The sequence below is a fragment of the Gopherus evgoodei genome, chromosome 8 (genome assembly GCF_007399415.2).
Source record: "Gopherus evgoodei ecotype Sinaloan lineage chromosome 8, rGopEvg1_v1.p, whole genome shotgun sequence".
Lineage (NCBI taxonomy): Eukaryota > Metazoa > Chordata > Testudines > Testudinidae > Gopherus > Gopherus evgoodei.
In genome coordinates this window covers 20,074,705-20,138,691 of record NC_044329.1, presented here as the reverse complement: position 1 = coordinate 20,138,691, position 63,987 = coordinate 20,074,705, and the positions used below count along the sequence as shown (strand labels likewise).

General features: G+C 44.4%; 1 protein-coding gene across 1 annotated transcript; it reads left to right on the top strand.

Annotated features, from left to right (window-relative positions):
* Window positions 1–3,990: 3,990 nt before the first annotated feature.
* On the top strand, window positions 3,991–59,188 carry NSG2 (neuronal vesicle trafficking associated 2). The gene is made up of 5 exons (XM_030573703.1): window positions 3,991–4,200; window positions 5,011–5,161; window positions 17,334–17,453; window positions 55,548–55,658; window positions 57,229–59,188. Exons 2-5 carry the CDS (start codon window positions 5,033–5,035, stop codon window positions 57,418–57,420), a joined length of 552 nt encoding a protein of 183 aa, XP_030429563.1. The 5' UTR covers window positions 3,991–4,200; window positions 5,011–5,032; the 3' UTR covers window positions 57,421–59,188.
* Window positions 59,189–63,987: the final 4,799 nt, after the last annotated feature.

Here is a 63,987-nt window from a genome sequence, read left to right as displayed (position 1 = left end):
ATAACTCTTACCACTAGGTCAAAAAAGGGGCATAATCTGTCAGCATGAGAGATTTTTTCCTTTTGCCCCATGCCTTGTTCATGCACACTATTTAAACCATGTTCTGAAGACAAAAACGTTAATTTTTTCATGGGTTTGTCCGTGGTATTTATCACTATGGTATCTGAGTGCTTCATAAACAGTTTATCTTCACAAAATGTGAGAGGAGGAGGTATTATTATCCTCATTTTACAGATGGGGACCTGAGGTACAGAGAGATTAAGGTAAAAAGTATTCACTATTTTAGGTGTCTAATTTGAGACACCCTAGGATCTGATTTTTCAGAATACGTGGATCATTATATAGCACTTCATATGTTTGAAGCATAGCTCCCACAGACTTCAGCTGCAGCTGTGAGTTCTCAATACTTCTGCACATCAGTGCCCAAAGTCCAAGGAAATGAAGGAAATACCGTTAGTGACCACCTCTGAAAAGTTTGATTTAAGTGACTTAACTAAATTCACACAGGAACACTGTGGCACCGACAGGAATAGAATCCAATTCTCCAGGGAAGCATTCAGGTTGCTTCACTTATTTCACTGTCTTTTCTCTTCCTTCAATCTGCCTTATTCACTATGCACCTTCCAACTTCTGCAACAAATGGAGGGGTCTCACAGACTCCAGTCATCTTCACTACATAATCCTGATTCATCCCCAAAGCAGGTCCATCTTGTGCACTGAATGAGGTTGGCATCCTGTGGAAAAAACAGATATGATCATGTATTTAAAACTGCATCATAATACATATACACAAAGAGCTGAACTGGGGTTGCACAGACAATCTAACTGAGAAGTAGGGGTCCACTTAAATTGCTGAGAAATCACACAATTTTCACAGGTTGGTCATGGCATAAATAGCATATTTCACGGATGTGTTACACAGCTGCAACATTTTCTATTTATGCCACGTCCAACCCCCCAAAATGTGTGATTTCTCCTCAGGGATTGCAAGCCTATAGGAGGTCACGTTATTGCCACCCTTACTTCTCTGCTGCTTATGGGTGGCATTGCCTTCAGAGGTGGGTGTCTGGGCACCAGCTGCCACTCTCTACTCCGCCTCCACAACTGGATGGCTGGAGACCAGATTTCACAGTCCATGATGCAATTTTCATAGCTTTGAATTTGGTGGACCCTGATTTATGAGTGCTTGACTTTGCAACCCTAATAATGTTCTTCTAATGTAGGGTTATGTGTGCATAGTTTCCTGTTTTTGTTGTTGTTTTTCTTTTAATAAAAGCAAACTGAGAAAAACAGAAATTCCATCATGTGGCATCTTATTGACTGCCACATGGGCCATCAGCAGGTTTGGAACCTTTAGATCCACCACATGAACTTCTGACTCTTGAGCTAATGGAGTGGCTGATAGCAGTAGTACGTTGTCATCCTCTGTGTGGACCAGAACTAGATGCAAATGGGATATTGCCACTGAGTTTCACAGATATTTGCTATCAGCAGAAGAATAGTGAGATTCAGGAATTTGGATTTCATTTCAGTGTCTGCAAAGCAGAGTGCTGTAGTGGGCATTGATCTTTTCTTCTTTCTTCCCAAGCATTCCCTTTTCTGCCCACTCCCCTCCAACCTGGTCCCTGTTCCAATCCACTCTCTTCACCACACCTGACTCCTCACTCCAGTCCCAGTCTCTTCACCTAACTGGCCTTGGTCTTCACTCCTTGGACTGCTCATCCTAGTCTGCACCTTCTTGCTCAGCAAGTCTTAGTCTTTCCTCTACATACTCTCTGCCTCAATCTCAGTCTCCCCACAGCTTTCCAGTCCCAGATTCCTTCCCAGTTGCCCTAACCAGCCCTCCAGCTCTTTGTCCCAGTCTCCTTGCCCAGCCAGTCCCATTTGTCCCTTTCTGGCTTTTCATCCAATTTGTCTCTCTCCGTTAGCCTCCAGTTAGACCCCTCCTGGCCCCTGTTCCCTTATCCCACTGCCTCCCTGTCCCAATCTCCTTCTCCAGGCTCCTCACCCAATCTCAGGATTTGTGCCCCTCTTCCCCCTTACCCCAGCTCCTTGTCCCAATCTCTTAGTCCAGCCAATCCCAGTTCTTCCCCTGCATTCTGGTTCTTCATCAGATCCCCACTCATCTTCCCCCTGCCTCACTGGTTCCTTGCCCAATCAGTCCCCAAAGATCTCCCTCTGATCTCAGCCTTTCCCCACCTACTGGCTCTCAGTTTCCCTCCATATTTCCTTCCCCAGCTCCCAGTCCAAGTGTCCTTGCTCAGCCAGCCTCAATTTCCCTTTCCCCCACCCTCAGCCTCCAGTCTCAGTCTCCCTGTTCCAATCTACCCTGGTCATCTCCCCAACAGTTCTGGCTCTTGTCTTCTCTGTAGGAATCATTGATAGCACAGGTGAGACAGGCTCCCTACTCTCAGGGGATGTGTCTGGACCCAGCAAGCCTTTCAGCACCACAGAGCTACACTTGCAAGGAAAGTCCTGCTCAGTCCTAGGCTTGAGAATGCCCCCTGTAGATGGAATCCTCTAGTAATTTAGCTGCTAAAATCCAAGAATTGTCTACAGAAAATATGTGAAATTTGATTTTTCAAAAACTTATTTTTACCATATTTGGGTGATTTTTTTCACAAGGAGAGCAAAAAGCACAGTTTGGACATGAAGGCTACCTCCTGTCAAATGTCAAGTCCCTGCTCCAAAGCATAGGGGCATTACAACTTTTTGAAGTAAAGGCGGCCAGAATTTTTCATCACGGGCAAAATAATGTATTTGCCATTGCATGTTTCTCAGAAATTGAAATAAAAATAAAATACAATACAATACAAAAAATTATTCAACCTGAGGCAGACACCCTGCTTGAAAAATTTGAGCCAAAACAGTTAAAGTTTGGTAAAGTTATAAGCAACTGAAAACAGGCTCCTATCATGGAAAGTGTTGGGCACCTTAATAATAGTGCGAACAGCCTTGTCTATAATAATTCCTCCCCCAGGGCTTCTTGCACTCAACAGCCATACTTAGCACTTGGAATGAACTCACCGAACTGTAATGAAAGATTTTGTCTTGCCTGTGCCAAGGTATCACTTAACAGTGTTATCACAACTGGGCTCCAAAAGGCCTTCTCTACACAAACAGTTCACAGCTTTTAGAAGAAAATTTAGTGCTTGTAAAAGATGCCAGATTGAGAGCCCTGGAGACAAAGCTTTATATTTATAACCAATCTGATAGGGCATGTCCAGTAATAGGGTTAGATTGCCCCATGTTAATTTCTGCTCCTAAGCAAAGTGCTTCAGCCCTGTCCTACAAAGGCCACTTCTTATGATCTAGATATTGTGGTGATGGGTGTATTTGAAATGTAGATAGATAGAGTTCAGTGTCTGAGCTCAGTAAGTTCTTAGTCTTTGTGCCTGCTAGTACCAGATGAGGGGTGGTTATGCAATATAGAAACTTGTCTTCTGGAAGCTGAATGAGACCTCCAATCCTCTCATTTCACAAAAGGCTCAACCAAAAAGCCAGCGGCAGTTATAACTTTCACTCAGTACCAGCCCTGACTGGATTCGATCCAAGCACTAAGAAGTGAGAGGTGGTGCATCCCAGCACTAGTCCCTTTCTTGTTTTTTTAGGGGGCTAAATCCTGCAACCTTCACTCAAGATTTACTAATTGGAGCCAATAGACGTTTCCCTTAATTAAGTCAGGACTGAGGGCTGCAGAATTTGGCCCTGTCTAGGAAAACTCCTTATTGTTGGCGTACCATAAATGAAATCACAGTTGCACAAACAGGAGTTTCCGGGCTTAGGTACCGCCGCGCAGCATCAGGGCAGAATCGTTGCTCCCGATTGTATCTGAAAACTCCCCTCTGGTTCCCGGAGCAGGCTCCAGGTGGCGGTGGTGGGTAAGCGCGTTCCCGGCTGCCCTATCTGACGCCGGCGGATTGTTTTCTGCAGCACTTGTGGCCATGCACTGAAACAGCAGGTGGTGCCAGATTCCACATGGAAGCCACTACCCTAGTGTGTGTGTGTGTGTGTGTGTGTGTGTGTGCTGCAGGCTGGCGCTGCTCTCAGCACTCCATTCCCCGCTTCGCCGTCAGTAGCGTTTGGAGCCAGGCGGCTGCAGACCGAAGCGCTGTCCCTTCAGCACCACCTTCCTGCGCTGGGAAAAGCCCGGTCCTGCACAGCTCGGCCCGATCCGCCCCAATAAAAGCGTGGTTTGCAGTAAGTACAGGGAGATTTGTGGCTATGGGTGAGGGGAGGTGTTTGTTGCTGGTGTGTTTTGTGTGTGTGTTGTACAACATCCCCGGTGTGCCTGTATAGCTTCACCACCAACAGCAGACAATGAGAGCTCAGCCTGAGTTGCATTGTGCCACAGTTTGGGGGGGTGCCTGTCCCGCTCTGACAGGGGATCAAGCTTGGGGTGATTTTATTGGAAATCAAAACCCCATTCTTGTATTCATATTTTGTCTTCTTTAAACAAAAATAGCCTATAGGAGAGGAGCGACCAGCCTGGAATAGCAGCCCCATCATCTGATTAACCACAGGACAAGGAGCAACATGCCAGTTTCAGCAGCATTCTTTTAAGTGCACTTTTTAACAAGGATTTTCATAGCTCCAGACACCAACAATATATGTGATGAAACAAATACTGGGCCAAGTTTATCCCTGGTAGAAGTCCATAGGCATCAGTGGATTTACAGTAGGGATGCATTTGGCCCATGTGCGAGGGCTTTTTGCAACATGTTCCTGATCTGCGACAATATTTCCTGTGTTAGTGGGATTGTGAGAGGTTTTATTTGGATTCACTTTGGGCCTTTTGAGGAGTTTTTATTTGTTTAATGTACCTTAAAGTGAAGTTGTTCCAGATTTGATATGCTTTGTCTCTAGCAATCCAGTAAAAAAGCCCAAATGAGTAATGACTGATAGGCAGAATTCAACAGAGCAGTGTCAGACAGAATCCTCTTCTCCATTTCCTTTCCCCTTCGCCCACCCCCATCCCCTTGTAACATCAGTCATCTTGATTTGTTTTAGGTCTGGAAAGTGAGGTCCAAGAATGGTGAAGCTGGGGAGTAATTTGAGTGACAAGAACAGCAAACAACCATCCAGTGAAGATGGTTTTCAGACAGTTCCTTTGATCACACCCTTGGAAGTAAATCATCTGCAGTTCCCAGCTCCAGAAAAGGTAACCCCCCACCCCAGCCCAAACAAACACAAAAAACCTCATAGAGAGCAACCAGGTCTCTGCTTTTCACTGCCCTGTTCCATTATTGGTCTCCAACGGGCATTAAAATGCAATCCTTCTACCTTATCAATGCAACATAATAAAAAAGGATTTTTAAAAAAAAATTTTTAACACAACAGACTGACACATGCAAACTAGAAAATGTTTCCTCATGATTACAGGTTGGGAAAAGCTTAATATATTTTTCCTAAAAATGGCAATAAAATTAAATAGGAAAAAGCTTAGAATGTATCTGAACAACAAAAGAGGCATCATGTGAGCAAGTGAGGGTGCACCTGCATTGAGAGTGATGAGATGACTCTTGTGTAATAAACAAAAGTTGAAGGGTATCTCATTTTAATTACGCAAATCAAGATTTGTGTTCTTAACTGTGGCCTTTCAAGGTCCATTTGATTTTTAATTCAATGTGATCTTTCTGACTAGAACAACTGAATTCCCCTACAGAAAATGTGGTAATGGGTCATGCCATGTATTCTTTTTTCCCCATTGGCTTCTGTGAGGGAGCAGCTTTTTCTCTTAGCCAATCAACACTCACAGAATTTAAGTGCTGCACTAAAATGTTCAAAAATGGGCACCAGTGATTGGATGGTGTCTATCGGCTGTTTTTTTTTAAGGTACGATATGTACTATGAAATCATTTTGTCTGTTTATATACAGTGATGATATATGTCAACAATGTTACAAGGAGATAATGTGGGATACCATTAGGATATTCACAATGAGATCAAATGTCCAAGAGATTCCACTGTCACTGCTCCTTTTGGGGAAAAAATTAAAAAAAAAGGATTGCTGCAGTGTGGTGCCTGGATACCACAGCAATAAAGGCCATGTCAATACAAAAGACAGAATGAAGGAGTAAATCTCGTGGGATAATGACAGCAAAATTATATATAGAAAATTCATATCAATGTGTGTGCATATATTTCTAATATACACACATATGCTACGTGTTCACATTTGTGTGATTATATATATATTTGATATACATATAAACAGATTATTATTTATTTTCTATAAATAAAGAACTATATATGTGTATATATATATATCTCAGAACCGAATTAACTGACACCGATTAATTGGCGGAAACCAGCTCCATGCCAAAATAAGGATAATGGGCATGATTTTCCTTCCGCTTGTGCCAGCGTCAATGCACCGGTGTCAAGTAAGAGTAACAAAAATGAAATAAATAAAATGATGCTGATCTGAACTGGTGTAAATGAGAGGATAAACTGGCTCTTTACCTCTAGTTCTGATAAACAATCTGAAAATTAATAAAAAAATAACTAAAAAAGATTAACATGATTTATCAGAAATGTCTGAGAGGCACTAGGGGAAATCAAGGATGCATAAGAGCAACTCATTTTGATGCTACCACAAAGCAGCCAGTCAAGTTCAGGCACTAATTTTCATACAGTGTGGGGCTTAAATCGCTCAGGTAGTGGCTACCACCTGTAAAATTAAAAAACAACATTAAAACTGATGGATTGATAATGAAGACACTGATGATTACCATATTACAATTATCTGTTGGTGAAAACCCATTGTAATGCATTGGTCTAAATGGATTCCCAGGCACTCTTTCTGTTTAAATGAATGTGCCAATAATGTGTATTCCTCTCCATGCACATGTAGTTACTACACTTGTTAGTTGTGGCTCATACCCCTATGTCTTTTGTCCTGCCCTTGCCTGAGGGCTGGAACAGCTGCCAAAGGACAAAGGCCCTGATCCAAAGCCCATTGAAATCAATGCTGTTGACTTCTATGGACCTTGAGACAGCTTTTAGGTGCATTATAGCAGGAGTTAGCAGTAACAGAAAATCTGTTATAAAGAAGGAGAAGGTGCTAAAAATCCCCAACAATCTTTGTTACTTTATTATTTATAGGACAAATCCTGAAGGGTGAAAGTCACTCCATAGCAGAGGGCCTTTGTAAGGCCCTATTAATCAGCTGAACCTAAGGTAAAGAGAATTTCACCTTACTCAGTGTTTGCGCAAGCAAAATTCTCACTGACTTCAGTGAAACATTGACCCTGAGGAAGGACCGTGGGTTGACCTATTTGTTTTTGAATTTGTTTTGCAATCAGGGAGCAGGAATGTTTTCGATTTTATTTTCAAGGGAATTTTACTTTCTGTCTGTAACAGACGCAGTGCTGCCAGCTGTGGATTATGGCTTCTGAGAGTAAGAACATGAGCCAGGCTGGCTTTTGATGCCTTTTAAATGAGTGGTCAAAGGGGTCAAAACTAGTGTGCAGTGAGGGTTGTGCATCAACAGACAAAAAGTCACTGCTCTCCTCTTCTTAAATGTAAATCAGTTGCTGCTTATTTTTAATCACAAAGAGCAGTGTTCTAGACCTCTGCCTTCCTGTGTTTGCCCATCAGTGTCATCAGTCACTGCTCTGTTGCCAGTGTAACAGAGAAAGATATGTTTTGGCATCTTTCCTTTAAGTGAAGTCCTGAAAAACCTCTTTGGTTAGTAAGCTCGCCTGCTATAAGTTCTCCTTCCTGAGCTTACCTAGGGTACTACAGGGCACCACAAATTCTAAGGCTGGCCCTGAATTCAGGTCACTGTGCACAGCTTGCAGGAAATTGAGGTTATTTTCAAAGGTGATGGGATTTTGGCACCCAATCTTGTTCAGACCAAGGCTGGATGTCTTCCTGGAAGATATGCATTAGCCAAGCACAAGTTATTGCGCTCAATAGAGGGCTAACTGGATGAAATTCTATGGCCTGTGTGACACAGGAGGTCAGATTTGATGATCTAATAGTCCCTTCTGGCCTAAAATCTGTAACTTCATGAATTTCTTTCCCTCCCAAATTCAAGAAGATCATGATTTTGTGGGACTACATAAATCAGCTCTGATGCTGGAAGAAACCTCTCTCCTTGGCAGGAGCAGTACATTTTATCTGTCTTGCCAATACCAAGGCCTCTCAGAGTGAGAGACTCTCCACTACTAATAATCCTGGGAAGTAGTATTTTAAATTTTCATGATTTGCACTTTGCACCACCTGAACTGTAATATATTACATGTGCCTTGGCAGTGAAGTGGGAATTACATGAGGGCTGTGTCCCCTTTTCTAAACGAATAATTTAAAGTTTTCACAATGCCAGTTATGTTAAATGTTATTACTCATTTCTTTGGGGAAAATGCAGAGCTTAAGCACAAATATAAAGTGACAATAAATGATATTACATTAGCCAGGCCAAAAAAAGACTTGGAATTCGTATCAGTTCATTTTCTGAATCTCCTACTTCATCCTTTTACAGGAAAATCAGATTTTTAAAAGTTTCAGTAATAAAAGTAATATTGTTCCTTGTTACATTTCACATTTACCCCACCCCTGCTTAAAACAAATGGTTTTAAATTTTTCTTTCTTTCTTTCTTTCTTTCTTTCTTTCTTTCTTTCTTTCTTTCTTTCTTTCTTTCTTTCTTTGGGCTTGTCTACATCAGAAAGTTGCAGCGCTGGTGAGGGAGTTACAGCGCTGCAACTTTGAAGGTGTACACATCTGCAGGGCATCACCAGCGCTGCAACTCCCTGTTTGCAGCGCTGGCCGTACTCCCGTTTTGTCTCGGGTGTAGAGGATCCAGCGCTGGTAATCCAATGTAGACACTTACCAGCGCTTTTCTTGACCTCCGTGGAAGGAGGAAGCCTCTGGTAATCAAGCTGGTCTCCTTCCCCGGCTTGCTCTCGCGTTCCCGGAACCCCGAGCAAGCAGGTCTCCTTCCCTGCGGTTTGCAGGGTGGTTCGGGGAACGCGAGAGCAAACCGCGGCGAAGCTGGTCTCCTTTCCCGGTTTGCTCTCTCGTTCCCGGAACCCCGAGCAAGCAGGTCTCCTTCCCTGCGGTTTGCAGGGTGGTTCGGGGAACGCGAGAGCAAACCGCGGCGAAGCTGGTCTCCTTTCCCGGTTTGCTCTCTCCTTCCCGGAACCCCGAGCAAGCAGGTCTCCTTCCCTGCGGTTTGCAGGGTGGTTCGGGGAACGCGAGAGCAAACCGCTGCGAAGCTGGTCTCCTTTCCCGGTTTGCTCTCGCGTTCCCGGAACCCCCCTTGAAGCCGCCCAACAGCGCTGCAGTGTGGCCACATCTAACACCACTTGCAGCGCTGGTTGCTGTAAGTGTGGCCACTCTGCAGCGCTGGCCCTATACAGCTGTACTAATACAGCTGTAACAACCAGCGCTGCAAAATTTTAGATGTAGACATGGCCTTTCTTTCTTTCTTTCTTTCTTTCTTTCTTTCTTTCTTTCTTTCTTTCTTTCTTTCTTTCTTTCTTTCTCCTTCATCAGTTGAACATTTGGAATTGCCAACATTCTCTCTGCTGTTTATTTCCTGCCCAGGATATAGGTCATAGTTTTTGACATGCACACATAGCATCTGATCTGTTGTTCCTCACCTCAATATACTCATAATCTGCCAAAGCCAATACACCGTTACGCACAAAGGGTTTGATTCTGGACTTATTGCTGACAAAGATAATTTTGCTTTTGACTCCAGTGGGATGAGGATTAGGCAGGGCCACCCAGAAGAGGGGGCAAGTTGGGCAATTTGCCCCAGGCCGTGCAGAGGCCCCCATGAGAATATAGTATTCTATAATATTGCAACTTTTTTTTATTGGAAGAGGCCCCTGAAATTGCTTTGCCCCAGGGCTCCCTGAATCCTCTGGGCAGCCCTGGGATTAGGCCCAGCATAGCTGGTGCATTTAGTTATAGACCTCTGTGACTGTTTTAATAAAAGACCTCATCAGCCAAAATTCTGCTTGTATGCAAGGATGAATATTACCTACAGGAAATGGAAATGCATAGCATATATGGCTCATGCCTACCTACATTGTCACTACTTTTAAAAGCCTAATAAAAACCCATTCTAGAGGGTTATTATTGATAGATCTCACAGAAGAAATGTGTTTTAAGGAGGGATTTGAATGAAGAGTGAGAGTGTGATTGGTATTCGTGCACTGTATCCAAACATGTATGCTTCATGAAAGGATGCACAAAGATAAGAGCAGGGAGAAGAGTCATTTAGGAAGGAGGTTTTGGCAGAACTTGGGTAGCAGGAAGAGGAGTACGAGAGGCAGAGTAGGAAAAGGAGAGGGAAGAGATGTCTGTGGGAACTGTCTGTTGCAGGACAGGAGCAGGTGCAGGAGACATTGCAATGCTTGAACAAGATGTGAAAGGTGATAGGAAACCAGAGAAAAAGAGCAGATTCAGAGGTTTCAGATTATTGAAGTGATTGAGAGGTGACATTTTTCATACTGGTCAAGATGTCAAAAATTAGAGGAAAATAATTCCAATATTAGGAAATGAGATGGAATAGGGAATTTATGATGAACTAAATTACACAAAGGTTTCTATGGAATAATGGCCATTTGTCCTCTACATAGAAATAGGGCCTGGAAAATCAGTGAGTTTGAGCTCACAGAATTCTCTAAACAATGTTCCATTTGAGGAGCAGAATTTATTGCTTCTGGAATGGGCAGGAGACTTGGCCTTATGAAGCCACAGACTGTGTGATGTCTGCAGAGAATGGATCTTGGGCCATCTTTGGAGAGATGGGTCATTGGCAATTATGTCTCAGTACCCCCTCCCCGCCTGCTTCCAAGTCTTCCCCTCCACATACAGAATAGATTCATTAGGAATTGTGATCCCATGAGCCCCTGTAACTCATATGCCCAAGTGAGACTCTTTATCCCCTTCTAGAGGCTGATCTTTATAAGAAGCTAATGAGGATGCTGCAGCTGCCAGCCAGTGGACTTGGTTCTTTAGCTCAGAGGCAGAGGTTCATGCTTTTAGTGGGAGAGTTCCTGGGTTTAATCTCTGATGGTGATCCATGGTGGGCAGTAGCCATAATCCCACCTTGTTCTTGCCAAAAAATCCCCCTTTATTTCAATGTGTGGAGGGTGATCTTACACTGTAGTACCCCAATCAGCTTAAGGGGGGGCCAAGCTATGGAGATCCTCTGTTTCCCTGGTCTGACTTCCTAGTTCCTGATTCCACAGCATACTAAAGGCTTCGATATGCTCAGATGGAGTGTGCCTTGGAGCCATTGCTATCCCATAATGTGCCACTGTCCGAGCTCTGCTCCACTTAGCTTTCTGTAGTGGGGGAACCTGAGAGAACATGGGGTGTTTAGAGTAGCACTGTGGTCAAGGAGGCAGAGCATGGGCCTGAGAGCTGGTTTCTATTCCTGTCTCAACCATTGACTTGCTGGTATGACTCAGCAAAGCACTTCCCCATTTCTGTTTCTGATTCCCGATCTGTATGATAAGGAGAACGATTGATGTGCTGTTATGTAAAGCTCTATGGATGAAGAGCATGACAGGTCTGGTAAGCATTATTATTATAAATTGCTGAGTGAAGGTGACTGAAGCAATAGTCTTAGGCTCTGGTCCATCAAAGCACTTAAGGATATGTTTAACTTTGTACATTTGAGTAACCCCCCTGACATTAATAGGGCTACTTCTATGTGGCAAGCACATGTTTAAGTACTTTGCTACAGTGGGGCCTTAAAGACTGTAAGAGATAGCTAGGCTTGTTTCTGGAGAAGGGGGTGGGGTATGGCAGACGGGATCCGAAGAAAGAGAAGTGCTTCCATGTTGGGTTTGGCAGCTTTCTCCTCTTCCTAAAATGTCTTACAACCTATTTAAAACTTCATTTTGGAAGCAGCTTTCACAGGACAGTTCTACCATCGACACGAAGTGAAGCAAACACAGAATGCTTTATTTCTGTCCCCTTTATTGCCTTTGCTATAAACAGCATCATCCCTGTTTAGATGAAAGGTGAGGCCTGGCTGGGAAATGTAGTAAGGAGTTTGTAAACAAGTTATAGCAGCAATATTATTTTGCCTAAAGATTCTGTGAGTTGGCATTTGTCTAGACCACTAGGGCACAGAGCTTGAAAGGGTCACAAAGTCTGTAGATAAAGGTCTAGCCAGCAGTAAAGCTACATGCTGAAAGATTTCGGTGGGATGAACACCGTGTGTGAAGTTAAGCCCGTTCGTAAGTCTTTGCTAGATCGGGGCCTAGGTGAACACATACAAAAGCTGACAAGTGTTAAATGGTTCTTATTCAGCAATCACAGAGGCTAAACTGATCCCACTGATTGATAGACTGAAAATTATTTTTCAGCATAAGTGCATGTTGCTTTACAAAATGGATAAACATGGATCCTCTGTCACAAACAGCTTAAGCCCAGATCCTCAAAGGAGCTTAGGTGCCTAACTCCCGTTGATTCCCATTGATTTAAACGGGAATTAAGTGCCTAAATGCCTTTCAGAATCTGGGCCTTAGTCTAAGATGCTGAGCTGCTAGCACGGACCCTCGTGACCATGCTGAATCCTACTGAAGTCGAGGCCAGAATGACAGGAGGAGATGAGAACATAGGGAGGCATATGCAAAGAAAAATGAGAGACAGGACTGTGTGGCTTTATGGGTCACTGGGGAGACTAATGCATGTTGACAGGGTGCAGTGAAGACATTATTTATTTCTCTAGCTAAATGAGATTTTGAGTGGATGATTGCTTGTATTATAAATGCACAAAGGGCCATATTTAAGAAACCTCCTAAAAGAGTGGTAACCCCATGCAGGGCAATGCTCTCTAGGGAAGTTGCCTTCCTCATAACAGGTCATTTCCACTGTAACTTCACCAGAAAGAAGCAAGCAGGGAGCCTGGGAATTTCTTTTGCTTCATTTTGTATTGAGATCTAATACACTTTGGTGCCCAATTCTCTATTCCTGGTGTCAGTTAGGAGTAACTGTTGGAGTCAGTGGAGTCACACTGTTGTAAAATGAGTGAGGGGAGAATGAGGCCTTCTGTGTTTTATAACAAATAACTGGTGAGATATATGGTGCCTTATTTTTAATTCAGACAATGGGATCCTGGTCTTATGATGGAACTGCTTCAAGGACATGTACAAATAAATTATCTCTGATCACTGTATTGATTGTGGAGGTTCCACTGTGGGGATTTTTTTATTATTACATAATAATAAAAAAATTTGGCTGTAGATTCTTATAAAGTCTACTGCCATTTAGAGAGAGAGAGAAAGAGTGAGTGTGTGTTCAATAAACAAAAATTATAAAAAAAAATCACTAAGAATTTTGCATAAACAAAAATTACTCCATTGCTAAACTGGCAGAATGAAAATGATTTTCCATTTCTTTGGGAACAATTGGTACCATGTTTTGACCAGCTGTAGTTGAGACCTGTTCCAAAGACATCACTACAGAGATAGATACAGAGAGAGCCATATTAGGCAGAACTTGGTATGGTCTGTGGGAGGATTTCCCTGTGACGGGCTGGATCACAGAAGCCCCCTTGGGGCTGCCAACTGATGTGCCAAGACTACTTCTGCCGCTGCCTTCCTCCCCTGGCACCTTTGGACTTCAGTGCCCTGCCTGGTTTGAGCCAGACTCGCTAGCCTGCTGCAAACCAAGATCCAGGTCTGAACCAGGTCCCCTAACAGCTGTAGGCTTAGATGAAAGCAGCTTAAGAAGTGTTCCTGTTTTTAACATTTAGATGCCCAGCTCCGATTGGGGTTCAAACCCCAAATAAATCCATTTTACCCTGTATAAAGCTTACACAGGGTAAACTCATAAATTGTTCACCCTCTATAACATTGATAGAGAGAGATGCACAGCTATTTACCCCTTCCCCCAGGTATTAATACATACTCTGGGTTAATTAATAAGTAAAAAGTGATTTTATTAAATACATAAAGTAGGATTTAAGTAGTTCCAAGTAGTAACAGACAGAACAAAGTAAATTACTAAACAAAATGAAATAAAACATGCAAGTCTAAACCTAATACAGTAAGAAAACTGAACACAGATAAAACCTCACCCTCAGATGTTTCAATAAGCTTCTGTCACAGACTGGACGATTTCCTAGTCTGGGCACAATCCTTTCCCCTGGTACAGCCCTTGTTCCAGCTCAGGTGGTAGCTAGGGGATTTCTCATGATTGCAGCCCCCTTTGTTCTGTTCCACCCCCTTATATGACTTTGGCACGAGGTGGGAATCTTTTGTCTCTCTGGATCCCCACCCCCGCCCTCCTAAATGGAAAAGCACCAGGTTTAAGATGGATTTCAGTACCAGGTGACATGGTCACATGTACTGTGAGACCCTAAGCTTTCATTCCTCCCAGCCTGACTCACAGGAAGGCCTGCCTGCCAACAGAGCCATCCATCGTCAATTGTCCTGGTTGATGGGAGCCCTCAAGATTTCAAACCACCATTAACAGCCCACACTTTGCATAATTACAAGAGGCCATCAGAGAGATATTTCATATTTCTAGTTTCAGTTACAAGAGTGATACATTGATACAAATAGGATGACCACACTCAGTAGATTATAAGCTTTGTAATGATACTTTACAAGAGACCTTTTGCATAAAGCATATTTTAGTTACATTATATTCACACTCATTAGCATACTTTTATAAAATCATTTAGAGTACAACATCACATTCTCTGCCACCTGATGGAGCTCATTCCTATTGCTGAATACTGCTAATCTAACCCCAACTGGGTGATTTTTACCCATGTGACCGGGCACTTGGTGAACAAGGGGTTAACTTCAGCTCAACACTCAGCACTCCTTGCATTGGCTTTAACAATGACTGTTTAGCAATAAAGTGGGGAGATTACCCTTACAGCTATAGGATCCACACTCAGCCTGTCTTTTTTCTGCCCAGTCATTTCACCAGCTGCCTAATCAAGCTACTTTTGGAGAGCAAATATTTGGCCTTTGGACTGTAATAGAAGAGCACTCCTAAATGCCTCTGTTACAGCTCTATCACACCCTGCAAATTAATCTGATCAGTGGAGCAATTAGGACCCCACCCACACAATGCTAGAGCAACTAGCAAAGGGGGCTCACATAGTTTCTCTGATAATTGAGGACTAGCATTTCTTTTCTCCCTCCTGCTGAGAAGACTGTTACAAAATGGTGCAATGGACTGTTCAGTAGGTAGTATGGGCCTGGCTAGATTTATTTTTCAATATCACACTTAATTCCTGGTTGCAGCTAGCACAATTAAACCCTTATTATGGAGAGATCCTTGGCTGAAGTAAAGCTTTGAGTAAGAAAACCAGGGTGAATAACAAATGTGCAGGAAAAAATATAAATTATACATGGAAATAAATAAGGTTCTCAATATTTTATTTTCTAGCTTTATAGCTCTGCACTGAGGCCTACTGTCTGAGCATAAGGGAAAACCCTTTTACCTATCATTATGGAATTTATCTACACACAAGATCTACATGAAACAAGTGAAAGGAGTCTGAAAGAAGTCAAAGGGATTAAATTGAAAGCAAATCAGACACTGCGGAAAGAAAATGAACACTGTTGCATTACTTCTGCATTGCTGTCTACAATCATATGAAAAAATATACGCAGCTGGAAACAGCAGAGTATTGGGGATCTGGGTATTGTGGATGGTTGGTTTAAAAATAGAACAAAAGGTATTTTCTGAGCACTGGTGTGCAGGTGCTTATAGACAGTACTCTATAATCTACTGTAGACACTTTACAAAGGGTAAAGAGGAAGAGTGGGGGTTTAGGGCTCAATCTGGTGTGGGCTTGAGCAGTCTCAGCTCTGTTTTGGCCAAAGCCCGAGAGCCTTACTTATTTTTAGCTTCATTCTTATTCAGGCACATTCACACTAACTTCAATGGGAGTTTTGCCTGAGTGCTAACTGAGTAAGGACCACACAGGATTGGACCCCTACTCTCCACTGCATAAGAAGATCCACTGTCACTTCAAACCCGCCAGGCCAAATTCACCCCTGGTGTTGCTTCACCAATGTTAGTGTAGTGCTGCTAGGACTCAGTTTGGGCTTACTATAGTCTAAAAGGCTATTTTAATAGAAATGTGTTTGAATCACTTCTTCTGACTCTTTTAAGGCTGTTGTGATTGCTACTGTAACAAATAATATGGAAAGGGATATTATTCAAGGGTGTAAATATTAGCTATTAGCTACGTGCTTTGCATTTGAACCCACAGGGTGTTTTCCTCCTTCTCCAAGTTTCACATGATTTAAGTGCAGAAGGAGAATCCTAGGGACACTTCCTGGTCCAAATCAGGCTTGATATTCTTCATTTTACAATTACTGGCCAACTTTCTTCAACAGCTTTTTAGGGATTGCCAAGAAATTCCCATACTTTGAATGACCAAGTTCCTCAGAGTTCCAGAATTTTGTTCCTCACGTGTGTCTTTTGCCTTTTTGTCGAAGCCCTCATTTTAGAAACTTTATGTTCCATTTCTCTCTCCAATAGTGGTATTTTTTTTTTTTTTAAGGGATGGAATTGACATCTCTCAGCTGTTAGGTTTCTGAGTATGTCTATCTGATCTTCTACTAGCCAACTCTAGGTATAGTCATGTGTTCAGTGTGTAACATTTATTTTGGTGGGTTTAATACAAAATACTTTATCTAGTTATTCTGCCTAGATTTATAAAACGGTTCCATATAGCTCAAAGTTGTAGTGTTATTAATTTGACATTGTCCCTCTAAAAACCTGTAGCTGTAGCACCTTGGATTATGCCTCATCATTCTTAAAAGCTAAATAGGAACAGGATTGGTCAGCACTTTATGTGAAAACTTTTCAGGAAAAGGTGGAAAGTGGTATGGGTGCTCAGGGCCTGATTGGGAGTGCTCAGCGTCTCACAGAATTGGGCTTTTAATAAATTATGCTCTTTCTTTAGAGGGGCTAATGGGCTGTGCTGTTGCAAGTTCTGTCATTTGGGTGGGATATAAAAGTTATGTCTTTGGTCCTGTAGCTATTAAAGAGCAGAAGTAATAACCTCAATGTCCTAGCACAACATAAGTAATTATATATAGTCTATTGGAACGCCTTTTGCAGATTCAATTGGATGCCATATTCTTTACTGTTGTGTAGTGCTGCAGTTAAATAACTAATGTTTCATCTCAGAGGTGGCTGCATTTGAATGATGGATGAAGTTATTTTATCTAATCTAATCTATTTTATCTCATTCTCCAATTGTATTAAAGTTTATAATACATTTGAGAGTGGCCAGTGAAATGGCATATAGAAAAGCAATTTATTTAAGATAACAAAAATGCCTGCTTTGCACTTAAAGCTTAAAAGCGTTGACATTTTTCAGGTGATTGTGAAAACAAGAACAGAATATCAGCCTGACCAGAAGAACAAAGGAAAACTCAGGGTGCCAAAAATTGCTGAATTCACAGTCAGTTTCACTGATGGCGTAACAGAAAGATTAAAGGTAAGAAATGGTCGTTGCCTGCTACCTTGAGATGTCAGCATTATATATTGCAGAATAACTGATACAATGCAACAGTGAAAATCTCAAAACTTAATGCTGTACTCACCGCTGGGGTCAAAGAGAGTTTTGCCTTTATAAGGACTGGGCTTTGCAGTGTTGTTGTAGCATGTTGATCCCAGCATAGTAGAGAGACAAGGTGGGTGAGATAATATATTTTATTGGACCAGCTTCTGTTGGTGAGAGAGACAAACCTTTGGCTTACAAAGAGCTCTTCTCTAGGTCTCGATTTAGGCTGTTATTTTAGGAAAGAACACAGAAATATCCCAGAGAAAGAGTTTTCCTATCCTGGGAAAAAAATTGATATTTCAAACATTTTCCCCCTCTTGAATCATGACTAAATGTGAAAATCTCAAAATTTTTTGCCAACTGACAACCCCAAAATATTTTGGGTTCAGGTCAATTGAAACATTTCGGTTTTACATTTTCTAAATACTTTGTTTCGATCTGTATCTTTTTAATTAATACTTTAAAAAACTATAACTAGCTTACATTTTGAAACAAATCACTTTGAACCGAAAAAGATTAATTTTAATGTTTCAACACTTTTGAAACTTTTTCCCCAAAATTTGTATAAACCGAGAAATTTGTCAAAACTGACCCTTTCAGTGAATTGACATTTTCCGGTGAAAAAAAATCTTTTCAAAAAAATTACCAACCAGCTCTACTCACAGCCAAAAAAGAGCCCTGTCTGGTGAGGTAATGAGTGCGCTCAACTTTCCTTGACTGCAGCTGAACTGGAGAGGCTTAGCCCCTCCTAAAATCAGACCCAAAATGTGGCACAAAAAACAGAGCTGTTCAGAGGAAATATTTGAATTAAGCAATACACAATATGGAATGCAATCTTATAAGATCTGATCCTGTGTCTAGTAAGGTCAATTACAATTTTGTCATTAACTTAAATGGGAACAGGATCCGGCCCCAAAGGGAGAAGACTTTTGTCTGGTCCAACAGTCCTTGTCCCTGAAAAGCTAGGACTGGGCTTGTAATAATGTAAGACTTGGTTCAATTCCTTGCTGTAGATTTCTGGATGTTACGTCACATGCACACTCTGCAGTCCATTATTTTGCCCAATTGCTCTTGTTTCTGTATAAGACATTGAGACATGAATGTCTCAGCAAAGTCTGAAACTAAGAACAATGCAGACTACAAGTAGAAACACAATTTTGTTACAGCTATCCTCACTGCCTCAGGAGACAAACATCACTTTGGACACCCTAGTATGTCAAAATGTAATACACAAAACCACGATCCAATACAAATCAGTTTAATTGGTCTTTATTGCAGTTTGAGACTTGACGGTTCAGCTTTCTAGAATGTTCAATTTTTTTTAACAGCATTTTTGTAAAACACTGTTGAATTGTTTAATTTCTGCTTTTAATCAATTCACCAAGTAGCACACGTGGGTAACTCCATTGATTTGATCTGGGACATTTAAATCCGTGACTCATTTTCAAGTGGTCTATGAATAAATGTTAGTGGTCTCATTTTTTCAGGAAGCATGTTGTGCTTTGATCTCAGTTAGTTACATGGGGCCATATCATGCTATTGATTTTTACTGCATTGATATTATCAATGACACAATTGCCTAGAACTTTTCATACCCATTTTCCACCAATAGTGCCACTGCAGATGTCTCAGCAACAGTGTAAATGCTACTATAAACTGTAATCCCGGGTCATGGAAACCACAGCATACATATCCCAGTGTGTATTATGCAAACCAACAGTAGAACTAGATACTGTACCTGGGAAACAGATTTACAGAGGAATAAAATACATCATGCTATTTTCAAGATGTGCATTGTGCCAGAGCAGTGGTTCTCAACCTGTGACCTGTGGGCCCCTTGCAGCCCAATCAGCACAATGCTGTGGCCCATGTGACACCCTCAGGACCATACAGGTAGTATTGGATGCGGCCCACATAACACATTGTGGGCAACATATGCGGTCCACAATGGTAAATTAGTTGAGAATCATTGTGCTAGAGGCACCCAATAAATGGAATTGTTGTCATTACCGTAAGTAACTATGTACTACCATCTATTTAGAGCTCAATCCTGTAGTCCTCAATCTGGAAACAGACAATGCAAGATCAGATTTTAATTCCATCCAAGGATCTGGCCCTGTTATTTAAAAAGAAACCAAGAACATTTGATCCTTCTGTTTTACACATGTTGGAGGCCCATGATTTATTATAATATATGGTTAAAAATATAGTCCACCTAAGTGTATAAGTCTTGTTTCATCTTCTCCTGTTATGGGTTTCTTATTTTTCCAATTACTCAGTCCCCCAGCCTGCTTCTATAGCTCAGATCCTCCTCTTGAATTTTTTGTGCTCTCATCTTTATATTTCTAGTCCATCTCTTTCCCTCCCCTTGCCATCTACTCTTGATCTCTTCCCCACACATAGCGTAAGTAGCCTGGCCAAGAGACTGGCCATGGGGAAACAGGCTGTGATGCCAAAGCGCATGTCAGACACATCAATGTGTAAATGTTTAAATTGGCTTTCCTTTTGCTGCATTGGAGGGCTGCTGTGGACCCACAGCTCTTCCCATGCAGCCTGGCAGTGCAACCGTTTCTTTTTTAAAGCTGTTTCCTTTCCCCTAAACCCATATGATTTTCATTCTGTACTTTTCACTGTCACTTATTAATCACTCAGTGGATAAGACTATAAATCTCTACCTGCCTGTTTTTCATGAGGCTTCCATGTATTGTATTAGGTCTGTGGTATTATTTCCTAACCAAATTGAGCTGAGATAATAGATTATATTTTATTGCTTTTGTACTGGATTTTTTTCTATTATGCTTCATTTTTACATGGATGCATGTTTTAGGAAAGTTATTAAAATTACCTCCCTCTGGTTATAGGCAGGTCTATTATCTGATACTGATTAAATCATTTTGCATTTGCTTTCTGTAAGAGGAAAGCACAGTAAATGCTTAACTTTTATTATCTCAGTTTGGGCTAAATTTTTAAAAGCTTTTTTCCCTCCTTCCTCCTTCTTCCTTTTTATTTATTTTTTATTTTATTTTTAAAGACCATATAAATGAGATCATAATTTTCTGTTACTGGCTAGTTGTTCTGTACAGCAATCCAGTGAGTGATATCTTGGAAATATCATCCACATGTTCTCATTAATGGGCCAATTAAAATTAGAGTATTTGTATACACGTGAATCAGATCCTCAGTTGTAAAAGTGGAGCAGAATCTGGCCATCTGTATCCTAGGCCAAATGAGTCATCCCATTGATTTCAACAGGATGAATAGGGTAGGGAAGGAGAGCGAGCTGTGGGTCAACAGCTGATGTGGGGTGGAGGTGAGGAAACAGGCAAGAAGGTAACCAGGAGATTGATTTTCTAATGCTCACGTACATGTCATTTTACTGTTGGATTAGGCACTCAGTAAATCAAGTGTCATCTTTAAAGGATAAGAAATGAGGTGTCGTGCTTCCTGCTTTCCCCGCTAAGGGCAGTATTATCATCAGTTCAGCCAGAAATAAATGTTTTGATAATAAGGCAAAGTGAGACTATCATTAATAACCATGGGTGGAAAGAAGCTGCTGGAATTCCATGTATGATTGTTACCACATGCTGCTGCTTCTCCCTCTGCCTGTCAATGTTCCTTATCTAGTGCAAGGGTTCTCACAATAAATTTTTTGGTGGCGTCAGAGTGCGGCCACCAACACTCGCTGATGGCTGTGCTGACAATTTTTCCTAAAATACTGAATTAACTTTAGGAAAAACAAATAAATATCCACATATACATGTCCAAATCATTGTAATTTATTTATGTAGGATTTAATCATAGACTCATAGATTTTAGGTCAGAGGGGACCATTATGATCATCTAGTCTGACCTCCTGCCAATGCAGGCCACAGAATCTCACCCACCCAGTCCTGTATCAAACCTGTGTCTGAGCCACTGAAGTCCTCAAATCATGGTTTAAAGACTTTAAGGTTCAGAGAATCTTCCAGCAAGTGACCCATGCCCCACGCTGCAGAGGAAGGCAAAACCCCCCCAGGGCTTCTGCCAATCTGCCCTGGAGGAAGATTCCTTCCCGACCCCAAATATGGCGATCAGCTAAACCCTGAGCATGTGGGCAAGACTCACCAGCCAGACACTCAGGAAAGAATTCTCTGTAGTAACTCAGATCTCACTCCATCTAATATCCCATCACAAGACATTGGCATATTTACCGCTAGTAGTCAAAGACAAATTAATTGACAAAATTAGGCTATCCCATTATACCATCCCTTCCATAAATTTATCAAACTTAGGGTACGTCTACACTACCCGCTGGATTGACGGGTAGTGATCGATCTGTTGGGGATCAATTTATTGTGTCTAGTATAGACGTGATAAAGTCAATCCCTCGATCGCTCTGCCGTCGACTCCGGAACTCCACCATGGCGAGAGGCGGAAGCGGAGTCGACGGGGGAGCGGCAGCGCTTGACTCGCCACTGTCCTCACAGCCAGGTGAGTCGACCTAAAATATGCCGACTTCAGCTACACTATTTGCCTACCTGAAGTTGTGTATCTTAGGTCAACCCCCCCACCCCCTCTGCCCACTGTAGACCTAGCCTTAATCTTGAAGCCAGATATGTCTTTTGCCCCCACTGCTCCCCTTGGAAGGCTGTTCCAGAACTTCACTCCTCTGATGGTTAGAAACTTTCATCTAATTTCAAGTCTAAACTTCCTGATGGCCAGTTTATATCCATTTGTTTTTGTGTCCACATTGGTACTGAGCTTAAATAATTCCTCTCCCTCCCTGGTATTTATCCCTCTGATATATTTATAGACAGCAGTCATATCTCCCCTCAACCTTCTTTTGGTTAGGCTAAACAAGCCAAGCTCTTTGAGTCTCCTTTCATATGATGGGTTTTCCATTCCTCGGATCATCCTAGTAGCATAGGCGGCAGGTTATATGGGATCGAGGTGCCCGGGCTCCAGGAATATTCAGGGCTGGGGGCCCTGCTCCAGCAATATTTGGAGCTGGGTCTCTCCCCTGGCCCTGCCTGGATCGGGCCCCGTCCCCCGCGGGTCCCCCCGCCAGGCCTCGCCCTGCCATGTCCCTGCCTGGAGCAGGTCCCTGCCACCCCTCCCCCTGCGTGTCCCCCCCCGCCGCATCCCTGCCTGACAGAAAGCAGCGCACGCCTCTCCCCTGCCTGCTCGTGCTGCCAGAGAGTGGCTCCTGGCAGAACTGCTGTCTGTTGCCCCAGGGTCCTAGTGCCTGCCCTCCATAATGGCAAGGCAGGCTCCCTTACCCTGTCCTGCCCCTGAGCCTCTCCAACGTCCCAAACCCTCATCCCCAGCCAGAGCCCTCGTCCCTCCACACCCTAATCCTCATCTCCAGAGCCCTCATCCCCATGCACCCTCATCCTCAGCCCCACAGCCCTCACCCCCACACCCTAATCCTCAGCCCCAGCCAGAGCCCTCATCCCCCCGCACCCTAATCCTCAGCCCCAGCCAGAGCCCTCATCCCCCTGCACCCTAATCCTCAGCCCCAGCCAGAGCCCTCATCCCCCTGCACCCTAATCCTCTGCCCCAGCCCTGAGCCCCCCCACATCATGAACCCCTCATCCTCAGCCCCACAGCCCTCACCTCACACCCCAACCCTCTGCCCTGAGCCCCCTCCTGCATCGTGAACCCCTCAGCACCTGCCAGAGTCCTCATCCCTCCACACCCTAATCCTCAGCCCCAGCCCTGAGCCTCCTCCTGCATCATGAATCTCTCATCCTCAGCCCCACAGCCCTCACCCCCGCACCCTAATCCTCAGCCCCAGCCAGAGCCCTCATCCCCCTGCACCCTAATCCTCAGCCCCAGCCAGAGCTCTCATCCCCCCGCACCCAAATCCTCTGCCCCAGCCCTGAGTCCCCCAGCAGCATGAACCTCTCATCCTCAGCCCAAACCCTCATCCCTCTGCACCCTAATCCTCTGCCCCAGCCCTGAGCCCCCCCACATCATGAACCCCTCATCCTCAGCCCCATAGCCCTCACCCCATACCCAACCCTCTGCCCTGAGCCCCTCCTGCATCGTGAACCCCCCAGCACCAGCCAGAGCCCTCATCCCCCCACACCCTAATCCTCAGCCCCAGCCCTGAGCCCCCTCCTGCATCATGAATCTCTCATCCTCAGCCCCACAGCCCTCATCCCTGCACTCCCTCCTGTCCCCAAACTCCCTCCCAGAGGGTGCACTTCCTCCCCCTTCCCACACACCCCTTCCCACCCCCAAACTCCCTCCCAGAGGCTGCACCTCTCACTCCTTCCTATGCCCCCACCCCCAACCCAGAGCCTGCATCCAAACTCTGTCCCAAAGCCTGCAACCCTCACCCCCTCCTGCACACCCACTCTCTGCCCCAGCCCGGAGCCTGCACCCAGCACCCAAACTCCATCCCAAAGCCTGCACCCTGCACCCCTCCTGCACCCTAATCCCCAGCCCGGGACCTGCACCCCAGACCTCCTCCCCAACCCCTCCCAGAGCCTTAGGCAGGTGGGGGCAGAGTTTGGGGGGGGCGGAGTTGGGGGGCGGGTTCTAGGCACCACCAAAATTTCTACAGACTTACCACCCATGCCTAGTAGCCCTTCTCTGAACCTGTTCCAGTTTGAATTCATCCTTCTTAAACATGGGAGACCAGAATTGCACACAGTATTCCAGATGAGGTCTCACCAGTGCCTTGTATAATGCTACTAACACCTTATCTCTACTGGAAATACCTTGCCTGATGCATTCCAAGACTTCATTAGCTTTTTTCATGGCCATATCACATTGGCGGCTCAGTCATCCTGTGATCAACCAATACTCCGAGGTCCTTCTCCTCCTCTGTTACTTCCAACTGATGCCTCCCCAGTTTATAACAACAGTTCTTGTTATTAATCCCTAAATGCATGACCTTGCACTTTTCACTATTAAATTTCATCCTGTTACTATTACTCCAGTTTACAAGGTCATCCAGATCTTCCTGTATGATATCCCGGTCCTTCTCTGTATTGGCAATACCTCCCAGCTTTGTGTCATCCTCAAACTTTATTAGCATATTCCCACTTTTTGTGCCAACGTCAGTAATAAAAAGATCAAATAAGATTGGTCCTAAAACTGATCCCTGAGGAACTCCACTAGTAACTTCCCTCCAGCCTGACAATTCACCTTTCAGTATGACCCGTTGTAGTCTCCCCTTTAACCAGTTCCTTATCCACCTTTCAGTTTTCCTATTGATTCCCATCTTTTCCAATTTAGCTAATTCCCCATGTGGAACCCTATCAAATGCCTTACTGAAATCGAGGTAACTTAGATCCACTGCGTTTCCTTTGTCTAAAAAATCTGTTACCTTCTCAAAGAAGGAGATCAGGTTGGTTTGGCACGATCTACCTTTTGTAAAACCATGTTGTATTTTGTGCCAGTTACCTTGACCTCAATGGCCTTGACTACTTTTTCCTTCAAATTTTTTTCCCAAGACCTTGCATTCTACAGATGTCAAAATGACAGGTCTGTAGTTGCCTGGATCACTTTTTTTTTCCTTTCTTAAAGATATTCAGACTCAGTAATAAAAATAATTTACAGTTGTCTCTATTCTTTACTGGACCTAAACAGAATAGAAACATAAATAAGGCGCTTTGCATGTTCTTGTCTTCTTGTTGTTGTTTCTTTTGCTTTTTTGGTTGCACTTTTTTTTTCTTCTAAGACTTGCTAGCTAGTAGGTCTTCCGCTGTGAAAAGTAATATTTGTATGTTTGTTAATATCACTTTTCACAGCAGACTTATTCAGCCCAGGCAAGCCCTGGGACAAATTTAAGTCCTGAATGGGGAGGTGAGCAGGGAGGCAGCAGGCCCTGGGGACAATGGCAGGGGTGGTGAGCCTGAGGCCGGAGCCTGGAACTGAGCCTGTCAGCGTGTGGACGGAGCCCAAAGCCCCGTGGCTGAAGCGTGCCTCCCCTACCCCTGGAAAAGTGGGGAATTCATCAGCTGTCTGCACCTTCAGAGTTTTGTCTTTGGAGGGAGGCAGGGCCCAACTGCTGCTGGTGGCCCTGGAAGAGGCCACAGTGGTTGCATTTGAGAAACACTGATCTAGTTTGTCAACTCTTTTCTCTGTGTTAAATTCCCAGGGCCATCTGGGGGGGGGGGGTGCGAGGGCAAGTGGGGCAATTTGCCCCAGGCCCCGCAGGGGCCCCACAAGCCCTGGCCCTGCGGTGGTCTGGGTCTTCGGTGGCATTTCAGCAGCCAGGAGCCCTTCAGTCACTCTGGGTCTTCGGTGGCATTTTGGTGGCGGGGGGCCATTCAGTGCTGCCAAAGACATTGAGTGAGTGAAGGGCCCCCCGCCGCCAAAATGCCTCCGAAGACCTGGTCCACTGCTGGGTGAGTACAAGCACCACAGTTTCTCCACTTTGCCCCAGGTCCCCTGAGTCCTCTGGGCAGCCCTCTAAATTCCTCTCTGCCTTTGGTCACTTTGGTACAGGACAGTTCACAGGGAAAGGAGGAGGTTTTCTGAAAGTTTTCATTTTTTCCAAGCCATGTAGTTACATCACAGAGAACTCTTTTCCTTCTCTGGGGAAGTTTCAAGGCCATATGTACATGACAGTCAAATCCTCAGATGCCCTTTATTTTGCTGTACTGGATATCTTTTATTGAAGATGCTAATAAATTATTAGACAGCCTTTTAACATGAGGCTGCCAAAGTAAGAATCGAAGCTTATATATGTGTCTCTTTCATCCATCTAGCACACTACAGATCTGATCTCTTTAATTATCATAAAGTCTGACAGCAGCAACTGTCCCCAGGCGATGATTCTTATTTCAGTCTTGCCTCTTCCTGGAATTTTAGATAGTTTCAGCAGCTTGTCACTTCTAATATATGAGATTGTGTTTCTTTATAGCTCAGCACAGTGTGTCCTGGAACTTTGACCAATTAGGCTTATTTTTCAGCTAGTTGAGTCATCTCATCCATAGTTTGACAAATGTTTAAATAGCTGTGTGTAGACAGGTTACAAGAAAATGATGTTAAAATAGCATTAAGGTGGAGCCGTCTATACACAGAAGGAATTTCTTTCCTTTTTTTATCCCTTGCCCCTCCAGAGAAGAAATGACAAAATGTTTCTAAGCCAGTTGGCAGTGGTTTGTGTGTTTTATCCCTTCTGGGCTGATATACATTTATAGAGTGCCTCTCTAGGAGGTTTTTGAACTGGCTTTCGCTGTTTTCCTCTCACTCTGTGATACTGAGGTATTCTCAGCCCTCCATGAGATCCCACGGGTCCATCAACGAGGGGCAGGGTGAGGATATAGAGATTACTTTGAAATACATAGCAGTTATTTGCCATGCTGTCAGGGCTGTGCTTATTACTATCCCTTTTGTTAGGTAACAAAGCTGTGGTGCAGTAGATAAGAGCTGGTAGTTAAATGCATGATCATCGAGGTGCCTTACAGCCCTGCCAAGACAGTGTACTGCTTTCTGGAGAGTCAGAATGGATCCAGGCCTACCTATATCAGGTGAGGCTCACCTCTTCTATAGCATATGACATTGCAGATGATGGCTTCTGAGAACAAGCTGGTGATGTGCTAATATTGTACGGCAATTCTGAAGTGGCCATGTTAGCATCTTTCTGTCAAACTCAGGACATGTCAAATGCTTTTCTGGTTTCAAGGCACATTATTCTTTGAAGGTTTTTGGCTATTTGGAAGAGCAGTGTCTCCAATGGTTCCCTTTGCCTTTCTACCTTTTCAACCTTCCAGTTAATATAGAAGCCTCTGATTCAGTTACTCTTTGTTCCCCATCTCCTCTCCCCCTTATACAAGCAAGTAATTTCCCTGTGTGACCAGTGTGACTTCAGTAGTCACTAAACTCTTTGAAAGCTGTGGAGCACTGGCCTTCATAGCTGAGTGGTTTAGTGCATCAGATGCGGGGATGGACTGTAGATACCATCTATTGCAAGACTTCCACATTTCTTTGCTTTTTATGGATCCTCCTCTTGAGAAAGCTAAATTCATTGGTTTCCGGACATTGAAGTAATAAAACCACACTCTTGTATCTAACAGAACAAGGTTGAGAATGGATGGATAGGGGAGAAATGAAGATATTTCAGATGTTGTTTTCTTGTGAGCAATTTATCTAGCTGGAAAATCAGTTGCACATATTGATCATTGCTTCACTAAACAAGATTGGAAACTTCACCCTTTGCTATTAGGTAGCGAGATCCATTTTCAGAATCACTGGCTGTGTAATCCTTTCCTTTTGAGAATGCAATCACAATGCATTTCTCATCACTCCAAATCAGAAAAAATCCAGAGATTGCTTGGAGGAAGGTATTTCTAATATGCAGTGGGATTAATGATTCAACTCACTTTTCAGCAGGTTCCCAAAGTGCAATGGAACCCATTTAAATATGCCTGTTACCTGAATACACATACCAAAGCAATAAGCTTCCTCTGACCCAGAGTCAAAGAAGCGAAATTAAACCACAGAGTCTATTTCAGAGTCATGTTTATTCACTAAAAAGTAAATTGCAATAAAAGCTTTTCCCTCCAAAGGAGAGAGCCTGGTTGCCTCAAGCCAAACCCTGCACGGCAGACAATGTGATAATCTCTTGCTGATCAAAAGCGTGCATATATTTAATGCCTTTGTCTCAGAATTAAGAATGGCTTTATATTATGGATTGATGATGGGGCAGCGCCAAACATTCTGCTAGTATAAATGGGGGCAGGTCCATTGACATCAAAGGCGTTTCATCTACTTACACCAGTAGAACATTTGGCCCCTCCTTGTCCAAGAGTTTACTTAGATAGATTTTGCAATGCAAGCACACTCATCTTGTAGGCACTGCATTTCTTAAGGAAAGAAAGAGTTCATGGCTCATTCTCCTATTGAAGTGATTAGGGGAGTTTTGCCATTGACTTTAGTAGCGGCACATTTGGGTCCAGAATCTTTATTTATGTATTTCTGTAGCTGAAATCTGCTGAGATGCCACCAAGAGTTTCTTACACTGCATGGTGTAAAGAGTTTGCTGTGTGAATTTTTGCCTGCCAAAGGCATGTCCAAATTATTGCACCTTGATTTGTATATTGATTTTGTAACATGTTGCACTGTAACATGGACAGATGGATGGATCAGCTACACATCCATCCACGCATTTTTAAAAGGGCACATCGCCATTGCATCTGGGATACCAAGCATGGTACTCTATTGTTCTCCCCGGTGATATTCTGCTCTGCCACGCTCCCTCATTGCCCTCCCCGCAAGCATGTCATTCTTCCACCTCCCCTGCCCCTGGGTGCTGTTCTGCAACACTCCCAGTAAGATATTGACCTGCCATGCTCTCCATATGTGTCTCCATAGGAGGGGAATGAATGTGCTCTGCTTCTCCATAAGTTGCTGTTCTCCCATGCCTGCCCACGGGGTGCTGGTCTCCCATTCTTCCATGTAAGGCACTGCTTTTCCACATTTCCCTGTAGAACTCTGCTCTGTGCTGATATTCCAATCACTAACCTGCAGACAGATACTTTACTTAAAAGAAAAGGGTCTAGTATGTGTCCTTGTACCCATTCACTGTAGATCTGTATTTTTAAATAAAAGGATCCTTCAATTACTAAGTTGCCACAGGGCACAGTTACTGATGGGGGTGGGGACAAAGCTTGTGTGCAGGAATTATGCAGTTTTCCCTACTTCTTTTTAATAATAATAATAATAAATAATAATAAGAACAATGTTACCATAGCAACTGCCACATCATGTATCAGATATCTTTGAGATGCAGGATGCTGCTGAAAGATCATATTACGGTCCCTAATGCCAATGGTGCTTCAGGGAGGGAACATGCTCTAATAAACAGAGATTTTTCTCATTTTAGTGATAATTGTTAATGCAACTGGGTTATTCTTTCCGGGCTACACTCTACGCATGGTGCTCTAATGTTCTTTATCTTCCAGGAAAGCCAGGGGCAAAATGAAGAGTTACTAGTGGAAGTGAATGGGTAACAACATGGAGACAGGGGAACTGCCGGAGTGAGTGTGATAGGAGTGAAATGCAAGCTGTAGTGAAAACTTCTTGTTACTCGGGGTACATCCAGCATAGGTAGTGTGGCAATGTGCTTTCCTGGTTGCTCAGACTGTGTAGAATGTCCTGGGTCTCATTCAGCTTCAGGATGTTTCTCTTTTAATCTGAGGTGAAAAACTTGAAATGTTAGAAGGTTTCGCTGCTTATCCATGTTCTTTAGGAGTATTCATCTACTACCAGACTTAGCTCCCTACCTTTGCAGATAAATCTCCTTCCTCAGCAGGCTCTGACTCCCTTCTACTCTATCTGACATGGTGTTGTCTTAGGGGAATTGGATGGTTGCCTGTTCACTCCCTCTGGCATATTCTTTGTGATGGGGTGGCCCTCAACGAATCTGAGTCTTCTGAAGAAGGTGACTGGGTGGCCTTTTCCCTGGGGCTCCAGCCTTAGGCTTTCTTCTAGGATGGCCAGGAGGAATTCTCTTCCACTCCGGTGTGATGGGTTACGGTGCCTCCTTAGTGAGTTGGCTGATTCCATCACTTATGGTTTAGTGGCCTCTGATCAACTTTAAGCTAGTGCAAACTAGATCCCCTGCAGCTCTGGGATGAACTTACACTCACACTCAAGGCACATGTACAAGAAAATAAGAAATGTTGCTGATCTCCTTTTTGCCTGAGACCAGCCACCATTCTTCCCCACCTTTTCCCCTGACTGTGAGGGGGACAGAAGAAGATTGGCATATGTGTCCCAGTTAGGGCTGCCAATTTTCTAATCGCACAAAACTGAACATCCTAGCCCTGCCCCTTCCGTGAGGCCCCACCCCTGCTCACTACATTCCCCCTCCTGCAGTGGCTCACTCTTCCCCACCCTTACTCACTTTCTCTGGGCTGGGGAAGAGGTGTGGAGTGCGGGAGGGGGTGAGGGATCTAACTAGGGGTGTGCGTTTTGGGGTGAGGCCAGAAATGAGGGATTCAGGGTGTTGGAGTGGGCTCCGGGCTAGGGCAGGGGGTTGGGGTGCAGGGAGGCTGAGGTCTCTGGGCTGAGGTGCAGGCTGTGGGATGGGGCTACGTATGAGGGGTTTGGGGTGCAGGAGAGGGCTCCGGGTTTTGGGAGGAGCTCAGGCTTGGGGCTCAAGGTTGGGGCGCAGGCTTACTTGGACAGGGTCCTGGTCAGTGGTGCAGCGGGGCTAAGGCAGGCTGCCTGCCTGCCCTTGCCCTGACACCGCGCTGTGCCCTGGAAGCAGCCAGCAGCAGGTCCGGCGCCTAGGCGTGGGAGCAAGAAGCTCGGTGAGCTACTCTCGGCCACAGGTACTGCCTCTCCAGCTCCCATTGGTCAGGAACCAGCCAACGGGAGTGCGGAGCCAGTGCTCAGGGCAGGGGCAGCCTTTGGAGCCCCATACCCCTCCCCAGCCTAGGAGCTGGACATGCTGATGTTGCATAGTGCGATGCAAGGACAGGTAGGAACTAGCCTGCCTTAGCCCTGCAGCACCGCTGACCAGACCTTTATTGGCCTGGTTGGCGGTGCTGACCGCAGCCACCAGGGTCCCTTTTTGACTGCGTGTTCTGGTTGAAAACCGGATACCTGGTCACCCTTGTCCCAGTCAATCTCACACCATGCACAGAGGCAGAATGGTTTAGCCAGTTGTGACAGTGACAATTCTAAGCTTTGAAGATGAGTTGAATGGGTGTTTGTGACTCACTCACTAAAAAGTAAATAGCACCATTTTTCATATGCTCAGATATGTTAGCCTTAATAATACTATCAGTCAGGCAACTTTTCATTTTTCTCATATGCAAAAGTCTGAGTTACATATGAACACTTCCAGCTAACACCTAGCTTCGTGTTACAAAAAAGGCAAGCCAGGAACACCTCCATAAAGGTTCTGAGACTAAAATACACAAAATAAACACATTTTGATTTGACTGGATTCTTGGATAGAAATAATTGGAGGCCACCTTACAGACAAAAGAAACATAGGTCCTTGTATCAAAAGTAAAAACCCAAACACAGGAGTATACCTCATTTTCATGCCCATATTCTGCACATAAATTCTCTTGTACCAAAGTAATAGTTAAATACCTCAGATGTATTTCCTGCTTTCAGTAAACATGAACAAATTAATCAGCTGAGCAGATTTAGCTGAAGGTTTGTTTGTTTGTTTGTTTGTTTGTTGGCGGAATTTTGTGGGGGAGAATGCAATTTCTGTTCAGACAACATGTATGTAAATTGACAACCACTGAGATCAGTGGGACTACTCACATGAGTAAGTGCTATTTGCATGAGTAAGAGTTTGCTGATTTGGTTCCCTGAATCTGTATTCTCTGCAGAAACAATGGAAATCTCAATTGACCCTTCACGACAGTGTCACAAATACAGTACAATTCCTGAATGGGTTTATTTTAAAGGCAAGGGTTTCTGAGACTAGATGGGAGCCCACACAGGGCATAAATTGTAGAACATAATAGCAGCTTCAGTTTCGTTTGAATAATTTCATTAGATGGAGTCTCTTTGTCTTTAACAACCAAATGTAATATTTCCTTCTGGTATCTTCCCCTGGTTATGGCCCCTATTTATAGGGTAATTTTCTTGTCAGCAGCTAGGGTGGAATAAAATATATTTGAGGCTGGCTTAGTTTTTAGCCAGTGAGAACTAACATAATGAAAGGGGCAGAGATGTTTGTTGACCCGAAGCCAAGGCAAAGTTTGTTAACTCTCGCAAAGTGCATTTCAAGTGCTGTATCCAAACCTCAGAATGCTCAAAATTGGACACTTCACCCTAGCTTTTCTGTACAATTTCATTCTACTTATCATAAAGCAGCACAGGCTGCTGACTGAGCCTGGAATAGAACTGAGTTCCTTCCTGTTAACACTTACAGGCATATTAAACATGTTGGACCAGATAGATCCTCAGTAGGTGTAAATTGGTGAAGTTCCTTTGAAGACACCAGCTGAAATTTTTTGAAGTAACATTTGTATTTTAATACAGTAATACTGTACTCATTTAAAAGAAAAGAACTTTAAATTCTCCTATTGCCCAGGGGACGCATTTGTGGCCCAGCCAATTTGTAGTAAATGCAGGAATGTCTCTACACTATGTACTAGTGTGATGTGCCCACATAATAAACATAGTTTTGTGAGAGAAATGGATGTATTGGACCATGAATGCTGGTGCTGTATTAGTTTTATTTCCTGACCCACGATGACACATACAGATATGGAAATACATTTTAGTACCTCAGCCTTCTCAAAGGAAAAAACTAGCAATTGATTTTTTTAAACCACCAGGGCGCCCCAAACAAAGGCGCTTTAAAATATGCAAGAGTGGCCTTTGATTTCAAGTGAAAAGTCCGCTGGCTTGGGGTGAGGAAAGTCATCTCATGCATTTAAATGTAACAGCTCGATTGTTCCAAGGATATTTAAATCGTTAAATCAAGGCCTCTGTTGCTATGGAGGATGTGCTAAATGTCAGAGTTGCATGCAAAATGGAAATGTAAAAAGTGACGGGAGCACAAATAAACAGGAAAAGAAGCTTAGAAGAGTATCACTTTGTGGTTCAGCCCAGTGAAACAATACTGAGGCTGCAAACCCTGCTTAGGTAATTACACTGTCCACACATGGCTTCAGCAGGTAAGTTGTGTGAGGTTGCAATTTCTCAACCCAAAAAAAGGGTGCATGAAGCAGTGGAGCAGTCAGATTAAACTGATTTGAGGCATTTAGACACCGCCCCAAATAAGGGGTAGTGCTCGGTTCATTGTTCCAGGGGGCATAATCAAGCAAAGATTATGCCTCAGAGGGTTTGCTTAAACTAGGGGAATTTTTTTAAAACTGGTTATAGCCTTGATGTAAAGCTCCTTTTAGCTAGTTTAAGGATACCTGATCAGAACACCTTAAACTGAGTCTAAAGAGTGGGGCAGATTCTGTCTTTTGCCAAAGCTTCACTCAGTGCAGGAGAGGAGGAGGCAGCATCAGGGAGCAGGTGCTAGTGCCCCGCTCTGAGATTTGCCATTGGTGGCGGAGTGGATCTCTGCTGCTTCCCCACCAGGCTCTCTATCACTTGTATTGTGCTCCTACTCCTGTAAAGGGCTGAGGAAAGAGGCACCAGGCTTGGGTATGGCTCATTTGTGTCAGTAGGGTGTTCCTCTCTGAGTAGAGCCTTCTCGATTGGCAATTTGTGGACAGAATCCAGCCCGTTGGCATGTCTGAATTGCACAAAGGATTCAAATCTCAGGAGAGAAGCTGGTTTCTTGTCTCTAACCATTTTAAAAATCAGTTTAGCTGAGCAGGTTTTAACTGCAGTTAGAAAACTTCCCCAGCATCGAAAGGTCCATGCAGCTCTGGCATCATTTCTCTCTGGGAACAAGAGAGCTCTTGCACTCTTCTAAGCCAGGCTGTCATTAAATGCATGCTCCCAGCAGTGTTGGCCAGCTCCAGAACTGTGGTTGTCCCTTGTCCTTTGTGCTGGGTGTGCCAGGTTGTTGTGGGGTGGCTTCTTGTGTTCTCTTCCTACCCTGCACGCCTCCGTGCCCAGTCCCCATGACTTTTAATCCAGTGAATGTTTCTGTATGGCTTTCCCACTTAATTATTTAGTTTAGTTTTGCTGAGTATCACCAACAAATTTACAGGTTATGACCTGGTTTTCAGCATTGTGGAGCTCCCAAAAATTCCATTAGGCCAGTGGGAATTGCAGGTTCTCAGCATCTTAGAAAATCTGGACACTGCCTACTAATATCAAATCATACACACATTGGGCTGAAAGGGGCCTGGCCCCCTGCACTGAGGCAAGATCTTGTAAACCTAGACCATCCCCTACAGGTGTTTGTCCAACCTATTCTTAAAAACCTGCCGCAACAGGGATCCCACAACCTCCTTTGGAAGTCTATTCCAGTGCTTAAATACCCTTATAGTTAGAAAGTTTTTCCTAATATCTAACCTCAGTTCCCTTTGTGCAAATTAAGATGATGACTTCTTGCCCTACCTTCAGTGGACAAGGAGAATAACTGATCACCATCCTCTTTATAAGACCCCTTAACATATTTGAAGACTGTTGTCAACATATTTTCCATTGCATTATCCAAGTCATTAATGAAAATATAGAATAGTACCATTGTCAGGACAGACTCCTGGAGAACTCCACTAGATACATTCTCCTAATTTGACAGTGAACCATTGATAAAATTTCTCTAAGTGTTATCTTTCAACCAGTTTTACACCCGCCTTATACTAATTTCATCTAGACCACATTTCCTTAGTTTGCTTATGAAAATGTCATGTGGGACTATGTTAAAAGCCTTACTAAAATCAAGATATATCACATTTACTGCTCTCCCCATTCACTAGGCCAATATCCCAGTCAAAAAAGAAAATTAGGTTGGGTTGGCATGATTTGTTCTAGACAAATCCATGTTCCTTTTTACTTATGACTCTTTGTGCTCTAGGTGTACTGATTGTTTAATAGCTTGTTCCAGTATCTTTCCATATATCAAAGTTAGACTGACTGGTCTATAATTCCCCAGGTCCTCTATGTTCCCCTTTTAAAAGGTTCAGTGTTTTTTCTTCTCCAGTCCTCTATGAAGTGGATCCTGGTGTTTTATGGGGAGAACAAAATTAGCATCCAATAGGATTGTCCCAAAGCCCAAACACCATCTAGGTGCTGTTTAGCTGTGCACATCAATCTATCTTAGGTACATATGGTCCCACTCACTGTAGTGTTTGAGCACCTCCAGTAACCCTCTGTGGTGAGGAAGTACTATTATCCCATTTTACAGATGGAAAGTGGAGGCACAGAGAGGCTAAGTAACTTACCCAAGATCACACAGGCCATCTATGGCAGAGTCTTAGGCCAGTGCCCTGATCACCAGACCATTCTTCCTCCGTATGTGATAGCCACCATCTTGGCTGGCACACTGAGGATTGAACTAAGGACAACAAGAATTAAATGCCTGAGCTGCTACAGTTTGATCTAAAAAGGCAAGACTCCCTTGATGGGGCTGTAACAGACTAAGATCCTCTGTGGACTAGGAACAGAGGGGGACCTGTAAAACATACTAACCAGTAGGTTATGTATTCATCAAACTCTTTCACCTGATCAAATTAATGTTGTTCTCTTACTATTCCTCAACTGCTAACTGGGAGGAGCTCCTTACCGAGTGGGTTTGGAATTGAAAATGGTGATTCTGTTTTATAGACCTGATCCTGCAGCCCTTATTCATGTTAGCAGATCCCTGGTAGGCTTGGGTCCTCAGTGAATGAGGTATATGAGTGGGAGTATGACCTCCATGTCTATAGTAATGAATGCTACTTACAGCTTCACCATGCACAATCCAACACAATATAAACAGGGAAACCAGAGAGAAGATTAAATTCTGGAGAGCATCCAGTGAGAGATTGAGTTCTGTCAGTCAAAGGGTTGGGGGAGAGACATTTTGTTGGTGACACATCACATTCTCTGTTGCCCTCCCACTGCATTTAAAGGTGCCTTTGGTGAGCTGAGGCTTCTACAGTCAAGTCCCACGTGCAATAAAGGAAATGAAATGTCATGGATTAGACATTGCACAACATGATGGGATGTCATAAGATGCTGATAATGGAAGGAAGTGTCCTTGTACAATAGTCCATTAATTGAATAACCTACTCATATTAGTGATTTAGAAAGAAGTCACTTCCACTCTTGCTCAGCACCTTTTTCTGAAGGTCCATTTATAAAAATTGTATGCCATGTGTTAACTGGGAATTTGGATTAGAAAATAAAGTCATTACAGTTGGCATTCCTGAGCAACCAGAAAGGACTCATTTTTGTTGGAAGGAAAAAAATCAGTTATTTCCTGTCTGATGTACCTGCAGTAAGCTATTTCTTATGGGTAACAGAGGAGGAACTGTCTAAGGCACTCAATGCAAAATCTTGTAATTAAAGTGGAAGTTAATTAGCCTTCAACGTTTCAAGCCTCTCCATAGAAAACATCATTTTAGAACTTCCATAAGAAACAGGGGCTTGCAAACTGAGCAACATATTTTCTGTTCAGGGCCTTTGACTTGGCACAGAAATATGTCATACAGACGGCAGCTGGCACCATGCATATCTAAAGAGATCTGAGGCTATTAGTGCCTAAACAGGCACTAGAAATTATGTTACATGATGAAGACTGGCTAATGTAATTGAGCCAGCTAGTTATTGTATACATAATTTAATTATTTAACAAATTGCTTGGAATCATGGCATTCTTGTTCCAAAACCCATGCTGTGCTCACAATATTACAAGGCACAGGGCACGGGCAGTTAGTTGTTGGTGGGAACACATATCTCAGTAGATGGGTGCTTCTTTCTTAAATTACAAAATAAATAGAGGTATGGCAGCATTAGAGATTGTGGAAACCAGAGTGGTGGAGCCAGGAAAGGAGTCAGAGGGGACTTGACTGAGATGGAAAATTGTTACAGAGATGGTTGATGTTGCTTCAAGTAGATATACTTGCTATTTTAGGGGATAATGTCATGGACATAGTCTCCTCCTCTTTTATTGGCCCCACCCCATAGGACCTCTGAAACCTGATTTCTTTGGAGCATTTGCTGAGGGGCTTCCACAGGATCTCAAGGGATGTGGAAGAATGATGGAATAAACATGGCACATTTTCCCATCCTCTTGCATAGCCCTGTGTCCTCTCTGCTCACAGAAGTCAAAGAGACGGTAAAGATAATCAAATCTTACGTTTCATGACATAAGTTGACTGCCATAGGGCTATTTTCCCACTTGCACTGAAAAATGGTTAGATTTATTTTGGGGAATTTTTCCCTGATTTGAATGAGCTGGAACCAGATCAGCTGGACCAGAGTCTGATTCTGTATACTGAACTGTATATTCCTAAACAGCACCCAAGCAAATAGGAAGAATCAATTGTGCCCCTTCTTATTTATCTTTTTAGTCTGATCCTTTCTTCCTTTCCTTCCCAGAGACTTCATATAAAGCAGGAGTAAAATGCAGCTTTTTAAAAATCCTGATAAATGCAGCCAGATCTGTTTTTGCTTACAGAGCCACTCAGATCATGTGACCAGAGCATGATGCTGGCCATGGGGTAGGTGGTTTCTACATGATTGTATTAAAATCTAATTATCGGCTTGGAGAAGTTATGGGATGAAGGGAAAAAATTACACTCCTAAAATTTTTCAGCGTTGACTGTAAATCCTTCTAATGAAATCATCGTGAGTTTATAGCGAGATGTCTTCATAGCCAAAAACTTCCTACTGACTAGCAGAAGCTCTGGGGATTGGCAACAATTGATTAACAATTTTTTGTGTGTGTTTGTGCAGTGATCGAGGTTGTCAATTGACTTCATGGGTTTCCAAATGGAATGACATTAATTTATCCAAAACTCTCATATGGGAAGAGACTTGTTTTTTATTGGCATTATGCCCCTTCTGTTAAAATTATCTTGGCAGAAATCCTGCAGATCTAAGTGCTGAAAGTTCCCCTATGTAGATTCTTTGTTCTTGCATAAAGGGAGATTCTCAAAAAAAATTAACTTTTCACTGCTGAGATTTCATGTGAAATGTCACATTAATTGCCTACCGCTGAGTAATGTCATATACTCAGTGTCTTGAAGAGTTGAACGCTCTGCTTCTGTGGTGGCCTCATTCCCTGGAAAAGTGGATGTGAAGAGAGAGATTCAGAGCAGGGTACAGACTAGTAATACTAGGAACTATTCTGTAAGGGTTCACAAGAGGCATGTGGCCTCCATAACCCACTGTTCCCAAATCATTCCCACCGTGGCTACCAGTACCAGGAAAAAACGTGCAGAATTTTCCTTCCCACTTATCCCCCTCCCAGCGACTCTCCCATGGAGGAATGTTGATCTTTCCCCAGGAACTGAATTTTGTTCTGCTGCATAGCAACACAAAGCTCTGTGCACTGTGCTGGTGTTAACTCATTTATCTGTGATGCTTCAAAGGCTGATTAATTCTATAGGTGGCAACTTCTGTTAATGGCCATTGTTCCTTCCTAATCTGACTAATCTCTGGGCTTTCGTAAACACAAGATTCTGAACATCTGGAAAGGTATAGGGCAGCGGGTTGGCAACCTTTCAGAAGTGCTGTGCCGAGTCTTCATTTATTCACTCTAATTTAAGGTTTCGCATGCCAGTAATACATTTTAACACTTTTAGATGGTCTCTTTCTGTAAGTCTATAATATATTAACTAAGCTATTGTTGTATGTAAAGTAAATAAGGTTTTTAAAATGTTTAAGAAGGTTTATTTAAAATTAAATTAAAATGCAGAGCCCCCTGGACCAGTGGCCAGGACCTGGGATGTGTGAGTGCCACTGAAAATCAGCTCGCATGCCGAAGGCAGCACGCGTGCCATAGGTTGCCTACCCCGGTGTAGGAAGTAGGATATCTGTTTGCAAGGTTTAGAAAAAAGCTCTCCTGGTAGGTATATCAAATGGCAGAACAGGTGTTAATAAAGGCCATATCTTCCTCACACGAGTGGAGATGAGTGAATACATTTTACTGCACATTTTTATTCAGATTTAACAGTGAATTTGCTTCAATCACATTTAAACTATGTGATCATGTTTTACTAGAGGAGCATAGGATTGGCCATACAGGTCAAACCAATGTCCACTTAAACCAGAATACTCTTTTGGTGGCCAGTGCCAGATGCTTCTGAGGAAGGTGGGAGAAACTCCATAATGGACAATTATATAACAACCTGAATACAGTTAATTACTGGTTTAGGCCCTAAAACATGTTATTTTACCCATTATATTTTCTTGATCCTAGTTTATGCCATTGTGGATATTATCCATATCAATGTCTAATCTTTTTTGAAATCTTACTAAGCATACACCAGTGATATCTTGTGGTGTGAGTTCTGTAAGTATTTACATGTTGGGTAATAAGAATTTCCTTTAGTTTTTTAAAATTGTAGCCTTCCCATGTCACTGGACCATTAGTTATTTTGTATCTCTACTCATGCTGATTAAAAAAAATATTAAAGAAAGTGCATTTGAAACCTGACTATAAGAGCTGCATGCAGTGGTGTTGTAGCTGTGTTGGTCCCAGGATATTAGAGAGACAAGGTGGGGGAAGTAATACCTTTTATTGGATCAACTTCTGTTGGTGAAAGAGAGAAGCTTTTGAGCTTACATAGAGCTCTTCTTCAGGTTACAAGAGGAGCTCTGTGTAAGCTCGAAAGTTTGTCTCTCTCACCAACAGAGGTTGGTCCAATAACAGATATTACCTTCCCCACCTTGTCTCTGTAAGAGTTACAGTCATCCATTCGGGAACACAATCTTTGTTACACAACTTGTGTGAAAAATCTGTAACTCCAACACAGCTTGGATGTGAAATGGTAGTAGTGAACAGTCTGTGTCCAATCCATAGAGTAAAAACAACATTCAACAAATATTTGCTGGATCAATTCAAACAGCGCATGCGTTTGAGGGAAATTCATATGGAGAGAAAACTAAATTGTCTGAACAAATTATTTGTTGTGAGTATCTGCACAGCTCTACATGCTAGTAATCCTACCAGGTTCCATGAAGTTACTGACTGGAGTAAGGTGAGCAGGATTCAGCCCATACTTGGTATTTCCAGTGAGCTCTAATTTCCTAAGTCTCTAAGACCCTGATCATGTAATGAACTCCATGCAGGTGAACAGCTGTGCCCAGCTGGAGCCCCATTGCCTTCCGTGGGGTTCTGCACCAGCCTAGGGGCCAATCCGCAAGAGCCATTGCAGAATCAGGGCCTATATAAGATGCCAGGATGACTCTCAAACCCCCGCGCCTATTCAAAAGCAAAAGATAAGTAGCCTGATTTTCAGAGATGCTGAGCACACTCAGCTCCTGTTGACCTCAGTTGGGGCTGCAGGAGCTTAGCACCTCTGAAAATCAGGCCAAAAGATGGAAGAAGCCACTGAGGAACAGGCAAGGAATAAAAATGTAAGACATCTTGAAATGTAACTGGTTATTAACAGAATGCCCTGCTGTTTAAATCCAGTATTATTCTGGGTTTTGCTTTTAAATAAGGCTTTGCACTGTGACTAAAGAGAGACAAAGGGAATTTTTGGTGAAAAATCATGCGCAGCCAGCCATGGAGACCAGACACAGTACAAAGGATGCTCAGACTCATGGTATGAGAGCCAGGTTACCAGAAACACCACCACAATTAGCTGTCATCTCACTGCAGTAAACCCAATGAAAATCTAGAATGGCTTGTTTGTATTTGGAGGATTGGCATTCTTTAGCTTTTACACAGGATTTTGGGAAAACGAAGCATTTGTTTTGTATTTGGAAAGGGAGGAGGGAGAAAGTGAATTTAGACATTAATCCAAAGCCTATTGAAGTTGATGGGAATCCTTTCATTGATTTCAGTGGCTTTGGATCAGGCTCTTAGTTTCCAGGGGAATTCTGTGTGTGCGTGTGTTTGTGCGCGTGTTTTCTCCTACTTCTATTCCACTAGAGTGATCTTCTGGCAAGGACCCCCTTTCCAACAGATTTTTGGGATACACATGTGAGGTGTGTGACATGCCCCGGGGTACAACCTGGACTGTGGAATTACTGTGCCTTTTTAATTCTCTGACTCAGGGTACCTCTCACACTGCTTTGCTAGTGACAAGAAGCCTCTTCAGGCTTTGTTCTCACACAGCCCTTAGCATGTGAAGGCATACTCAAAGTTACACGAATACTCTCCCAAGCCACTCATGAACTGAATACAGGAACACCCCCAGAAATTCCCCCAGCCTTGCATCCCAAAAATGTACATCTTACACTGCTTCTTGATCAATGCAAGCTCATTAATTAGTTCACCACTCAAAGGGTGGCAGACATGCACCAGCATCTGTAACCTGAGCAGACTCCACAAGCACTTTAGACAAACAAACTGGCTGAGATTAAACATCAAAATAAGTTTATTAACTAGCGAAAGATAGATTTTAAGTGATTATAAGAGGGATGCATAAAGGTTAGAGTTGGTAACATAAGAAATAAAAAGTAAACACTCATTCTAAATCCTAAATTTTATTAGGCTAAACAAGATTTGAATTAAACAGTTTTTCTCACCCTACTGGACATTGCAGGCAGTTTTCAGTTCACAGTTCATACTAATTAGAAAGCCTTCTAGTCCTCCCACCCCCACAATTCGAGACTTTTCTTTGTCTTCCAAATGATCTTGTGTTGAGATGGGAGAGGAGAGAGAGGCCCCATGGTGATGTCACTGTCCCTCATTTATACTTTTCTCCAGGTGCTGGAAAAATCCATGCTGTGTCATGGGGTTAGGCAGCCCTCATGGTATACCTGAGTTGCTGACCATCCTTCATTATGAATTGCAAATTTTTGCTTGCACCTTTGGGCTACATGGGGTTTGGTACATAAGGCCTCCGTGTTTACAGTTTTTTTGTCGTCTCTGAGGGGCTAATCTGTGGGTGTTTCCCAGCCTCACAGCATTTCAGTAACAAACATGTAGCAAAATCTCATAACTGCATTGACACTGATGATACATTTCAACAGGACAGTAATGGTCACTAGATTATGACTTTTCCAGTGAGACCTCACCGGGCATACGTTGCACAAGATGTATCATAATTTGGTAAAAGCAGTGACCATAATGGTGTAGACTGTTTCACCGCTGGTCAAAAACTTCTCCCATTAGCCCAATCCTGCTGCCACACACGACAGATTCATGCCTGCGGTGCTTGTAGGTTTTGTCAGCTGAGTACATTTTATTTCCCTTAAGTGAGTGTTTATATTGCTTTGAGACTGCTGAGGTTCATGGTATTCATTTTTTTTTAGAATGTGGAGGTTTAATAGTTATAGCAGCGATGTGAGTCTTTGGTATTTGAATGTTAATGAAACTTTGTATTTTCTGGAATAACTAGGGAGCTGGATCTTAGCTCAGGCTTGGCAATATATTTGTGGGTGGATTTTTTCTTCTCTTTTCCCCATAGGTTTTAAAACCTTATGTGACATTTCATCCCAGATCAATTTTACATTATGTATCATCATGTATAATATTGTGCCACGCTGTAATTTTGCAAGTGCATGAAACTGCAGCAGAGAGGAAAGTGGGCTCATTTACACAAGGGAGGGAGAAAAAGGCTAATACAACTGCCTGATTCTAGGAGGTTATGAATTGGGTGTTAGCATTTTGCTGCTACAGTAGAACGTGTCTAAGGAGAGCCTATTGGCATGAGAGGCTCAGTTGTTAGAGAGGAAAGGGACTGGTAATGTCAGATTATTAATGATTTCTCATATAGCATGAATATTAACATGGGACTTAGCAGTGTAAGGGATATTCCTGTGGCCCCAAAGAGCTCAAGTACTGAGACTGGTGTTTCACCCTTAAGAAAAACAAGTAATTTGACCACCTTAGCTGGCTTAGAAAGTTAGAGAGGGACTTTGCCTCTGCCATCCTTATGGCCAGTTTCCAGTGTTAGTCTCTAGACTTGGGAGATGATAGTCTCACAGTTTTGGGACTATCCCCCCACTCCCATTCTCTTCTCAAGCGGCAAATTAGCCCAGATGCTAAGACTGGGCTTGAGAAAGCCTGTTTGGTCTGCCCTGTAAAAGCAGGATATTGTGCTGTACACATGGGAGGCAGAGACTGAATGGGCTTTGATGTAGTGAAAGTCCAATGAATTATACCATATCGCTGGTGGGGGAAGGTTGTGGGAACTGAAAAATAGGTCAGAGAATGAGTAACCTCTTGCTATGCAGAAACAGCAGGTTGTTTTTTTGACAAGTATGGTTGTCTTAGGTGTTTTGATGCACATATACAGTGTAACTTTGTTAGGTAATAAAGCAAGTCCTCACTCACCTCTCCAACACCCGAGGTTGTGCGGAGTTGGAATATGGGCCCACAATTCTGTCAGAGACCAGACACAAATGCGTTGATCAACGGGCACACACTACCCCAAAAGCTTTAGAATAAGTGTGGCCCCTTTATTAGGGGTGGGCATCAATATTTATACACAGAAGTAAACAAAGTGATTAACAAAAGATAATGGTCATGCATAATCAATCAAGATTTTACAGGAAGAGCAAGTTTAAGAAGTAAATGCATAGAGATAAAAGGCTAATGGCTACTTGAGGAAGGGGGTGTCATGAGTAGTTTGCAGGTTAGTGCTTTGTTTAAAAAAAGGTTCAGAAAGGATTATGCAGAGACGGCCAGTCTGGGTGTTTTTTGGCTCCAAAGTTCACCAAAAGTTTAGACCCAACATTCCTCCATTTGTAGCTTTGAGATAACTATTAATCAAAAAGCTACACCCTATTTCAAGATCTCAAGGGCCGCTTGGCAATTTCAGCCTGGGCCAATTCGAAGAGAGTAAGGCTTTTAGCTGAAGTGGGAAAAGAATAAACTGACTTACATGAGTTTATGAGGGAGGGGACACACTGAATACAGCAACACAGTATTATAAGGACTACCATGGCCCCAACAACACCCACCAAGAGGTTTTTAACCCACCCAAATCCGGGCAGCCAATTCCATAAGGCTCCCCACCAATCATAAGGTGGCTGGCCAGAGGAGTAGTTTTTAGCCATTTCCCTTAGGTGTTTGGTACGTTGAAAAGTGTCAGAGTAGGTGTCATTTACAAAAACACAGCATTCTTCATTTATGAGGGCGCAAGTTCCTCCCTGAGCTGCTAACATCATATCTAAAGCCATTCTGTTTTGCAAAGCCAACTGGCGCAGCTGGGACATTTCCCCGGCCTGGTTTTCAAATAGGGTTGCAGTTTCATTGGTCAAAGATTCTAATAGTCCCTGTAGACGGATGATAGCACCCTTTAAGCTAGTGTGACCAGCCCACCGCTGCCAGGACAAACCATCACGGAGATTAATATCTCTGTCAGTTTCACGGATGTTACGAACGTGGGGAAAATGAGGGGGGGTGAGGGAGATCCGAGAAGGCGGTGCTAGCCATGCCAAATAACATGACCCTGCCCAATCAGGGGAGAGGAAATAATAAGCCTTGGGCCCGCACACCCAGTATGTTCCATATAAGGCGTTTTGGGTATTCCATTTCTCAAAGTAGGAGGTAACCCACCGCCCGTTGTACCACTGTTCCCCTGGTAACGCAGAGGGGTCGTTGTGTGAACTGCAGAGGCACAATTTGGTAGTGTTGTCCTCAAAGGGCAGTGTAGTACTGCTTGAGCAGTTGTAGAAGGCAATTGTGTATCCTTTAACAATTAGTTGGACACCCTCGAGCTCTGAGCAGGGCTTTTTAAAAACTGACTCTGAAAACCTGCCCCTCCATGAAAAAGTTGAAAAGGTTGGATCGGGGTGAGGGATCCACATATGGGATAAGTGGGATGCGCAAGGCTTGAAGCCAAGATTTTTACTAAAGGCGGTGCCATTAAAATATATGTTGCATTACTTGTTCCCACAAAAGTTGACCCTTTTTCTTTAACAAAACACAGTGATCCTGTTTGATTGGTTACCCTGAGATATTTGTTAATTGGCACTTCTGTTTTGTCCCATGTAAGATTGGGTTGGACTGGATCTTTTATTCTAGTCGGTGGCATCCAAGTCATATTAGCAGTGGTTAGGGGAATGGGTGTGAAGGGGAGTCCCTGTGCTGCATTTACTGGAAATTGAGTACATACCCAGCAATCACTTCTATTTCCTAAAATACGAGTTTTAACCTCATGGGAATATCTAATAAAAGCATTATCTTCATAAGCAGAAAATAAACTGAAAAAGCATAAAAAACATACAGTTGTCAGAATAAAGGGTCCTCTCATTTTTTCGAGTTAATTTAAGTCTAATGTCTGAGAGAGGTAAGCTGGTCCACTGGTCGAAGGCAGTGTCCTCAGTGGTGACAAGAGCTGCTGGTCCGTCACTGTGGTCCACTACGGCTGGCTTGACGTGGGAGTGGTGGATCCAAGATTTGCGTCCTTCCAGGAACACTGCAGTCTGGGTTGTCAAAAGAACCTGGTGGGGTCCAGTAAACCTTGGCTGGAGGGTGTCGTCACGAACGAACTTTTTGGCCCAGACGAAGTCCCCTGGTTGGAACGGGTGGATTTGTTCCTCCAGCGGCACGGTCTGGGAAAACTGCGAGGCTTTCCAAAGGGTACGGAGGCGAGCCTGTAGGGAGAGAAACTGACACGCAGTCATATGATCCCCTCCCAATAGTGAAACATCAGCACGTGGTAGCGCCCCGCCTTTGAAAGGGGGGTGTCCATAGAGCAGTTCAAAGGGGGATAATCCCAATGCGCGGGTTGGGCGAGTACGAAGGTGAAACAGGACCAAGGGAAGTACCTGAGGCCACTTTAATCCTGTTTCCTGACAGTATTTAGCCAATGTAAACTTAAGTTCCCTATTCATACGCTCAACTTTCCCGCTAGACTGGGGGTGGTAGGGTGTATGAAAGGAGTGTGAAATGCCCAGTCCTTGTTCTAAATGGCCAAGGACATGACCAGTAAAGTGAGGTCCGCGATCTGAGTCGAGCACAAGAGGGATGCCAAAACGGGGTACAATATCTCTAAGGAGAATCTTCGCCACTGTGGCAGCAGTACAATTAGCAGTAGGAAAAGCTTCGACCCAGGAAGTCAGAGGGCAAACCAAAACAAGGAGGTGCTTTTTTCCAAAAGCCTTTGGCATATCTGCAAAATCAATTTGAAGATGTTGAAATGGAGCAGCAGGCGGAGGTCTTCCACCCTTAATTTGTTAAGAGGTGGAGCAGGTCCATTACGCTGACATGTGCTGCATGCTTTCACTATTGATAGGCAATAGGGTTGAATGCCTGGAGCATACCAAAAGCGAGCGATAGTGTTCACGAGGGCGTGCGTGCCGTAGTGACCCCCTTTATCATGGTGCCAGCGAACTGCCACAGGGTATGTGGAGCGAGGGAGGCAGGCTCGGCCATCTGGCATAAGCCAGGTCCCTTTGACCAGAGTGGCCCCGAGGCTTTCCCATGATTTTAGTTCAGCAGCGGGTACTGGTACGGGGTGCGGTGGAGTAAAGGAGGAGGTTGCAATAGCCAATGTGGGCATGGCTAAAGGTAAGGTGGCAGCCTTCTTGGCGGAGGCGTCAGCCAGGGCATTCCCACGGGTAACGGGGCTGCTATCTTTAGTATGGGCCCGGCAGTGAACTACAGCCAGGACGGAGGGTTTTTGGAGGGCGTCCAAAAGCTTGTGGATGAGGGGGAGGTGCTGAATGGGTTTACCGGCAGCTGTCTGGAAACCTCGAAACTTCCAGAGGTGGATATGACAATGCACAACTCCAAAAGCATATTTGCTATCAGTAAAAATGGTAACGGTCTTACCAGCGGCCAACTGGCAAGCTCGGGCCAGGGCATAGAGTTCAGCGGCTTGGGCTCCCCAGTTGCCTGGCAGTGAGGCGGCCTCTTGAATGTCCCATTCAGAGGTGACAGCATAACCAGTGAAACGCTTGCCATCAACATAGAAGGAGCTTCCGTCCGAGAAGAGGATGCAATCGGGGTTGTCCAGTGGCACGTCAAACAGGTTGTCTCTTATCTGTAAGATGCTGGAAACTATTTCCACACAGTCGTGCTGGTCCTGGGGGACTGGCAGGTCAGGAAGCAAGGTAGCTGGATTAAGGGGTCCACACCTTTCAAAAATTAGGTTAGTGTCTTCTAAGAGTTCGGCCTCTAGCTGTTGCTGACGATGGGCCGAAAAGACTTGGGTTGTGCCCCTACGCAGAAGGGCTGACAAGGCATGAGAGGTCCAAACCGTGGTAAAATGACCCAGGGTTAGGCTCTTTGCCTTTGTGATCAGCAGGGCAGCTGCTGCCAGAGTCCGGGTGCAGGATGGGGTTCCCTGAGCGACAGGGTCGATTTGCTGAGAGTAAAAAGCAAGCGGGAAATGGTGGGGCCCGCTCAGCTGGGTAAGGACACCACTAGCAATTCCGCCCCTCTCGTGGACAAAAAGGTGAAAGGGTTTGCTGTAATTGGGGGGGCGGAGAGACATGGAGGAGGCCACACTGTCCTTGAGTAACTGAAAGGCTTGAATAGTGTCCGGGGACCACTGCAAAGGGTCAGGAGCAAGGTTAGCAGTGAGTTGGTGGAGCGGTTTGCTTAACTCCCCGCAGGACGGCAACCAGGGGCGACAGAAGCCAATTAATCCTAAGAAACCTCGAAGTTGTTTCTTGGTGTTCGGTAGAGGGCAGTTTTGAATAGTCTTTATGCGGGCTGGGTCCATCTGTCTTCCTTCTGGGGTTAACAGGAAGCCCAGATATCGGACCTTCTGTGAGACCCACTGAATCTTTTTAGGGTTTACCTTGTGGCCTCTGGTGTGTAGGTATAATAAAAGTGCCTTACCATCGATGCGGAGGGCAGCTTCTTCGCGATTACCTAATAGGATGTCATCTACGTATAGGACCAATGTGGATCCCTGCGGACTGGTGAAACCTTCCAAGTCGTGGCGGAGGCACTGGCTGAAAATCGTGGGGCTGTCTCTGTAGCCTTGAGGAAGTCGTTGCCAGACATAACTTTGTCCCTCCCAGGTGAAACCAAAGAGATACTGAGAGTCTGGGTGCACAGGAATGCTGAAAAAAGCTGATTTTAAGTCAATAACAGTGAACCACTCAGCATCCCAGGGGATTTGGCTGATGATAGTAGCTGGGTCAGGGACTACTGCATGAAGAGGGACCACATACTGATTAACAACTCGTAGATCCTGTACAAAGCGCCAACGAACAGGGTCTCCGTCCTTTTTAGGAGGCTTTTTGACAGGCAGTATAGGGGTGTTACAGGGAGTGCGCTGAGGGCGGACTAGCTTTTGTGCAATGAATCCCTCAATAATGGGGCGGATGCCCTCCCGGGCTTCCAGCGACAGGGGGTATTGAGGGACTGACGGGGGGCTTAAGGAAGGCTTTACCTGAATCCTTACGGGCTCTGCCGAAAGGAGCAGGCCAACATCAGTGTCAGAAATTCCCCAGAGGGTTGAAGGCAAGTCAGTGAGGTCAGGGGAGAGAGAGGGGGGTGTTTCCCAATTACCCTGAGTAGGGGCCGAATCTCCTAACACTGTCATCAATAATCCTACCCCTTCAGGAGTGCAGGTTAAAGTAGCCTCAAGCTTACAGAGTAAATCCCGGCCCATCAAAGGGATCAGACAAGCTGGGGAAAAAGAAAACGGTGAGAAAAACATTTATCAGCATAAATAACATTCAAAGGCAAAGTGAGTCCCAGAGACTGTGGGTTGCCCTCCACCCCAGTCGCAGTTTTAACCTCAGAGGATAGCCAGGGAGAGGGGGCATGATTTAAAAGAGAGAAAGTAGCCCCAGTATCAATGAGGAAAGAGACAGGCAGTCCCTGGACTGAAAGGGTTAAACGAGGCTCTTCGCTGGGAGGAGAGAAAGTGAGAAAGGAGCCGGCTAAAGACATTAAGGAAATAAGACCATCACATTGTTTGCCTTCGCCCCCGCGGTACCGTCATTGAGGAGGCTGAGTTTGCTGCGGCTGCTGCTGTTTTCCATAGTTGATCCAGGCCTGGGGGATGGGCTGAGCTGGTGGTGCAGGGGTGTATTCCTCACTTGTGTAAGCATCTGCGGATGCAGCCAGACCTTCTGGGCGTCCCCAGGGGCATTCACGTTTAAAGTGACCAGGCTGTCCGCACTGAAAACAATTTCCTGATGGCTGGGGTCGCCAGGACCCTCTTCCCCGGGCACCCTGGAATCCCCTGCCACGGCCACGGCCTTTGCCTCGAACACCACCGTGAAAAGCTAAAGCCATCAGCTTATATTCTTCCTTTTTCTCTTTCTTTTTACTACTTTCCCTTTCTTTCTCCCAGGCAAAATCAGCTACTTCCAACACTGAAGTGACTGACTCACCTCCCCAACCAGGGCGAAACTTTAAGAAGTAATCCCTTACAGGGGGCACCGACTGATTCACAAAAAATGAAATAAGAGTAGGGTGGTCTGCTTCTCTCTCAGGATCCATCTGAGTGAACATTCGGGCCCCCTCCAATAGCCTCGACCAGAACTTTCTGGGCGGCTCATCAGATTCCTGCCGAATCTGCATGAACTTAGCCTGATTAGGCGAGCGGCGAGCCATTTCCTTGAGTCTCTCTAACAATCGCTCTCTATCTGTTCGCAGCTGAGTCAGCCTTAGCTGAGTCCAGTCTAGGGGATTCCAGCCAGCGGCCAGATCCCGCCTATTCATCCAAGTAACATTAGCTGCATTGCTATCTCCCCATGTCCTTTCTGCCATCCACAATCTACTACGTTCTTCTCCAGTCAAAACTCTACTTAACAACTGATCCACATCCGTATAAGTAGGATTATAACTTAAAAACAATCTTTCTAGAAGTTCTATGATCTTTCGGGGATTTTCCCCAAAAGACCCTGACAACTGTCCCCACTCTTTCAAATCCCATTCTAGCCATCCTTTATATTCCACAATACTAGCATGTTGCAATCGTCCATCATTGCTCATATAAGGTTGATCGTGCACCTGTAAAGGCATCTCTATAACCATACTTTTATTATTCGCAAGAGATTTGACAGAGACATCCTCTAGGCTATCCTCAGGGGGGGGGCATGCACCCTGCTGTACCTGCTTGGACCTAAGCCTAGTAACTACTCCTCCCGAGGTTGGCCCCTCCAATTCCTCCTCATCCTTCTGCACAAATTCCAATTTGGGATCCTGCAGATTCCCCTCTGCTACAAGGAGAGAGTTCCCCTGCGGAGGAATAGGGGCAGGTGCAGAGGGGACCAGCTGACGAGTCAAAACACGCCGTGGTCTACACCCTTCATCGAAATAACCTGGAGGGGGTTCACTCTCGGGAGAGTACCTGACTGCCATAATTTTTAAAGATTTCCACAGCTCTGCTGCTGTGTCCCAACAAAACCAGTAACATAACTGTCCCGGATGGTCTTTTTCGATCTGGCTCTTTACTCCTCTTAAGGCAGCCTGCTCGAAAGAGCCATACGAAGGCCACCTCATCTCCGAGTCGGCCAATACCGCGGTATACCCAGTCCAATTCCTTACACATAGTGTGTACAACTTCTTCCTAGACATTCCTGTCTGTACTGGGAGTTTCCCTTCATTCCATAACTTATTTACAATCCCCAACGGACTCTCAAGAGGCACGCTAGTCCCTTGACCCATGGTGTCTGACAGGAGCCCTCCAACTGGCGTTTACCCTGCTGTCCAATACACGACCCCTCAATATTGAATTGGCTAGGAGAAATCTCCTGTGGCGCCTTGCCAATTCATATATGAGTGGTCTGACCACTGGACAGAGGTACCGCACCAGAAGGTATCCCGGACGAGCCCCCAAATTGTTAGGTAATAAAGCAAGTCCTCACTCACCTCTCCAACACCCGAGGTTGTGCGGAGTTGGAATATGGGCCCACAATTCTGTCAGAGACCAGACACAAATGCGTTGATCAACGGGCACACACTACCCCAAAAGCTTTAGAATAAGTGTGGCCCCTTTATTAGGGGTGGGCATCAATATTTATACACAGAAGTAAACAAAGTGATTAACAAAAGATAATGGTCATGCATAATCAATCAAGATTTTACAGGAAGAGCAAGTTTAAGAAGTAAATGCATAGAGATAAAAGGCTAATGGCTACTTGAGGAAGGGGGTGTCATGAGTAGTTTGCAGGTTAGTGCTTTGTTTAAAAAAAGGTTCAGAAAGGATTATGCAGAGACGGCCAGTCTGGGTGTTTTTTGGCTCCAAAGTTCACCAAAAGTTTAGACCCAACAACTTCATGTCCTTCTTTGATCTTACACTTACCCTGATCCCCCATCAGTCTCCTCCAATCAACCCAGAGTAACAGGCCTGGCAAGATTCCTGTGCTATATACTGTAAATAGTGCAGAGCAACAGCACCATATAGTTCAACACTTCATTCTCAGGCCTTCTAACCAGCATCAAGGGCTGCCCTCCAAACACTCATATTAGCATAGCAACATATACGTCTTGCCATAGTGCCATCTTGCCAGCTTGCAAGGGAGCTCAGTCACCATCATTATCAAACTACCCACCCTCAACATACTGACAGTTGTGATCATCAGAAGTGTGCGAGCTCATAATTTCCTGTATTAAATGAGATGGGGCTGGTGGCAGGAGCTGTTTTTCTGCCGTAGCTTGCCAGAGCTGGGATTCGGTGGTTTTTCAGGACATGCTATAAGACAAATGTTTTTCCAAGCCTCTTGCTGGAGTGGTGAGTGAAGGGAAAGTGGTGGGTTGCAGACAGTGGAGAGCTGGAGCCGGTTCATGCGAACCGGTTGTTAAATTTAGAAGCTGGTTTAGAACCGGTTGTTAAAGGGGTGGGCAAACTCCAGCCCGCGGGACCATCCTGTCTGGCCCGCCTGAGCTTCCAGCTGGGAGGCTCCCCTGGCCTCTCCCCCACCTTCCCTCCTCTCGCAGAGCCCAGTGCCAGTGCTCTGGACTGCTCCTGGGCAGCTCTGCAGCTCCTGCCGCTTTGAGTGGCAAGGTAAGGGGGGGCCTGTGAGCTCCAGCAGGCTGCGCAGCATCGATACACGCTGCCCTGAGCAGCATGGTAAGGGGGCCGGGCCAGGGCTGGGAGGAGGGGTTAGATAAGGGGCAGGGAGCAGTTGGAAGGGGCAGAGGTTCTGGCGGGGCGGTCAGGGGACGGGGAACAGGGGGAGGGGAGTTGGGTAGGCGTGGGAGTTCCGGGGGTCTGTTGGGGTGGTGGTGGATGGGGTCAGGGCAGTGGATGGAACGGGACGAGTTGGGTAGGAGGTGGGGGGTCTCGGGCTTGTACTCACCAGACGGCGCTTAATAACTGGTTCCCTACTGGGTCGGCAGCAGCACTTCGGTGGCGGGTCGTTCACTCGCTCCGGGTCTTCGGCAGCACTGAAGGACCTGCGGCCGAAGTGCAGCCAAAAACTCGGAGCAGGTGAAGGACCCGCTGCCGAAGTGCTGCCGAAGACCTGGTAGGGAACCGGTTTTTAACATTCTGGCAGCTCGTCACTGTTTGCAGATCTTTAGTAAATGAGAGTTTTTCTCAGGATACGCATCTCTTGAGTATTTATTAGGATGTGTTTTTGTTTCAAAGTACCGGTAGTACTTTTACATTGCACCTGCAGAATCTGACAGGCAATTGAAAGAGCCAGTTAAACAGATTAGATAGTAAACTTTGGGGCAGAGACCATGCCTGCCTCTGTGTTTGCACAGCATGTAGCACCATGGGACCTTTATCCTGATTGGCTACTATGATGTCAAGCTTTTTATGCTGCGTCTTCCTTGTCCACCCACTTCCTTCTAGCTGGGATGTAACCCAGACCCCATCCTATTTAGCAATATGAAAAGGGCAGGGTGGCTGTTTCCTCCAGGCTGAGAACCTCTGGGCTACCAGAATATAAATATTAAATAAATACCCATTGAAATTCACCTGCAAATCCAATTCATCATATAGTAAAAAGAGTCAACATCTTCATAGCTGTAGGTAGTATTTTTCATGCAAACGTGCTGCGTTTCTACCAACCACCCCTGGTGCAGTACTGAATTCCCTACAAGTTATATTTGATTAGGGCTGGCAATAAATATCTGAATCTCACCGCTGCAGACACCCTGTGCTTATGTGACACTCTTTTCAGCACATCAGGCCTTAAGGGGAAGCTTAGTTTGAAAGGTTCATTCTGGAAGGGGCTGTGGCTTAACTAGATTAGGATGCCAGAGAAGGTTGCAGAATTCACACAAACAGTCACTCTAGCCTCTATCTCGCCTGCCCTCATTATCTCTCTACATTTCATTCTAAAACTCTCTAATTTAACAAAAGGCTAATTAATCACTGCAGATGAGAGTATTCGTTTCGTCCCCTTTCTCCCCTTTGATTTGGAGTGGACCTTCTGGAGGTAGATTCCGCAGGGGACATGTAACATTAGCTGTACTCTTTCCATTCAACATTCTTACAATATCCATTGAAAATGTAGCTTTGTATGTCTTGGCCATCGTAGGTAGCATTGCCAGGTTTACTGTAGCAGCATGTAGTATAAGTAATGGACCAGACGCTGTGTGCTTGGGAATATACCTCACCATGTGGCACATCTTTCTGGAATATTTACTAGGCCAGATCTATTCCTGGTTTGCAAGCAATTCCAACAGCCTGTCTGAGCCCAGGTATGGATTCCTATCATACTGACCCTTAGAACTGCTAGAGAATTAAAGCAGAATACAGTGTGATCCAAGAGTCAGCTTTTTTAATTGAACTGGATGGTGCTACTATAAATTCTGAATTGCACAAGTCTGTGCTTTATTGCATAGACTAGTTACCTTTCCTGACAATTCTGTCTGCTTTGCCATAGTTCTGTTTTTTCTCTTTTCTTAACATCACCAGGCTACTGTGAATAGGTTAAGGGAGCAGCTTCTAGGAGTAGATACTATGGGTATATATAATTAGTGGGGGCCCTGTCATCCAAATAATAATAAAATATACAAGTTGCATCATTGAAAGAGAGAGATCTGAATATGTCTCTGCGTCTCCCTTTGCCATAGTAGTAAGCAGGAGGGCAGAACAAAGCTAATTACTGCCTTAACCCTTTGTTTCAGCAATTTCCTTGCCATAGGGTCCCACACTTGCTTCACAGAACACAGAATCTGTTCCTGCAGCAAGAGCCTTACAATCCCTCACCAGTGCAGGCAGCCACCCTGCAACCTTGGACAAGCATTAGGCCCGTTTGAGAAGCTGCTCCTGCCCTTTCCAGCCAGCCAAGCTGGTGAGGGAAGTGGCCATAAATGCTCTGCCTGCCAGGGGTTTTAAGCTTTAACTTCATTGCACTCCTCATGCCTGTCATCCCACAGAGCAAGAATGTGACTCTGCTCTCCATAGCAGTGCAATGGGCTACGTCTGAGCCCCAGGGATGATTATTTTTTAATGCCAATCCAGTCAGCATGATGCAACAGCCTTGACAGAACTGGGTAGTCATAGTATTGGCAGCACAAAGGCAGATTGCAGTGCTGAAGCCTTGTTTCGCTTTCTGCTGCCCACCTGCTGAACACCTGCTAGGATAAGCAAAACCTTTGGGAGATTAGTGCTATTGCTGAGCTGGATGTTCACAGTGAAACCTGAAACCACGAGAATTTCCCCTGATTTTGGGTTTTATTACAAACTTGAAACTCACATCAGATTCGTCAGAAGATCGGGGAGCATTTCAGGGCCCAATCCAGGTCTCAGTGGGTGATTTGCCTGATTTAAGACAGCAGGATCAGGTCCTCTGAATGAAGCCGGTAACTCCATTTAAGAGAACCTGGGTGGTTTGGAGAAAATGAAATTGCACCAGTCAAGCAGAATGGCTCAAGTGGGGTAGCACATTCAGGCATGAGGGGACAGAACACTGAGTTGGGTCCAAAAAGGAGCATTGTGTGTGCTATTGTCAGTGAGCTAGCCAGGAGCCAGCAGCCACACAAGGGGAAGAGAAGCATTGGCCTGATCATCACCAGGCCCTCAATCTGCCTGAGCACACTGCCTGTGATCATCACTATACAGGACCTGTTAGCTGGTCCTTTGCCTGGCTCTTAAAACAAAAGGCTGGGTCACCATTCTGCAGCTATGTATGGTAGGGGAAGACACCCCTTTCCTTCCCACCAGGAAACCTAGGCAGAATTTAACCATATAACATCAAGCTGGATGTAACTTAGAAGGCATAGAAGTATAGTGTGTCACGGAGACTTTATTCTTGTTACCCACTCACCTGCCCTTGGTAAATGGAAAAAATAGGATCTTACCAGGGCCAGGAGGCAACTTTGGCTACAGCTGGTTAGACAATGACTATTCCCCCAGTTTGTGACCTCTGATTGACACCAGCGGGCCTGCATGCAAATACTTTCTATTGATGCCAAGATCAGAGTGTGAGAACGCAAAGCCTTTTAGAGCACTAAATCTCCTACTGAATATCGAGAAATGTGTAAGGGATTAAACGTGGAAAATGCAACATCAAAGGTCTTGGGTCAAGGGGGGAAGCATGTCAAAATTCAGGGATATTGGATGTAGCACTCATTCAATGACTACGCTTAGTTAAGTACAGCACAGGGGAGTGAAGACTGCAGGCCACTAGAACACTTGTTAATATATGTCATTTAATTGTGAGATTGCTTATATGCCATTTTGACATATGTAGAGTAATATTATCCCTCTTTTGTAGGTCACTATTCTCATAAGTCTGGCTCTTGCGTTCCTTGCCTGCATAGTCTTTCTTGTGGTATACAAAGCCTTTACTTATGATCACAGTTGCCCAGATGGATTTGTTTATAAGGTAAGAGATTCCAGCCAGATAGATTCTATCGTCTCTGACAATTCAATTGACTTCATGGTCAGAGTCTAACAGAGCATTTACAAGAATATGTTGAAAAGTGGTCAATCTTTTGGAAAATGTGAACCTGCATCTGCTTCCACCATTTTATATTTTAATCGTCAGGATTAGATCTCTGTGAATGCCACAAACAAATGTCCCTAAATAATCCCTCATGTTTTGGAATGAATGCACTGCAGCTGAATTTTGGGTTTGCTTCCCACAAACATTCAAATGATCAAGTTTTTCTGGCATAAATGTTCATGCAAGGGAAATTTCAATGCTGCATGCACGAGCGTTCACTGATACTGATTTTGAAATTCGCATGTGCAAGTATTTGAGAGGCATGCTTTTGCACCTCGTCCAGTAGGCCAACAGAAACAAAACCGTGTAACTTGTTTGACCAATCACAGCTAATCAACAGAGTTTGAATATCAGATAGTCATTGAGAACTGTTTGCTCAGTTCACAGAGTTAAAAAAGTTTGCAAAACACATCTTGACTGACTATTTACAGCGAATAAATTCATAGAGGTCTTAATTCTTTGGGGATATTCTATGAACAGGAAAAGAGGCTCAGTTATTCGATATATTGTTTGTTGTAAATTATTCCCTTAGTGTACATAAAATCAGAGAGGAGATGAGTCATGACTTTTGAATTCTGAATGTGAATTTCCTCAGAGTTCATGCACTTTGGATTTAGTGTTCTGCTCTGGTCTTTAATCACACTAGAATGGGGTGGGGGGAGAACTGGATGGCTAAAGGGCATGCTAATTATAAATGGGGCCCTTCACCTCCAGGTCACCACTATCAATCTGAGCAGGTTGGACCAAAGGTTCTTACTATTTGTTGGCTCTTCTGTGGCCTATACAAAGCAAATTGGTTTTCTCAGTACAGTTCTTAGTGTACAAGGGTCCACATTACAGCAGTAGAGACTAGTTGGCAGCCTCAGCACAGAGGAGAAGCACAGAAAGGGCCATGGAGACTGAACTGGCCACCTATCTCTAGGGCTGGTCTTCCTGCAGGTCAGAGATAAGGCATGGTAGCAGGGTAGCATATAAGCAGCTTACATTGCTTCTGCCTGGCCTGTATCTGTTCTACAGATTAATAGAGAACGTCAGTCTGCAGGGCTGTCAATCCAACACTTTGTGAGCTAAGCAACGTCCTCTCCCAGTACCACTAGCAGATGCCTGATCTTGGTGCGTTCCAGTGCTGTGCCAGAGCAGCAAGATCCCTATTCTGTAATTCTGGTTCTGTTTCACAGAATGAAACCAGTCTTAATCAGGGCTGCCAATTCCAGCAGGTTTTGACATCTGTTGAACCTGTCTCAGAGCCCCGTGCTATCTAATGTTTCTTGGCATCCCCCAAGCTATTTGTCAATGGAGGAGCACATATGTTTCCATTGGTGCAAGAAGCCCAATTGCTATGAACCAGTGAGTTGAGTCGGTCATCCACGTGAGAACGAACTGGGAGTTTAAAATAAATGTTAAGTGATGTGACTGCTACTTACTTTTCCTGCTTTTTCCCTCTCTCTAGCATAAGAGATGTATCCCAGCCTCCCTGGATGCCTATTACTCAGCACAGGATTCCAATTCCCGGGGCAGATTCTATACTGTCATAAGCCATTACAGCATGGCTAAGCAAACCAGCTCACGGTCTGTATCGCCCTGGCTTTCTTCGGGATCGGTAAACCATGAAGCCAAGGCTGCCAAGACAGAAGGCCATTAAAACTACTCAGTGGTGACGGGAGGGGTTGGGAGTAGGGAAACAACACCGTGTCTATGAAGTATCGCTCTGCCTCAGAGAGGGCGCAGTGCTAACAGCACAAGAAGAAGAAATGAAACTCAAGTGCAGGAGACATCTTAATTGATATTTCTTTTCATGCATTGTTCTCGTGGATTTGTAACTGAGCCAGGCTCTTGTACAAAGGCATGTTTGATGTTGACTGTAACTTTATGATGTAAAAATATTTTTAAAATCATTGCTTAAATATTTGTTAGAAAAATAAATGAAAAAACAAAAAAAGCAAATTCAGAAAACAACCAGACAGGATGGAATCAAGCAAGCAAAGAGAATCTCCCAGAAACTGTATCTTTGGCAGAAAGGTGTGACCCTAGAGCAGTATGTAACGGAAGAACGTTTGAATACCTTGTTTGACATGCAGGGGTAGGGGGAAGTCTTTTACGAATCATGTCACTGGGTAGTTAAACTTGCCAGAGCAGGGTCCTTCTACTGGCAAACTGAGCTGCGCAGAATACGGTATCAGCATTAGTTTGTGGCCAGAGAAGTACACACGCATGTGTGTTCAGTCTGAGGCCTGAATTAAAAACAGAAAGATCGAGGGATTTGGAATACACAGTCATGGTATTGGAGATCTTCAGTGGGTTTGTCAGGATTAAATGTTTTGGACATAGAGCAAGAGAAGGAAGCTGTTGTGTTTAAATCTCTTCAGCACAGGACCGGGAGTCAGGCTCTATTCCCAGTTCTGCCACAGATTACCTGTGTGATCTTGGATAAGTCACATGGGGCCTGATCCTTTGAGATGCTGAGCACTTCTTTGGAGAGCAAAGGAACAAATAACTTCATTGTAAGTCTAGGATGCTTAGCACCTCACAGGAGAGGGTTAGCACCTTAAAGGATCAAGCCCCCTCTGTGCCTCATTTCCCCCTTGTCCTTATTTCATGGACACTACTTATGTGGGGATTGTGAGGGTTTGTCTGTTGGTGTGTAAAATATTTGGAGAGTTAATGATAGACAGTGCTATCAAAATTCAAAGTTTGAGTTGACTTATAAACCCGTGAATGTAAAAACAAACCCCAAGCCGAGTCCAGCCCTGTACAGTGTTCAAACACAGCCCAGTATCTAGCTTGCAAACTGATCTGAGCAAGCATGTCTGTTTTGTAAGACTTGAGTAAAAGGAATTTTCTTTTCCAGAGCTGCCACCCAAAATATTGCAGTGTGACAGTTAAAATACTTGTGATCGCAGTCAGCTTGAGTTCAAAAGAATAAGCACCAGGAGTAGGACAAGACAGATGTTTGGGTTTGGAGTTTAAGGTTTGCATTTCACCAAGCCTGCTGATCAGATTTGTGGGTGTTGCAGGCTAGAAACTGGGAGCCAAACCCACTGGGCAGAGTTTTGTCCTTCATTATGCACACACAGCTGCTAGGGGTTTGAATGGGATTAGCCTGGTGTAAATGGGGGCAGGACTGAGCTGACAGGAGTCATGATAAGCAATTGTATAGTATAGCTAAAACTGTAGTGCCAAACCCCATCGTCTGATTCCCCTCCCACCATATTTCACCTGTAAATTCATTTTTCACTTGAAATGTACAAACCCCACCACAGAAAAATCAAAACTCCGACAAACGACTGAACAATTTATAATTTTGTGGTGTGCGTTTTGTCAGTAAGTAGCAGAGACTGAAGTATTTTTTGGTGTAATTCTTGAACTTTTCTGACAGGAAAAATAAAGCTAGATGTGTCTGAGAGTCTCAACTCCCCTGAAGGGTTTCTTTTGTCTGTGTCCTGCTGTCATGTTGTGAAGAGGGAGCAGTGGGAATGTTTGTGTGCACGGAACTGCTGAGTGTGGTGGTGGCAGAGACGTCTACTCTGTATTGGTGGAAATGGAAATTTTTGGAAGCTTCAGAGGTTGTTCAGAACTCGCTTGCATTTATTGCTGGTGGGGGGAACCTCAAACACTTTTATTTGTTTGTTTGCTTGTTTTTCAGCTGAAAAAAAACCTTCAAAACAAGAGGCTTTAGTGTGGGTGCATCTACTGGATCATCTGATTCTCAGTTACATAAGGCTCCCTTTTCACTGCTCTGGCAAAATAAAAGGACAGAAATATCGCAGAGGACTGCTGCAGCCTGCATGGAGCTGGCATACGGGTTCAATGCCATCCCTGATCCTAGTGTAGGGGGCAAGTCAGGGAGTATAGGCTGGAGGTGGGGAATAGAAGGGGAGGGAGCAAGGAGGAGTTATAGCCAGAGTACACTGTGCTATGGCTATTCTTTGCTGGGCCCTGGAAGGATAGTGTACCTTAGAGTAGCCCTGTGGTTACTCTAATTTACACCAGGGCTGGGTATGCTGCCAACTGCTTCAAGTTCAAGGAAGGAGAGCACAAAAGCATAAACAACCTCCATCCCACTCACCCTGTCCCTCTAATTTCTGCCCCAAACACAGAAAGGAGGGAACAGAGGATAGGGTGCAACAATCTCTACAGGTTTTAAAGATATTACCCCCATTTTAAGTACGGAGAATGTTTCTAAGATTGGTAGAATCTTTCAAGGAAACTTTGTCAGTAGTGTACTTTGACCACCTTTCCAGGGACACCAGTGAGTGTTGTCTGTGTATTTACTGGGCTCAATAATAATGAGCAATGTTACAAGAGAATGGTACACGAAACCATATATACACACATTACAAAAACTAGAGGTGGGCTGTACCAAGAGCCTGGATCTGGCCACCCCTGAACTTTGGATCTATAGCCAAACTTCATGGCTTTGTCTGTAGCAAAAACATTTCCTTTAATTCACCCAGTAGCTCTTTGAAATGGAATGACACTGTCTTTAAAGTTGCTAGTTTCTGCAGGCTCATGAAATGCTTTATAATGTTCCAATAAAACCTCTGGATGATTTCCCTTTTTGAAAAGCTCGGTTGTGAAATTGAGCCACTGCAGAAGAGGAATCACTGCTATTATAGGTCACCACAGAGAACCTGTGAAGTGTATTAAAAAGGATATAGTGCTCTCTTCCAAACTGAGTCACATTGTAATGACGGGTATTTCTATTGCATCTCTCATGGTAATACCTTAGTCCACTGTTTACTTTGATCAAAATTCCAGGAATCAAATTATTTGTATTCTTGGGTGGAAGGTATAATTGGATAAACTGAGTCAGTGGCAATAAAAGGTTTTTATTTAATAAAAGAAGAACCAAAATTGTATATGGAACAGAACAAAAAAGGGCTCAAGGGAGACACAGGGGACAGTAAAAGACAACTACAGCTAGAAGTTTGATCGTTCAGCTCATTGCCATTGACATGGTCTATGTTCAAGCTGAATATAAATTCAAAGTTCAGCCACTTATTTTAGTCCCAGGAATGGGAAGAGACTTGATTGCTGTTGCAGCACCTATTCTCTAGTGTTTTAAACAAAATGTTTAAAAGCTGCCACTCTTTTATTTTCAGGGGCTGGTTAGAGCATCTTGCTCAGCTGGGGTCAATGGGCTCTTCTTGTCTCAGCACCACACTGCTTGCTGCCTTTCATGAAATCCAGAGTTCCTGGCATACACCCAGTGTCTCTGTAGAAGGGTGCTTTGTTCTGGGGAAGACCTCCTATGAAAGGACTAGGCCTACTTTAATTCATTATGGTAACCTCCACTGTTGTATTTACACTCACAGTTATTTACCTGGGGCATATTATCAGCATATCTGATGCTACCAAAGTAGAACTGCAATTACTCTTATCGATAAACCGGACTAATTGCCTCCTGGCTAGGGGCTTGTCTACATCACAAAGTTGCAGCGCTGGTGAGGGGGTTACAGCGCTGCAACTTAGGAGGTGTACACATCTGCAGGGCATCACCAGCGCTGCAACTCCCTGTTTGCAGCGCTGGCTGTACTCCCGTTTTGTCTCGGGTGTAGAGGATCCAGCGCTGGTGATCCAGTGCTGGTAATCAAGTGTAGACACTTACCAGCGCTTTTCATGACCTCCGTGGAATAAGCAGGTATCCCAGCATACCTGAGGAAGCCTCTGGTAATCAAGCAGGTCTCCTTCCCTGCGGTTTGCTCTCGCGTTCCCCGAATCCCCGAGCAAGCAGGTCTCCTTCCCTGCGGTTTGCAGGGGGGTTCGGGGAACGCGAGAGCAAACCGCGGCGAAGCTGGTCTCCTTCCCCGGTTTGCTCTCACGTTCCCCGAACCACCGTGCAAGCAGGTCTCCTTCCCTGTGGTTTGCAGGGGGGTTCGGGGAACGCGAGAGCAAACCGCGGCAAAGCTGGTCTCCTTCCCCGGTTTGCTCTCGCGTTCCCCGAACCCCCGTGCAAGCAGGTCTCCTTCCCTGCGGTTTGCAGGGGGGTTCGGGGAACGCGAGAGCAAACCGCGGCGAAGCTGGTCTCCTTCCCCGGTTTGCTCTCGCGTTCCCCGAACCCCCGTGCAAGCAGGTCTCCTTCCCTGCGGTTTGCTCTCGCGTTCCCCGAATCCCCAAGCAAGCAGGTCTCCTTCCCTGCGGTTTGCTCTCGCGTTCCCCGAATCCCCGAGCAAGCAGGTTTCCTTCCCTGCGGTTTGCAGGGGGGGTTCGGGGAACGCGAGAGCAAACCGCGGTGAAGCTGGTCTCCTTCCCCGGTTTGTTCTCGCGTTCCCCGAACCCCCCTTGAAGCCGCCCAACAGCGCTGCAGTGTGGCCACATCTAACACCACTTGCAGCGCTGGTTGCTGTAAGTGTGGCCACTCTGCAGCGCTGGCCGTATACAGCTGTACTAATACAGCTATAACAACCAGCGCTGCAAAATTGTAGATGTAGACATACCCTAAGTCAGCTGCTCAATATACTCCCCTTCCTGCTACTTCCTCCATTTGACTATTACTTTTCTTTGTGTTGATTTCTACACAAAACCCTCATCCTCATTTCTGGGCCCTCTTTGCTCTCTGTCCCCAGGCACCTTGCTGGCTACTGCTGGGGGAGGGTCAAATCCTCAAACAAAAAGCTTCCTCTGTGTGGGCCATCAGCCAAGTCTGACAGCTGTTTGCTGACCCCAGTGAGCACAGGCTCAATCAGCAGGAGGTAGGCTCAGGTTTAGCATAAGTCCAATTTCCAGTGAAGCTTCTAGATTTTGGCTAGCAGGGCTCCTACTCTCGCCTGGAGAAACAAGAAAGTGGCTGCATCTGCAGTTCTGGGGAAAGCTACTGGTTACTGTTTTCCAGAGGGAACTTAGAGACAAGTACCTCATTTGATAGCAAAAGCTGTTTGCAGTATTTTGCATGGAGACCAGAAAAGGTGGAGGAAAATCAGATGTACCTTTAAAAATGAAAATTTCCCACCGACCCTTCTTCTTCTCATTTGTTTTGCATGTCTGCCCTTGAAAGCTTTTTCTAGTTTGCAATAATATCCCAAATACTAAGCTTAAGGGGCCTACATTGAAATTTCTATAGTCACACTTTATATGATCAGTGTTTTTAAAACACCTGAAGTATTATAGTCAAATTGGATTAGACTGCTTATAGACTAGAGTTTTGTTTTTACAAAATGGAAAGACACAATGACAAGGGAAAAATCCTCTATCCTTCTTTTGGCCTCAGTAATTTTTAAACACCTTGCACTGTCAGTGATGCTGAATTCTATTCCTTTCAGCTGTATTTCATGACTATGTAATAAAGTCAGTGTTCCTTAATATTCATCTCACCTGCTGCTGTGGGCAAGTGTCCTTCAAAGAGGCCTTTTATTCTCTCCCCTGCCTCCACACTTGGGTTTCTGGCAGGGAGTGTGCAGACAGGTTAAGGTAAAATTATCCTTCTGCTAAAGAAGTTGGATGTTACTTTCATCAGGATTGTCACTGATGAGAAATCCATGTGACACTATGAGATAATAATCCTTTACAGGCTCAAGTACGGGAAGGAAGTGAACTCAGGTAATAGCATTATGTCCTAACCCATGCTCACTGGCCAGTGTTCCCAAGAGGATGGATGGGATTAGTGCTGAAGAGGCGTTTGTCCTGCAGTAGACTGAATATTAATGGCAAAATCAAAGGAGATAGAAAAGGCACAATCTATTACAGTAGGTCATTCAGTCTATCTTTGCCATGCCAGTGCCTGTTGTTCCACTCCAGAGATGACCGCATTTCAGCGGTAAGTAAAGGGATCCCTTTATGTTGTAATGAAGTGGCTAGGGTGGACCTGCACAATTGCCTTCTTCTGATGCTGATGAGAACTTCCCAGCTCTGTGAAGGGTTTGTCATAGGACCTAGTCAGCTAACAGAAATTCTTCACTAGCGCAAGTGGCTGAGACCTGTGGATCTGGAGCACAAGAATCCATGTGCACCTACATTGTAAAGATGCAAAAGGCCATGGTATGTGCCCTAATGAAAACCCTGAAGATTTAGGTGGCCATTCTTAAACTGTTTATAGCATTTTGCTCACCTAATTTTCAGTGACTCAAGTGATGAGGCTTCTACTGAGACTACAATGAATAATGATAAAATTATTACCCCTTTCCTGCATGTATATCATGTAAGGACTGGTCTCCAAGCACAATCTGCCTTGCCCTGGGTGTGAAAAGTCATTGAAAAATAAATTCTATTAGAA

Bases quoted from the DNA above. Each gene is read 5' to 3' on its own strand.
- NSG2 (XM_030573703.1), top strand. From the start codon at position 5,033: ATGGTGAAGCTGGGGAGTAATTTGAGTGACAAGAACAGCAAACAACCA. The intron at 5,162-17,333 runs GTAACCCCCCAC...GACATTTTTCAG, and splicing joins AGTTCCCAGCTCCAGAAAAG to GTGATTGTGAAAACAAGAAC. The intron at 17,454-55,547 runs GTAAGAAATGGT...CCTCTTTTGTAG, and splicing joins GCGTAACAGAAAGATTAAAG to GTCACTATTCTCATAAGTCT.